Here is a 69,563-nt window from a genome sequence, read left to right as displayed (position 1 = left end):
GTGACATCTGAACTTCTGCCTGGTTGCATCAATGTCTCCAGAGTTCTCTGGGACCTCAGCTAATGCAGTCTCTGGTGTTTGTTCGAACTTTGCTTGTTTGCTGGGGTATTTCATGGCAGCTCATTGATCTTCGGTGGTTTGTGGCATTTTCTAGAGCACTCTGAGTAAGAGTAGCAACATGCTTCTCACCAGCATTCGGCTCTTCTCACAGCGTAGGTGATGTGCACATCTTTAATGTCTTTAAACCATACAATTATGTAATCCATCATGTGCCTGTTTTGATCTGGGATGCATCCATATTGTCTTGGCCTGTTGGAAGACTGTGTTGGTAATGGTGAGATTGAGCTTCGCACACTTGGAGAGAAGTAGTTGGCTGCTGGAGTTTGACCTTCCAATGCTGTGATGGCCTAGCACTCTATTCCCCATGTCAGAACTGGCTCGCACACAAGCATTAAAGTCTCCAAAAAGGCCTGCTCTGTCACCGCAGGAGGATATGAGCTGCATATTTGCTCTAGTTTATGGAGAATGACCATTGCCGTAAGGCCACCTGTGTGCAGAGGTTGTGACTAAGGACTGCCAGCAGCATCCTCTGCCTGTCCTCGTCACCACAGCATTTGGATAAGTTGTTTACATTGAATGAGCTAAATGAGTTTGGCTGAACAACCAGCACTATGAATGGGTTTAAGTGAGAGAGGCTTGCGCAGAGCCTTTCCCATGCTCTTACCCAAGCAGCTGTTGCTCCGCTGGTGCAATAAATGCCACTGGCATGGCAGCTGTTGTGCATGCAAGATTTCTATTCGCAGTTGTCCTTCTCCTAGGTGAGCTGCCGAGCTGAGCTGAAAAGCCTCATCTACCATAAACATAGTAATTAGCCAGTGACTACTTATATCACACAGGTTGCCCTTATATGCCATCACAAGGTATGTGCTTCATTGACCTGAGTATAATAATCCCTGACTCTTACTTTTCATCTGTAGATTTTAGTAAGCCTCAGCTCCATTTTACAGATGGGGAAACTGAGGTACAGAAGTGAAGTGACTTGCCCCAGGTCACAGCCAGTGGCAGAGCCAGGAATAGAATCTAGGCCTTTTGACTCCCAATCCCACTTTGCCTCCGTGCATATTCCTCACGGGCCTTATTTGCAGACCTATAATGTCAAAGGTCTGTGGCACTGAAACTTGCCCATTAAAAAGAAATGTAGGATTCAGGTATCTGGAGGTCAGTGCTAGTGTTTCCATGGCTTGGATCAATAATGCACAACAGCATGTTGCCTTTATAGCACCATTCTCTGGTTCTCAATTGTTATGCAATTAGTCATGGTACCTGACCAGAAGAATCCTGCTGTTCCAGGAGATGGTGCTGTTCCTTTGACTTTCCTTTTCTAGGCAACAAAATACAACAAACACATCTTCCCTGGGTGGGGACTCAAAACAAAGAAATGTCCTTTATATCCTATCCTAATCACGTTTGCTGGTACCAACTATCATGTGATCCTGACATGGTATTCTAACTAAATCAAGGCTTTGCGTTCTGATCTCTGTTCCCTCGGCTCTAGGGAGAAACACTAAACACTTGAAGTTGTTGCAAGTCAGCCAACAAGTCAAATACAGTACAAGTAGGGCATCTTGGAATAATAGATTTTGCTCTCTTGCCACATCCCACTCAAATGAGTTTCATCTGGGCTCTTTTTGACGCCTTCCCACAGTACTACTCAGACGATATGCAATGCTGTTAGGCAGTTGTAGAAATGTCAGATATTTGTCCTTATGTTTTTCAAATTTGAAATCCAAATGAACGCAAGGAAAAATAGCATCTGTGGAGGAGATGACACTGATATAAAATTAAGCTCTTTTCTTGCCGCCAGTCCCCCTCTCATTTGCTAGGGAGCATGGAATGAGAACAAAATGAAGAGTCAGAAACTTCTGATTTTTAATCTGTTTGCCCGCTGACTTTAATCTGTGGCTTTGGGCAAAGCAAAGTCACTTAACGTGTCTTCTACACAGCTTATCTCACTTCCGCATAGTTATGAGGCTTAGTCGCTGTAAAGCTTTCAAGATGGCGAGCGTTGCACAGATGGGTTAGGAATTTTCTCCTTTGCGCCTTCCCTCAACCTGAATATCTGTGAACTCCATACCTGCCTTGGGCCAAAGGGGGAGCTTTTATCTCTTCAATTCCAGTGGTGGTTTCTGAATGGTCTTATTTTCCCCATGACCCCTGCCATGGAGTTGGAGCTCAATTTGTTACAAAGCTGCTCTTTACTATCAAAAATCACTTAAAGTTTCATTGTGCGGGTGTGGAGCTGCACTCTTCAAACAGCAGCATCGCACTGTGGTAGCTGAGGTTTGGTCTCCTTGCTAGGATTCTGAGACTGCATAAGTGTGTGGCCATGGTCCAACTATCTTGCATAACATTTTAAATGTGGATTTGTAAGGGCATAATTATAGCCCAGAATGAAAAACCTTTTGCAATGTTTATGCTAGAAGAGGGCTTATAAGGCATTGAAGAGAAACCAGTTAAACGTGCATGTCCATTCACTGATGGAGGAGGCAGAGAAGCTGAACATCTTTTCCAGCCTACCTACTAAAAGTATCTTTTTTTTACATTCCTTCTATGTAGTGCTATATTGCGTCCCTTCACTGAGTCCCCATCTTTTACTCCATCTAATTCAAACTCATTGTTTTACTAATCTTGCACCTCATATCATTTGTGCTCTCATGTCCCCTTTCTCACTAGGTTTGTTTTTCCCCATCTTCTCATTTTACAGATCCTTTTGCCTCCAGTTTTTGGCTTCATGTCTCTGTCATGCTACTTGCCTAGGCCTGGATCAGTTACCAGGCTCCCTCTCTGTCTCTCCCTTTCAGTCTAAGTCTCCAGCAATTTCTTCTCAGTTCCCTTCACTGTCTTGAGGGTGAAGTCCACTGGTGAAGGGCATGTGCCTTAAAGCGTGTAAAACATCATGTGAATTTGGGATTCTAGATTTGTTTTCCAACCTTTGCAAGCAGCCATCTGTTTAATCGTGCTAAATCCTCACCTGTAACTAGAAGCTGCTTTCCACTCATGCCATGGCATCACTGAGGGTTGGAATTGGGATTACTCTTGTTCTTGCCCAATTTACCATGGCTTGCACTGCTCACTGGGCCAGCTACCCCTAGCACTGCTACCATGAAGCACTCAAAGCTTGAGATATGATTTTTAAACCAAAGACTTTAGAAACATTTTTAAAAAATGACCTTCTGGTTTTTAAGCCTTTAGAGCATGCTCTGGGTCCCACTTTCAACTTTGTTCACAGCCAGGATGGTTAGAAACTTTTAAAACTACTTGATTGAGTCTCACATATTCACCCGACTTCAGCTGGAGCTGTAAGAAAAACACTGTCAGGTGAATGTCAGATTGTTGGTTTGTTTGAAAAGTGTGAATTGGGAGTGCTTTGTTCCAGGTGGGCCTTGAGTGGGCCTGACTGTTATAAAAAGGCAGTCAGCAGCGAACCAGCTGAGCAGCTAACACCAGAGGCTAACAAGCGGAGTTTGCCTGGGAATTCGCCTGGGGAGAGCCCACCTAGGCTGTCATCTCATGGGCTTCTGTGAGTTGCTGCAACAGTAGAGGAAGCTCTTAGAAGGAAGAAATTATGGATGATGAGCGATCAGCTGTTGTAACCTGCACAGGATGTGCCATGTTTGTCTTTCTTCCACAGGACAGAAGTGACTTTGTCTGTACAAAGTGCAAGCTAGTCTCCATATTGGAAGAGAAGGTTCAAGGTCTGGAGCAACAAGTATTGACCCTGCATTGCATAGGAAAAAATAAAAGATTTCCTGGACAGACATCAGAATATGCTTCTATGGGCACAACATTCTGAAGAATTGGAGCAGGCTGTGCAGAGGGGAGAGAGGGATGGTGAAGAAATTTGGCAGCATGTGACCTCCAGAAGAAGAAAGAGGAGCATCCATGTACCAGCAATGGAGATACAGATAAGTAACCGTTTTCATATTCTCTCCACAGGCACTAATGCGGAGAGCGGACTAGATGATATATCTGAGGGAAGGGAGCAGAAGGAGACTTCACCGATTGGAAGGCGTGAGATGCACTGTCCTAGGAATGGGGGTTCCACGACCACCAGTCCCAAGAAGGAGGGTGGTGGTGGTTGGAGACTCCCTCCTCAGGGGGACTGAGTCATATATCTGCTGCCCCAACCAAGAAAACCGAGATGTCTGCTGCTTGCCAGGAGCTAGGATTCACAATGTGATGGAGAGACTGCCGAGACTCATTAAGCCCTTGGATTGCTACCCCTTCCTGCTTCTCCATGTGGGCACCAATGATACTGCCAGGAATGACCTTGAGTGGATCACTGCAGACTACGTAGCTCTGGGAAGAAGGATAAAGGAGTTTGAGGCGCAAGTGATGTTCTCGTCCATCCTTCCTGTGGAAGGAAAAGGCCTGGGTAGAGATCGTCAAATTGTGGAAGTCAACGAACGGCTACGCAGGTGATGTCGAAGAGAAGGCTTTGGGTTCTTTGACCATGGGATGGTGTTCCAAGAAGGAGGAGATCTAGGCAGAGATGGGCTCCACCTAACGAAGAGAGAGAAGAGCATCTTTGCAAGCAGGCTGGCTAACCTAGTGAGGAGGTCTTTAAACTAGGTTCACCAGGGGAAGGAGACCAAAGCCCTGAGGTAAGTGGGGAAATGGGATATCGGGAGGAAGCACAAGCAGGAGAGTGCAAGAGGGGAAGACTCCTGTCTCATACTGAGAAAGCAGGACAATCAGCGAGTTATCTTAAGTGCCTACACACAAATGCAAGAAGCATGGGAAACAAGCAGGGAGAACTGGAAGTCCTGGCAGAGTCAAGGAACTATGATGTGATTTGGAATAAGAGACTTGGTAGGATAACTCGCATGACTGGAGTACTGTCATGGATGGATATACACTGTTCAGGAAGGACACGCAGGGCAGAAAAGGTGGAGGAGTTGCACTGTATGTAAGAGAGCAGTGTGACTGCTCAGAGCTCCGGTATGAAACTGCAGAAAAACCAGAGTCTCTCTGGATTAAGTTTAGAAGTGTGAGCAACAAGGGTGATGTTGTGGTGGAAGTCTGTTATAGACCACCAGACCAGGGGGATGAGGTGAACGAGGCTTTCTTCTGGCAAGTAGCAGAAGTTACTAGATCGCAGGCCCTGGTTCTGATAGGAGACTTGAATCACCCTGATATCTGCTGGGAGAGCAATACAGCGGTGCACAGACAATCCAGGAAGTTTTTGGAACATGTAGGGGACAATTTCCTGATGCAAGTACTGGAGGATACAACTAGAGGCAGAGCTCTTCTAGATCTGTTGCTCACAAACCAGGAAGAATTAGTAGGGGAAGCAAAAGTGGATGGGAAGCTGGGAGGCAGTGACCATGAGATGGTCGAGTTCAGGATTCTGATGCAAGGAAGAAAGGAGATTAGCAGAATATGGACCCTGGACTTCAGAAAAGCAGACTTTGACTCCTTCAGGGAACTGATGGGCAGGATCTCCTGGAAAATAACATGAGGGGGAAAGGAGTCCAGGAGAGCTGGCAGTATTTTAAAGAATCCTTATTGAGGTTGCAGGAAAAAAACATCCCAATGTGTAGAAAGAATAGTAAATATGGCAGGCAACCAGCTTGGGCTAACAGTGAAATCCTTGCTGATCTTAAACACAAAAAAGAAACTTACAAGATGTGGAAGATTGGACAAATGACCAGGGAGGAGTATAAAAATATTGCTCAGGCATGCAGGAGTGAAATCAGGAAGGCCAAATCATACTTGGAGCTACAGCTAGCAAGAGAGTTTAAGAGTAACAAGAAGGGTTTCTTCAGGTATGTTAGCAACAAGAAAGTCAAGCAAAGTGTGGGCTCCTTACTGAATAAGGGAGGCAACCTAGTGACAGAGGATGTGGAAAAAGCTAATGTACTTCATGATTTTTTTGCCTCTGTCTTCACGAACAAAGCCAGCTCCCAGACTGCTGCACTGGGCAGCACAGTGTGGGGAGAAGGTGACCAGCCCTCTGTGGCAAAAGAAGTAGTTCGGGACTATTTAGAAAAACTGGATGAGCACAAGTCAATGGGGCTGGATGCGCTGCATTCGAGGGTGCTAAAGGAGTTGGCAGATGTGATTGCAGAGCCATTGGCCATTTATCTTTGAAAACTCATGGCGATCGGGGGAGGTCCTGGATGACTGGAAAAGGCTAATGTAGTGCCCATCTTTGAAAAAGGGAAGGAGGAGAATCCGGGGAACTACAGGCCAGTCAGCCTCTCCTCTGTCCCTGGAAAAATCATGGAGCAGGTCCTCAAGGAAACAATTCTGAAACACTTAGAGGAAAGTGATCAGGAACAGTCAGCATGGATTCACCAAGGGCAAGTCATGCCTGACTAACCTAATTGCCTTCTGTGAGGAGATAACTGGGTCTGTGGATGAGGGGAAAGCAGTGGATGTGTTATTCCTGGACTTTAGCAAAGCTTTTGATATGGTCTCCCATAGTATTCTTGCCAGCAAGTTAAAGAAGTATGGGCTGGATGAATGGACTAAAAGTGGATAGAAAGCTGGCTAGATCGTCAGGCTCAACAGGTAGTGATCAACGGCTCCATGTCTAGGGGCACTCTGCTTGAAACCGGCTGCCAACAAGGGTCTGTCCTGGGGCTGGTTTTGTTCAATATCCTTCATTAATGATCTGGAGGATGGCGTGGACTACACTCTGAGCAAGTTTGCAGATGACACTAAACTGGGAGAGGTGGTAGATATGCTGGAGGGTCAGGATAGGATACAGAGGGATCTAGACAAATTTGGGCCAAAAGAAACCTGATGAGGTTCAACAAGGACAAGTGCAGAGTCCTGCACTTAGGATGGAAGAATCCCATTCATTGTTACAGATAAGGGACCGAATGGCTAGGAAGCAGTTCTGTAGAAAAGGACCTAGGGGTTACAGTGGATGAGAAGCTGTATATGAGTCAACAGTGTGCCCTAGTCTCCAAGAAGGCTAATGGCATTTTGGGCTGTATAAGTAAGGGTATTGCCAGCAGATTGAGGGACATGATTATTCCTCTCTATTTGGCACTGGTGAGGCCTCATCTGGAGTACTGTGTCCAGTTTTGGGCCCCACACTACAGGAAGGATGTGGAAAAATTGGAAAGAGTCCAGTGGAGGGCAACAAAAATGATTAGGGGGCTGGACCACATGACTTATGAGGAGAGGCTGAGGGAACTGGTCTGACTACCAAAAGGAGGCAGCCAGACAACTCTCCAATACCAAATTCTACAGGCCACTTCCCTCAGATCCCACTGAGGAATACACTAAGAAACTACAGCATCTACTCAGGACACTCCCTACACTAACACCAGAAGAAATCAACATACCCCTAGAGCCCCGACCAGGGTTATTCTATCTACTACCCAAGATCCACAAACTCGGAAATCCTGGACGCCCCATCATCTCGGGCATTGGCACTCTCACTGAAGGACTGTCTGGATATATGGACTCTCTGCTCAGACCCTATGCCACCAGCACTCCCAGCTATCTCCGTGACACCACTGATTTCCTGAGGAAACTACAATGCATTGGTCACCTCCCAGAAAACACCATCCTAGCCACCATGGATGTAGAGGCTCTCTACACAAACATCCCACACACAGATGGAATACGAGCTGTCAGGAACACTATCCCTGACGATGCCACAGCACAACTGGCTGCTGAGCTCTGTGCCTTTATACTTACACACAACTATTTCAAATTTGATGACAATATATATCTTCAGATCAGTGGCACTGCTATGGGCACCCGCATGGCCCCACAATATGCCAATATCTTTATGGCCGACCTGGAACAACGCTTCCTCAGCTCTCATCCACTCACACCCCTTCTCTACCTACGGTACATTGATGACATCTTCATCATCTGGACCCATGGGAAGGAGACTCTGGAAAAATTCCACCACGATTTCAACAGCTTCCACCCCACCATGAACCTCAGCCTGGACCAATCTAAACGGGAGGTCCACTTTCTTGACACCACGGTGCAAATAAGTGATGGTCACATTAACACCACCCTATATCGAAAACCTACCGACTGCTATGCCTACCTTCATGCCTCAAGCTTCCATCCCAGGCACATCACACGATCCATTGTCTACAGCCAAGCACTGAGGTACAACCGCATCTGCTCTAACCCCTCAGACAGAGACCAACACCTACAAAATCTCCACCAAGCATTCTCAAAACTACAATACTCACACGAGGAAATAAGGAAACAGATCAACAGAGCCAGACGTGTTACCCAGAAGCCTCCTACTGCAAGACAAACCCAAGAAAGAAACCAACAGGACTCCACTGGCCATCACATACAGTCCCCAGCTAAAACCCCTCCAACGCATCATCAAGGATCTACAACCCATCCTGGACAATGATCCCACACTTTCACAGGCCTTGGGTGGCAGGCCAGTCCTTGCCAACAGACAACCTGCCAACCTGAAACATATTCTCACCAGTAACTGCACACCGCACCATAATAACTCTAGCTCAGGAACCAATCCATGCAACAAACCTTGATGCCAACTCTGCCCACATATCTACACCAGCGACACCATCACAGGACCTAACCAGATCAGCCACACCATCACTGGTTCATTCACCTGCACATCCACCAATGTAATATACGCCATCATATGCCAGCAATGCCCCTCTGCTATGTACATCGGCCAAACTGGACAGTCTCTACGGAAAAGGATAAATGGACACAAATCAGACATTAGGAATGGCAAAATACAAAAACCTGTAGGAGAGCACTTCAACCTCCCTGGCCACACTATAGCAGACCTTAAGGTGGCTATCCTGCAGCAAAAAAACTTCAGGACCAGACTTCAAAGAGAAACTGCTGAGCTTCAGTTCATCTGCAAATTTGACACCATCAGCTCAGGATTGAACAAAAAGACTGTGAATGGCTTGCCAACTACAAAACCAGTTTCTCCTCTCTTGGTTTTCACACCTCAACTGCTGGAACAGGGCCTCATCCTCCCTGATTGAACTGACCTCGTTATCTCTAGCTTGCTTGCTAGCATATATATACCTGCCCCTGGAAATTTCCATTACATGCATCTGAGGAAGTGGGTATTCACCCACGAAAGCTCATGCTCCAAAACGTCTGTTAGTCTATAAGGTGCCACAGGATTCTTTGCTGCTTTTAGAGATCCAGACTAACAGGGCTACCCCTCTGATACTTGAGGGAACTGGGATTGTTTAGTCTGCAGAAGAGAAGAATGAGGAGGGAATTGATAGCTGCTTTCAACTACCTGAAAGGGGGTTCTAAAGAGGATGGATCCAGACTGTTCTCAGTGGTACCTGATGACAGAACAAGGAGTAATGGTCTCAAGTTGAAGTGGGGGAGGTTTAGGTTGATTATTAGGAAAAACTTTTTCACTAGGAGGGTGGTGAAGCACTGGAATGGGTTACCTCTGGAGGTGGTGGAATCTCCTTCCTTAAAGGTTTTTAAGGTCAGGCTTGACAAAGCCCTGGCTGGGATGATTTAGTTGGGGATTGGCCCTGCTTTGACCAGGGGCTGGGATCAGATGACTTCCTGAGGTCCTTTCCAAACCTGAGATTCTATGATTCTAATGGTGATAGATGGAGCCTGCCAGCAGGGTTCGTTTTAAGTCCATTATTAATGTAGAACCATAGACTATCAGGGTTGGAAGGGACCTCAGGAGGCCATCTAGTCGCACCCCCTGCTCAAAGCAGGACCAACCCCAGAACAGGTTTTTACCCCAGTTCCCTAAATGGCCCCCTCCAGCATTGAGCTCACAATCCAGGGTTTAGCAGGCCCCTGAGCTATCCCTCCCCACCATAGAACCGGCATGCAGCAAAAAAGCCCATAGGGCCACAGCTGGAGGCCTAGGACAAGGCCTGGACTCAGATGCCTGCGTTCTGCTCTCAGCTCTGGGGCCCGGATCCAGTAGGGGAATAGCGTATTGTACCCCGGGGCAGCTGGTGGCAGCGTGGAGGAACCTCGCTTCCACAGGGCGCTGCGCCTTTAAGTGCTCTGGGGAGCGGGACTTGTAGACACATTTCCAGGTTGCAAAGTCGAGGCTCTTAAATTCAACCAATTAAAGAAACAACAACCTGCTCTGCGCATCCACTAGCCAATCAGAGAACGGTCGCGGGGTAGTTTAGGATTGAGGGGAAATAAGATTAACGGCGGGCCTAGGCAATCACTTTATGCGAGGCCAGCCAATGAGCGAGGCCTTTCTGGAAGAAGGTGGTGCTTGGAATGCATAATTGACAAGGAGGGAACCTAATCAGAAGGTAAAGGGTCTGGTCAGGTTCGGCCCATGTTACGTTGCTAGGGGGACGGTGTGAGTGCTTGCGAGATAGAGATGGACAGTTCATGAAGCCAATCAGAATGATGAGGCGCTCTCGGCCACATGAACGGGGAAAGCGCCCTCGTGGAGGCGGGGCTTGTTTCTTTAACGGAGATTGCCGTTTCCTCTAACCAATGAGAAGTGGCATCTGGGTGCGTGCTGTCCAATGGGGGACTGAAGGCGGGGCAGGGCGAAGCCGGGGTCCGGACGCTGACAGGGGCTGGGCCGGTTAGTGGCGATGGGGCTGAGGGAGGCTGCGCTGTTGGGGACCCTCCTCCTCCTGCTGCTGCTGGGACCCGACCGGCTGGAGGGGGCCCGTGGCGGGCCGCTGCAGAGACGGCGGGCGGTGGAGCCGGGCTGCGAGGAGCTGCGCGGGGTGGAGCCCATCCTGGGCAACAACACCTACCAGGTGCGGTGCGGGGGGGGCGGACAGACCGACACACCTCTTCCCCCCCGCCGCCGGGGGCGGACAGACCGACGCACCCCCTCCCCCCCCCGCCGCCGCCGGTCTTGCCGTGCCCAGAATAGGGGGTACTGCCCTGTGCCAGCCATGCCCCCCTGGTCTTGGGGGGCTCCCACGCTGCCTTGGTCTTTGCCTCCTCTCAGAGCCCCAAGGACAGCAATTCACCTTCCTCCTCTTGCAGGCGGGGGCCCGGGGGAGCTAAAGCTGGCCCCCCACCTTGTTTTCTAGCGCTAGTTGCCAGTGCGTTCAAGACATCGCTGCATACAATAGGTATTGGGACGGGGGGCAGCTGGTCTTTGCCTGCGCAGCCAGGAGCCGAGGCGGTTAAGTTTGTACAGAGCAGGTTCCTGCCACGTGAGTGTCTATTATGGCAAATGTCAGTGTGACCTTTGGTAAGTCACTTCCTAGGTTGGTGCCTCTGTTTCCCCATCTACTGAATGGGGATAATGGAACCCATTTTGCCTGCAGTTAGAGAGGTATCTTTACCTGCATGTGTTCAGGTGAAGGCACCCCGAGGTGTTCGACACAACGTTAAAGGGTTCTCTGCAGGTCCTCTATGGGCCTGCAATAGCGCAGAGACTAGCCTGCCCTTCGCTTGGTTTACCTGCATGTGTCAGCGAAGGGCAGGCTAGTCTCTGCGCTATTGCAGGCCCATAGAGGACCTGCAGAGAACCCTTTAACGTTGTGTCGAACACCTCGGGGTGCCTTCACCTGAACAGCATTGTATCTTCTCCCTGACTTTCAAAGTGAGATTGAAAACAGGTCACTTTGCTGATGCTGAGTGAGCGGCAGAGGGGCCATACTGCTGCTCCTGTGAGATTGTCAGGCGTCTGAGGTGCTGAGTCTTGTTGCATCTGTGGAACTCTGTAGCAGTCTCTGAAAAAAACAAAACAAAAAACCACCATTCCCTCGCCCCTCAGTCATCTGTTAGCCACAGTTCACTGACCTAGTAGAGTGCAATGGCTCCAAAGATTGCACCTGCATGTATACTGCAGGAACCTGTGCTCCACTGAGAATGAGCATAGGGGCATATAATCCAGACTGTAACAGGCCCTTAACTATAGCAGGGCAATTCACTGCTGCTGTTGCATTAATAATCTGCTGTAGAAAATCCTATTATTTGGTTCCTTCTGTATCCCTCCTGTCTCTCCCTATTCCCTTTATGGCTTTAGCAGATGTTTGTTTCACTCTTGGTGTTTTTCTTTGTGATTTAATTCTGTACCTGAGATGTATTACCATTTTGGGGATCCCCTGAGAGGCAGAACTATGTCTGGCAGGCTTATCCCCCTTTCCTCTGGGGAGGGGTCTCTTAGCTGGGTAGAGCCTGAGTTAACAGTTGATTCAGTGGCTTCTCTTTCTGCATTTTTATATTTTAAACTTTAAGTAATAGCTAAGATGCTATTCTCACAGAAGATGTGATGTGTCAGCACTTCACCTGAATGCAGTAGCTTCTTAGTACAGTGATTGAAAGAATGAGGTGGAAGATTAAGGAGATGCTGCCAGGTTTGGTAGACCTAAAATCTAATATCCTGCTTATTTCCCATTTGTACAGACAGCTTAAATTTCAGTCACCTAACTCCACAAAAACTAAATGAGTTAGTCCTCTCTCCTAGTACAGGTCTCCCCCCAACAGCCACCTTACCAATTGCTTACTAGCCAGGAGCTAGTAGAAAAAAGGAGATGTTAACCCCAGAAAGATCTAGGGGTACTGTGCTGGAAGCCCCAGCTGCCTTCTGCTTTTGTGTAAATACTCTGTTTTATTGTTATGTCATGCTCCCAACTCATTCCCATCCTGCTTGCCTGTGGCATCCTGCCTGACACCTTGATTGTAACTCTATGAGGGAAGGAGTGTTGTCCTAGTTACTTGTCTGTCCGGCACTTAGCACAGTGGAATCCTGGTTTTTGATGGGGGTTACTGGTTGCTACTATAATATAGCAACTGGGAAGGGTCCTGGGATTCTTACTATTGTACTATCATCCCCCCCACCTGCCTCAAATAGGTGAGCTTCCTGGCTGCTTGGAAGGGCAGAGGTTTCCTCTACTCATATCACAGAGCCTCTGGGCTGCAGCAAGCCGGGAGGGGGGAGTGTGACTATTATTCCCCTTCTTTACCCAGCCTCTTCTTTGGGCCCTTCTCCCCCAGGAGCAGCTCCAGTGTCTGCCTCTGCTTTTAGCTTTCCAAATTAACAAGTGCTGGGAGAAAGAGACACAGATTTTAAGGCCAGAAGTGATGATCCTGGTCAGTTTTGCCTACTGGCCACAGCATTCTCAGTGCTATTGTTAATCTTAACTGCTCTTGTTAATTTCATGCTGTTGCTTGGCAAAGCTATGAGCAGAAGCAGAGGCACTGTCTGCAGACTCCAGAAGATAGGCACTGCATGGATTTACATGAAATTCGCATTTGGGAAGGTTTTCTTCGCAATCATAAGGACTAAAACCTTAGATTCTGTAGCAACGAGTGGTGAAGCCTACCACTCACTAGGCAGTAGTAAACCGGCCTGGCTTGGGTGATTGGGTTTTAAGCCCATTTCTATCAGCCTCTTCTGTACCTGATGTAGGATCAAAAGTTGGGATTCATTTGCTTACTCTTTCTGACACATTGGAGGTATTTAGTCCCAGTGTAATGTGACATTGTTTGTGGGTGCTTTATCCTGCCTTTGTGGTGGATGGGCCTTGTGGTATAATGGTATTCTGCAGTGTATCTGCTGTCATCCTGTTGTGTCTGGAGCTGAGACTTAAAAACCTTCTCTGGCTTCCTTCCAGGGATCGCAAAGCCCTTTACTAACACTTAGTTTAGCATCCCAACCTCCCTGTAACACAGGCAGTTTTGTCCCATTTTACAGTTGAGAAACAGGCTTAGAGAGGGCAAGTGTCTTGCCCAAAGTGAGTATATGACAGATCTGAGAACAGAGCCCATAATCCTGCTTCCTGTTTCTTTGCCTTAACCTACAATCCCATCCTCTCTCCCCTTCAGCGCATAGCTTCTGTAGGCATATAAAAAGCACTTAGTGCCTAAAAGAAACAGGCTGTGTCAGAAATCAGCTTTGGGGAATAACATGGTGTCTCAGCACAGAGAAGAATATGAGCATTTATTTGCTAGGACTGGCAGTGTTTTGTCCTAGCCATCTGTGATAGAACAGATCGTGTCTGCTGGAGACGAGAGAGCAAGCCATAGCTCTTACGCTTTTATTATGGGCCTCTGGAGTCCTGAAGAGGGAGTGAAATCTGGTATCTTCTTACGCAGCTTTCAGCCTCTGTTTTTGTTTAGCTTGCTCTCCCCCAGACCTTGAGGGCCCTTTCCTCCCAGAGTCTCTGCTTTATGCTTGAGAGGTCCAACGTCTCAGCTATGCCTGTGTGTGTGTCTGTGGGGAATATAGTCTGTTCCCCATTCCCCATGGAGGGGAAAGGGTCTGTCAGTCTTCAGTCCAGGGAGGCCTGACCAGAGCTTTCTGTACAACTGAAGTACTACTCCCTAGTTGGCCAAGCAGATGACACAAGACCTCCTTCCATCCCCTCCTTGCGCAGGCCAGCTAAGGTAACTTCCCAAACCCTCTGCAGATTGCTGCCTGGATAAACAGCTCTGTCTCACAGCAACACCTCTTCCTTGGGATTCTCACTGTACTGGGATGGCAGTTCCAAAGCTTCCAAGCAGCAGTAGGGTTGAGGAGAGAGCCAGTGGGTTTAATTCTATTGTTTGCTGGGCCTTCCTTCTCTGATCAGATGCTGAAACATGTGCCCACTTGTGGCTGCCTCCTGATGGGTTTGAAAACGTCCTAGCTCAAGAATACGCCTGCAAATCCAGGGTAGGGGTGAGGCTAGCATCAGCCAGTGTGCTCTCCTGCCTTAGTTGCCAAGTTAATGCATAGCACCTGCCAGCTGGCTTGTGGAATAATAGCAGCTCCTCCTCCCTTTGCAGGCGTTTCCTCTGGGTTAAACATGCCATATGGGCAGACCTGTTTGGGTCTGAAGTGTTTTGTTACCTTACATGTAAGAGGCAGTGTGTCCTAGGGGGCTGCGCATGGGACTGCGAGACAGCAGCTCTGGGGTTTCCATCCTAGCTTGGAAGCTACACTGGTTTATGCCTTGCGTAAGTCAACGGAAAGTGTTGCAAAACCCCCTCACTGCTTGCAATTCTTCTACCTTACAACACTTCCATATCTAAACACAACAGTGTTTGGAGGCAATAAGGGAGTGATGCTTGAGCGTCTCTGAAAGCTGTGGCCCGAACATCTTAGAAGGGAGCTGTGCCGCATGCTGATGCATCGCAATGGTTTTGTCAGAAACCATGTGGCTGTGGGGACAAGTGAGAGAGCCAGTTGCTTCATGCCATTGCTGTCCCTGGAGCAACACTGGGTAAAGCTGCTTAGCCTCTGCACCTCAGTTTCTCTACTGTAAAATGGGAGGCTACCTCTACCATTAGGGAGGGATATGGAAAAATCATTGATGCAGTGTGAAAATAGAAAGTGTTGAACAGCTGGGGAATGTTAAACTAGAGGGGAAGGCCTCAGAGCGAGTTGCCCTGGATTTGGGAAGCTTTCTGCGTGCGATCTCTTACCTACTCAGTGGCATTTTGGGTTGCTCGTTGGCAGCCTGGCAGACAGCTTTTCTCTGAAATAAAATGATTCTTGCCCTCTAAACAGGGTGAGATCCCAGTTCAATGTTAAGAAAAGGGACTTTCTGGCAGCAGAAGTGGGCCCTGCTCCAGCTCTGCTCATGTTTGAGGACATTTCATTTATTCTGTGTTCAGAGCAGCAGTCACCCAAGCGTTTCCCAGCAGAGCTGGAATTTCTGGTTTAGAGACTGTGCTGACCAGCAGCGGGAATGCTGCTCCGACGGTGGGAAAGTAGGAGAACTCTCTGCTGTCCTGCTTGGTCCCTGCTGCACTGTCAGCCCTTCGCACTCTTGTCTGAGCATGAGCCATGCAGGGCTGTGTGCTGTTTTCTGCTCCACGGCCTCTAGATTTGGGAAGACACAATGCTCTGTTGCAAGGCTGGGAAGGTCAAGTGCTGAACTCCTCCTCTGGTTTCCAGTGTGGGATCTTGTTTTCCGTGATCAAGGGCTGCAGATGCAACCAGCCACCCTTGCTGTGTAATTAAACTGAAGATGTGGCTTTGCTAAGTGCCAGACCTCTCCAACAGCAAGGGACAATAGCTAACACATTTTCAATCCTACTGAAGACAGGGCAAACTCTAATTTGAAGCTATTAAATAGCTTGAAACTACAAGGGGCAAAGCCTATGCTCGGATTTTGAAACATGTCAGTGATCACCTTTTTCAAAAAACACTTTTTCCTCATGACAACAAGCTCTTATTGGCATACTCACTCAATGCCAAGAACTCATGGCTCATAAAGACTGAACTGCCTGCCCCTTACAGAAGAAGCCACCCAGACCAGGGCTGAGCCTGCTGGCAGGGCAGCACGTATTCATTTAAATGTATACTGTGTAATAACAGTTATTGCTCAGGCTTTGGTGTCCTTATAAGAAGGGCCGTACCGGGTCAGACCAAAGGTCCATCTAGCCCAGTATCTGTCTACTGACAGTGGCCAATGCAAGGTGCCCCAGAGGGAGTGAACCTAACAGGCAATGATCAAATGATCAAGGAGGGAGAGATAGCTCAGTGGTTTGAGCATTGGCCTGCTAAACCCAGGCTTGTGAGTTCAATCCTGGAGGGGGCCATTTAGGGAACAGGGGTAAAAAAAACCTACCTAGGGATTTGTCCTGCTTTGAGCAGGGGGTTGGACTAGATGATCTCCTGATAGTCCATCTCTCTCCTGCCATCCATCTCCATCCTCTGACAAACAGGCTAGGGACACCATTACTTACCCATCCTTGCTAATAGCCATTTATGGACTTAATCACCATGAATTTATCCAGTTCTCTTTTAAACTCTGTTATAGTTCTAGCCTTCACAACCTCCTCAGGCAAGGAGTTCCACAGGTTGACTGTGCGCTGCATGAAGAACTTCCTTTTATTTGTCTTAAACCTGCTGCCTATGAATTTCATTTGGTGACCCCTAGTTCTTGTATTATGGGAATAAGTAAATAACTTTTCCTTATCCACTTTCTCCACATCACTCAAGATTTTATATACCTCTATCATATCCCCCCTTAGTCTCCTCTTTTCCAAGCTGAAGAGTCCTAGCCTCTTTAATCTTTCCTTATATGGGACCCTCTCCAAACCCCTAATCATTTTAATTTCCCTTTTCTGAACCTTTTCTAGTGCCAGTATATCTTTTTGGAGGTGAGGAGACCACATCTGTACACAGTATTCAAGATCTGGAAATCTATATACTATGTCCACTAGATCCCCCTTGTCCACATGTTTGTTGACCCCTTCAAAGAACTCTAATAAATTAGTAAGACACGACTTCCCTTTACAGAAACCATGTTGACTATTGCTCAACAGTTTGTTTTTCTGTATCTGACAATTTTATTCTTAACTATTGTTTCGACTAATTTGCCCGGTATTGACGTTAGACTTACCCATCTGTAATTGCCGGGATCACCTCTAGCGGCCTTTTTAAATATTGACGTTACATTAGCTAACTTCCAGTCATTGGGTACCAAAGTTGATTTAAAGGACAGGTTACAAACCTTAGTTAATAGTTCCTCAACTTCACATTTGAGTTCTTTCAGAACTCTTGAGTGAATGCCATCTGGTCCCCGTGACTTGTTAATGTTGAGTTTATGAATTAATTCCAAAACCACCTCTAGTGACACTTTAATTTGTGACAATTCCTCAGATCCGTCACCTACAAAAGCCAGCTCAGGTTTGGGAATCTCCCTAACATCCTCAGCCATGAAGACTGAAGCAAAGAATCCACTGATTTTTTTTTTTTAAATACATTAAAATAAACAGGCCTGTCTTTCCTTTCTAGGTAAGTTCAGACACACAGTGGCAAGAGAAATGTGACTGCAGTGAGTCGACTCCCAGAAACCCACCCCAGCCCCTGTTTGTTCATAAGCCTGAAGATAACATGGACTTTGCAGAGCACCATGAAGGCTGACAAACTTGGGCTGTGATGGGCGAGTCACAGAGGCCAAGGGCCCATTGCCCGCTTTCTCTTACACTGAAGGGCCTTCAGACCAGGCTGTGGTTGCCAGGTGTCCAGTTTTTAACCAGAACACCCGGAACACTGCAGAACCAGAACACTGCTGACCGGGTCGTTAAAAGTCTGGTCGGTGGCACAGCGGGACTAAGGCTCTACGCGGCTCCCAGAACCAACAGCATGTCCTCGCTCCGGTTCCTAGGCATAGCGTAAGTCAGGGGGCTCCATGTGCTGCCCCCACCCCAAGCGCCAGCTCTGCAGCTCCTGCTGACAGGGCAGTGCGCAGAGCTGCCTGGCCGCACCTCCACGTAGGGCTGGAGTGGGGACATGCAGCTGCTTCTGAGAACCGCCTGAGGTAAGCGCCACCCAGAGCCTGCACCCCTGACCACCCACCCCCACACCCCAACCCCCTGCCCCAGCCGTGATCCCTCTCCTACCCTCCAAATCCCTTGGTCCCAACCCAGAGCACCCTCCGGCACCCCAAACCCCACATCCCCAGCCCCACCACAGAGCCCGCACCACCAGCCTGAGCCCTCCCCCCCCAAACCCCAGCCCTGATCCCCCTCCCACCCGCTGAACCCCTCGGTTGCAGCCCAGAGCACCCTCCTGCATCCTAAACCCCTTATCCCCAGCCAGAGCCTGCACACACAGCTGCACCCCAACCCCCTGCACCAGCCAGGAGCCCCCTCCCACACTCTGAACCCCTCAGCCCCAGCCCAGAGCCCCATCCTGCACCCAAAACCCCTCATCTCTGGCCCCACCCCAGAGCCCACGCCCCCAGCCGGTGCTCTCATGCCCTCCCACATTCCAACCCACTGTCTCAGCGTGAAGCCCCCTCCCGCACCCTGAACTCATTTCTGGCCCCACTGCAGAGCCCTCACCTCCTCCTATACCCCAGCGTCCTGAGCCAGCCCAGTGAAAATGAGCAAGTGAGTGAGGGTGGGGATAGCAAGCAACAGAAGGAGGGGGGATGGAGTGGGTGGGGCCTCAGAGAATGGGCAGAGCAAGGGTGTTTAGTTTTTTGTGCGAGCAGAAAGTTGGCAACCCTAGATCAGGCGCCTCTGTGGGCCACAGCTACAGCAGTGATACTTGAAGGGAAACATCTCTGTAAAGGCTTGTCTACATGGGGGGATTGATCAGTACAGCTGGGATGTTAAACCAGAAAGGGTTAAGCAACTCGCAGGCTAAATGATCCAAATTCTACCTTCAAAGACATATTAGGAAAGCATGTAAATGGTAATTAGGGCTGTTCCTTATAAATAGCTAATAAAGCCATGTTAGACTAGAGCAGCGGTTCTCAAACTGAGAGTCAGGACCCCAAAGGGGTTGCAACCCCATTTTAATGGGGTTGCCAGGGCTGGCTTAGACTTGCTGGGGCCCAGGGCTGAAGCCAAAGCCCAAGTCCCACTGCCCAGGGCTGAAACCAAAACCCAAGGGCTTCAGTCCTGGGCAGCGGGGCTCGGATTACGTGCCTCCTGCCTGGGGCTGAAGCCCTTGGGCTTTGACCACCCGACCTGGGCTGGTGGAGCTCAGATCATTAATAAAGATTGTTGAACAAAACCAGCCCCAAGACTGACCCCCGGGGCACTCAACTTGATACCGGCTGCCAACTAGACATCGAGCCAGTCATCACTACCTGTTGAGCTGAACGATCTAGCCAGCTTTCTATCTATCTTATAGTCCATCCATCCATCACATACTTTTTTTTAACTTGCTGGCAAGAATACTGTGGGAGACTGTATCAAAAGCTTTGCTAAAGTCAAGATATATCACGTCCACCACTTTCTCCATATCTACAGAGCCAGTTATCTCATCATAGAAGGCAATCAAATTGGTCAGGCATGACTTGCCCTTGATGAATCCATGTAGTGTAATTTAAACAGGTGGTAATGAATACCCATCAGGGATGTAGTGCTCCCATTCTGACGTTTCCAGAGTTCTTTGTAGGAATTACGGTGGCTGCTTCTGGGGTGGAGCCCAGCAGCTGCCAAACAGCCACGCTGCTCCACAGTTTGGGAAAGCAATGGAGAGCCTTGTTTCTAGGAATGTAGTGGGTGTTGGGATTGCATGAGAACACTGAGGTTAAAGCTTCTACTCTTGAGGAAAAGTACTTGAGGTCTCTAATGACTCTAGGTAGTCAGGCCCTTGCATTTAGATCTTTCCAGAGATGGAGGATGGTCCAGTGGTTAGGGCTCTGGCCTAGGACTTGAGACACCTGGGTCCAATTCCCAGCCCTGCCACAAACTCCCTGTGTGAGCTGGGGCAAGTCACTTAGCCTCACTTTGTGCTCAGTTCATCATCTGCGCAATGGGGATAATAATCACGGAGGAAGATTGGAAGGTGCCCAGATAATGGCAGTGGGGCCATCTAGGTACCTTGGATATCGGACAGTATCAGAAAAATGGCTCCTACAACATCTGGATTTTCATCAGGGATGTTTCTTATCCAGCTACAACACAATCTGAGCCTGTGGTATAGATGTGGGTTGTGGTTAGATGGGTGTGGTCCTCTAGATTCAGACTGATCCAGTAGGTCAGCCTGGTGAGTTTTGTTGGCTGTTGGCAGGACTGGGCATTACTATCCCCTGTGTTACTGTACTGGATATACTCTACTGTCCCCTGTCCTGTATTTTGCATTTCAGGAGCTGGGTGTCTTGTTTGTGTAAGGGAACATCCTGTCTTCCAAGTGACTGGGTGGAAAGCTCCCTCTCTCTCTCTAGATGTATTGCCCAGTCTCCTGTTAGCACACAGGGCGTGGGTGTGCTAGGGTATATGTCAGAACGTGGCTGTGCAGCTTTCAAAAAACCTTAAACCTTGGCAGAACGCTGAGTGATGGTGATGCCACACTGCAGGAGCTGGGAACAGATGCTAATCTCAGTGTCTCAGAATCCTGGTGTACTGACAGCTGCATTTCAAAGCATGATCCCTGTCAGGATAAGATACAGGGTCAGGAAGGACAGAAGGGGGGCTCTTCCCTTCCAAAAAGCAAATCTTAGCTCAGTCATTGGAGACTTGAGACCCCTGTGCTCTCTGCCAGATCTACCTTCATGCTGCTCTGATGGAGGGGACCTGATGTGCCAAAGGCCACGATGACATAAGTGACCCATACTTTGCAGGGTGTGATTCACCACAGGGGTGACTTTTTTCACTCTGCCCTTCCCAGGGAAGGGGTCATGGTCCTGCCCGTTCAGCCACTGCTCTAGGATTTGATGGTGTCGGTACATGCTGAACCTGAACCCAGCCTAGCTCTCCACATGGTGTGATTTGTTGCCTTCTGTTCTGTCTGGTGCCTCCTCTGCTAATATGCACTGTCTGCTCATGCTCAGGTGTATTGCAAAGGCCTCAGATGCCTAGCTAGGATTTTCTCTCCTACCACAAATGAGGATTTAAAGTTTTTGCACCGCTGATAGTTTACTGGAGGAAGTGAGCACTGTCAGGGCACAGACTGGATAGAACTTGAAAGGTCTCGTTCCTGCCTAGCGTTTAGTGCTAGATGGATGCTCTCTAGGTGGTCAGCCTATTTGATCCCAAAGGTCCTGTCCGCCTTGGAATCTGTGATCGAATGAGCCAAGTGAGGGCTTGTCTACACTGGCACTTTACAGCGCTGCAACTTTCTTGCTCGGGTGTATGGAAAAAATACCCCCCTGAGCGCAGCAAGTTTCAGCGCTGTAAAGCACTTGTGCAAACAGTGCCCCAGCGCTGGGAGCTGCGTTCCTTGTGGAGGTGGTTTTTTTTTAGAGCGCTGGGAGAGCTCTCTCCCAGCACTGCGTTGTTAAGGCGTTGCCAGTGTAGACTAGCCCTGAGTTCCCCTCTTCCCTCAGCTGTGATCTGACAGAAGGGATGCTTGGGCTGCGTGTGTGCTGGCATACAATCCCCCTCCTTGGACAGGATGAGTGCACATCTTGTCTCCCGGGAAGAAACAACGGAAAGGTTGGCTGGGGTGATGGGTGGGAAGGGAGTGAAAACTGGGTTAATGTTTTCTTAATATGGATACTTGGCATTTCTGTAGTGCTGGTCACTGAAGGATCTCAAAGCTGCTTGAACGTCAGTGACTAACTCTCCTTTTGAGACCCATTCTAGAGACCGGGGAGAGCTGGAAATAGGGCCCAGGGTCACCCAGAAGATTCAGGGGGCCTGGGGCAAAGCAATTTTGGGGGCCCCTTCCATAAAAAAGTTGCAATACTGTACAATACTATGTTCTCATGGGGGCCCCTGCAGGGCCTGGTGCAAATTGCCCCACTTGCTTCCCCCCCATGGGCAACCCTGGGAAAAATAAACCTTCTGCATCTCGGCACAAACCCAGTTTTGAGAACTTCTTTACAAGGTATCACTGGTTCTCAGCATCAGCTAGTGCTAAAAGGCACTAAAGCCCATTAAAAGGGTTGGACAAATATTTTTCATCAAAACTTTTTCTGGATCGAAAACTAGGGGTTTTTAAAAAGGAGAAAAAAATCACAGACAATGTCTGCTTTCCTTCAAAATTTGTTGTGGTTTTTTTTAACTGAAAAGCTGAAATTAGTCTGCCAAAACATCAGTATGGTTTGGGGTTTCAGAAGTGTGTGGCCAAATATTTGCTGCTTGCTGTGTTTGATTGTTTAAAGAAACAATAAAAAAATTCTGCTTAAAAAAAATCCAAAACTTTTGAACCACCTCAGCTTGTGACCAAATGCCTGTGCCCATCCAGTCAGATTTTCCCAGGTTTCTGATACTCTGCTGTCTTCCTTGACTCATTTCTGTCTCCATAACTTTGGGTTCATTTAGCTTAGAACATAAGAATGGCCATACTGGGTCAAACCAAAGGTCCATCCAGCCCAGTATCCTGTCTACCGACAATGGCCAATGCCAAGTGCCCCAGAGGGAGTGAACCTAACAGGTAATGATCAAATGATCTCTCTCCTGCCATCCATCTCCACCCTCTGACAAACAGAGGCTAGGGACACCATTTCTTACCCATCCTTGCTAATAGCCATTAATGGACTTAACCTCCATGTATTTATTTGTTTCCTAGAGACTGGCTCCAGGGGGTCCCTCACAAACTGGAGACGGTTACTGTGGGTTTGTCTTTAGTATAGCTTATGTACATACTCCACGAACTGAGCATTTGAGCTTGTCCCAGAATCTGGGCTGAGCCTATGTTGTGAAAACTGAAATGCTCAAAATAGCACATGCATGTGAATGGACACAGGGTGCTAAAATTAAACTAACCCAGGGGTTCTCAAACTGGGGGTCAGGACCCCTCAGGGAGTCATGAGGTTATTACTGGGCGTCGCGAGCTGTCAGCCTCCACCTCAAACCCTTTGCCTCCAGCATTTATAATAGTGTTAAATATATAAAAAAAAATTTAATTTATAAGGGGCGGGTCACACTCAGAGGTTTGCTATGTGAAAGGGGTCACCAGTATAAAAGTTTTGAGAGCCACTGAATTAACCCCTCTGAAGCCTCAGGGAATGCAGGGGAGGGGGGTCTCCCTTGGTACGGTTGGGAAGGATATTACTCTTCTCATGTGATACCTCAACCGGTGGCTAATTTTAAATGAAGCTACCCTCCCCTGACATGAATCTCCCTATGGCACTGAAATGAAATATAGACCAGGGGTAGGCAACCTATGACATGCGTGCCAAAGGCGGCACGCGAGCTGATTTTCAGTGGCACTCACAGTGCCCCAATTTTGGCCACCAGTCTGGGGTACTCTGCATTTTAATTTAATTTTAAATGAAGCTTCTTAAACATTTTGAAAGCCTTATTTACTTTACATACAACAATAGTTTAGTTATATATTATAGACTTATAGAAAGAGACCTTCTAAAAAAGTTAAAATGTATCACTGGCATGCGGAACCTTAAATTAGAGTGAATAAATGAAGACTCGCCACACCACTTCTGAAATTGCCCCACTTGCCCCCTCCCTGGGCAGCCCTGCTTATTCCCAGTCACATTCTCCAGTCCGCACAGGGATGTGGTAGGGTCACAGGAAGTGGTGCTGTGGTCCGAAGGGGCACTGTAATACTGGAGCTTTCCTGGACTGCTCCCTCGGCTGTTCCTGAGGATAGCTCCATTTTAACCGGGGGCTTTTCCCCTTGGCCCAGCCTCCTCCTCCAGCAGGGGAGCTGTCGGACACAAGTCGTTAACCTTTCCCATGACAAGTGGAAGCGATGGGCATTCTCTCGGCTTTGGAAAATGTCCCTATTTCACTAGATGTCGTATTTGACATTGTAGGTTGTGAAGATGCACAGCACATCTGGGCCTTTATTTTTAGCTATGCTCTTATGAATGTAACAGGGTCAAGTCATCTCTAATAAGATGTGAAATATTAAACACGAGGGCATCTTTCATACTAGTTTTGCCAGAGATTCTCTTCAAGCTTCTACACACAAAATTGTTCCCCACCTTAGAAGTCATTCCCCTTCGGTTAGATCAGACCAGCACCGTGGCTGCTTAGCCAGAGCGTGCTGCTGATGCCTTCTAAGCAGCAATTCTCAGGCTCCTGTCACTGTAATCTTCTCTAAGCACTGTTGATAATAGAAGAGCTGATCAAATGGACACTTCTGCTTTTTTAAAATAGCACAACAAAGCCTGTCTGTCTGTCTGTCTGACCCGTGTGTCCTGGTCAGTTTTCAACTGATGTGGCTAGCTCCTAGATCAGCGGTTTGCAAACTTTAGCAACCCGAGGACCTTCATTTTCATTTTAAAATTTTCATGGACCCCCAAGTCAGCTTCAGTTTTTCTCCAGGGGTGCTCAACCCCCGCTCAGCCCCAAGCCCCACCCCACCCCTTCCCCCAAGGCCCCACCTCTTCCCACTCCTGCTCCATCTCTGCCACACCTCTTCCTTGCCTTTGCGCCCCCCCCCCCCAGCATGCCCTGTCCCTACTCCTGTTCCCTCCCAGTGTGTTCTGCACACTGTGGAACAGCTGTGCAGGAGGTGCTGGGAGGGAGGAGAAGGAGTTGATCAGTGGGGCTGGCGGCCCCGGACATGACTCGCAGACCCCCAGAGGTCCGCGGACGCCAGTTTGAGAACTGCTGTCCTAGCTCCCTAGAGCCTTCCTCTAATTGCAGTTGGATTGCACTACCTTTTATGCCTTGACCTCTGCCATTTCTTTGGTGCTGTGATGTGAGCTCTGCATGGCAGGGGCTGTTTGTGTGGTGCTTAGCAAAATGAGATGCTGATGTTGGTTGGGTTCTCCAGATGCTACCGTAATGCAAATAATAAAAGAACAGCTGCCGTGTTCCATCCCAGAGCTAGCCGCACTTCAGTGCCCTGGGAAGAGATCTCTTCATGCTCCTTACCTGTACGCTGTGGTGTTGAGGCTTAGCTGATAAACACTCTGTGATCATTTATAAAGTGCAAAGTAGCTTTCCTTCTGCCTCCCTGAGGGATAGTCAGTGCTGAGGTGAAATGCCTTTGAGTTGCCAGCATCTGTGCTAAGGAGCTATGTGAGTAAGCAAGTTTTAACTGCTTAAGAAGAGTGTCTCTATCCTGCTTCTAGTCAAGCAAGCCCTGAATCCGCCCACTAGCCTTCTAGCATGGTGATGTTCCTGAGTATGGCAGCCTCTCTCATGCAGACAGCTGCATTTAGACAGCAAACTGTTTCCTTCTTTGTGCTGGTGCAGATGCCATCCCTAGAGTTCCAGTTTAGCACCTGCACCTCTGCCGTGGGCCCAAACGTCATCTCATAGGAGGTGGGAGGGCTGCTATCCAGAGAGCCCCGTCTAGCTGTAAGAACTTATTGCAATGTACCTGTAATTAAATGCTAAGCCCATTTTTTCCATTTCTGCATGAAGAGGAGCCATTAAAATCATCCTTTTTTAACAGAGACTGAGTAGCAGGGGCTATGCTACCATGAAGCTTGGCTACTGATGGACCAGTAGGCCAAAAACACAAGATCTTTTACCCTGCTGTATAGCAGAGTGGCCTCCTGTCACATGGCTGTCCAGTGGATGATTTGATGGCCTCATAGCATGAGGCCTGGCAAGATTAAAGCACAACCTAGTTCCTAGAGAAGCAGAATCTTCCCGATCTCGCTTGGCTGAAGTGGAGATGGGTTTGGAAAACCTGCTGGGATTGTTGGGTGAGTGTGCCATGGGAGTGACTCAGTGCTCTCAGCAGAACTGTTCCCCATCTTGCGTCAAAGCAGAATCTTTATGTAACTGTTCCTTCCTGGGAGGAGGGGAGCGAGGAGGTGGATTTGCCTGAGGTTGGGGATGGCTAGGATAGTAATGCAAAGTCAGCTGCCGTGTTTGGAGGTGGCTGGTAGCGGGCAGTTTTTTGCCAACCATTTGTAAATTTCCCCCGTGGGTTTCCTCACACTGGAAGCCCTGGCTGTGTTGTCTGGATTACATTCACTTTGGCATGTCTGTAACCGCCGTTGGTATCCCCCGTCCCATCTGTCACACAGGCAGCTAATTTACATTTCTTCCATTTTTTTTAATGAGATGCTAATAGGTGTGTCTCAGATGAATCAGCTAATGCTACACTGGCTCCCGGGGGGAGAGGCACAGCTGCCCTGACTTTTCTCCCCCTTTCTGCAGCTCATAGGTTCTGCTCTTTGTCTGCACTGTACCATACCCACCACTCTGACACTGCTGCACTGCTGTATGCCATGTATGTCATTTCCTCTTTCCTTCCTTTGCTTGGAAGGTCCCTCTACCTCCCCCTCTCTTTCAGAACTTTCCTCCTTCACCTGCCTCGTGTGGCTGGTGTAGGCTGCTGCCAGTCCCTGGCTGTGGCAAATCCCACCTGTGTCTCCATGCCTCTCTCCTTGTCTGCTGAAAATGCCTCCCCTGTCTCCCAAAGTCCCAGTTCCCTGCACTCAAGCACATCATCAACCACTTCCTGCACACTCCAAACAGTGAGACTGCATCAAACTCCACACTTGTTCTTGGGGCCATTTCAGAGTCACCCAGGCTAGTGATTCTCTAAGGGCTTGCTCCAGCCCACTTCTTGGATTTTCTGTCTACTCCTCCCCTTGTTTGTACAGCATCAGCTCTCTTCTGTCCTTCATGCCGTCCTTGTTGGTGCAAGAGCCTTCTCCATGGCCTCCTTGTCTTCTTTTGTCTTCCTTCTGATCGCCCCAGGAGCCTGCCTTTTGCACAGATCTGGCATAGCTCAATAACTGTGTTGGCACAGCCCTGCCCCTGCACTACTGAGGCCGTAAGGTGCCTATGGCTGTGAAGAAACAGCATTCTGCACTCTCCTACAGGTGTTCCCTGGGTCTCTGCTCCCCTCCAGTGAAGGTAACTGGACACTTGAGGTTGAAACTGGTAATGCTTCTCCTGTCGCAGTGAAGGTATTGAGGGCCTCTCAGAACAGAGCATTCCAAGGTCCCAGGTGTATTTCCGTGGTGACTGTCTGGCCATCTCCCAGGTTTTGCCTGTAGAATGCTGGGATTCCTGTTCCCAGAGGTACAGGTGTATCGGAGTCACTGCTCTGGGAGGGGGAGAGGTTTCTCTGCCTGAAACCCAGATCTTGGTTTATGTCCTGTCCAGCTCAGCCACTGATCTAGGATTTTATGGCGTAAGTGCTGGCTGAGCTGTAACATGGCGAGCCTCAAAATGTAGCGAGATTGTGAACAGATTATGAGGCAACCTTTGAGACTGCAGGGCAGGGCACTGATGGCGTTCATTGTTCTGCTCAGGGGAATATTTGCATTGCCAGGTTCCTCCTTGGCACTAACATGGTGCTAGCTAGCCAAATCCCAGCATCACTGCTCTGCTGGCTTCATCTCTCTGGTGTCCCTCTGGGCTCTTGAGGCCGGGTCCAGTTTGTCCCCTTGCTGAACAGGAGCTTTTGCTGTGGTCCTGCCTGGCAACCAGCAGGAGCTGTGGAAAATATTATCTGGAGGCAGATGCCTTTGCAGGGTGGCAGGGCTGCACTGTTTACTCTAGTGCTCGTGATAAAGTGCACAGCCCAGTTTTACTGCTCTACAAGGCCAAACAAATGCACCAGAGTATTTCTTGTCGGCATAGTGCTGCTCTTAGGGGTGACTAGTTATGTCCAACAGGAAAAGAGTCCAGCTCTGCTTAACTTTCAGCCATTACTGCCCGTCTGGGTGGGGATGCTTCTCAATGCCAACTGGCTGCTGGGGAGCTCTCTGACAGGAGAGGCGTTGTTAACTCATGAGGGTGTAAGATCTGGGAGCAGTCTGTGCTGCTCACTCTCGTGTTCTTGCAGGGCTGGATTAGAAACAATCGCAGGCCTCATGACGCTTGTGGGGCCCTGGCTTCTGGTTTAGCAATGAAGCCCTATTAGGGGAGGGTGACCATGCCGGGCAAGCATCTGCACTTCAGCAGAACCAAAAGTGAGATCAGCTTCCCCTAGCAGAGCAGCTATCCTGCACATGTGTTCCAGGGCAGACACAAGGGGAACCTGACTATGCTTTTTCCATACTGGAATAACTTGCTGATGAGTATCAAGTGCTAAGGGGAAAGGCCCCAGGCCCCTGCAAAGCTTTGGGGTAGAGACAGGATGGCTCTGTAGTTCAGATGTGAGCACGTCAGCCCCTTGGAGAGGTGGTCAGTGGGGGCTGAACTTAGCACCTTCGACCCACAAAGCTTGAGTTCTGCTTCACTCTGCCTGCCCAGCACAAGCCGCCCAGTGTTACCTGAACTACCGAAGGGACAAGGTAGTATTGAGAGAGAGGACTCGGGACACCTGCCCGTGAGATCTGCCAAGGAGACAAACTCTGAGTTGTCACATGTAGGGTGTGTGGCAAGAATTCACTGGGCATTTCAGCAACATCCCACGTAAGGGGATGTGTATGGATCGGTGAAGGAAGCCACCTGAGGGAGCATGAAGCTGGAGAAAAAGGCCCTGCTGGGGTGTGTCTCCTGGCTTTACTGATTCAGCAATAGACTGCCCAGGTAATCCCTAGCGACCTGTGATGAATGGGGGGGGGGGGGAAATGCCAGTGGGCTGGACAAATCTTGGGCTGGCAGCTAGGTGGTTAATACTGCCTTGGGATGGTGTGTGTAACTGGGAGGTACTCCACCATGCAGATCAAATTCATCCTGATCCTCTCCCCTCTGGTGACAGGAGGTAGAGGGGCTTGTTGCCTGATCCGGGGTGTGGAGCACAGAAGTTTGGTTGTGACTCCAATCTTTTTCCTTGCAGTACGTCTTTGATGACTTCAGCGGCACTGTGTCACTCTCCTGGGTTGGAGACAGCACTGGAGTAAGTAGTGCATTTGATCTGAATAGTATCAGAGGGGTAGCCGTGTTAGTCTGGATCTGTAAAAGAAGCAAAGAATCTTGTGGCACCTTATAGACTAACAGACGTTTTGGAGCATGAGCTTTCGTGGGCGAATACCCACTTCTTCAGATGCATCTGAAGAAGTGGGTATTCGCCCACGAAAGCTCATGCTCCAAAACGTCTGTTAGTCTATAAGGTGCCACAGGATTCTTTGCTGCTTTTGATCTGAATGGGCTTTAAAAGGTAACTCTTCTAAATGTTGGGGCAGCAGTGGGGGTGGGCAAGCCGGAGAGGCAGCTGGGAAGCACAACTTGGCTTCCTGGAAGCAGTGTCCAACTTGAGCACAAGCATTCCTGATATTGGACATTCCCAGTGTTCTGCGCGCCCAGACATTTAATCCTGCCTAGGAAGGTCCCCAGTGGGGGCTGGTCTAACACTCCAGCTAGATCATTGGCATGAATCTACATAACCTACAGCAGGGGTGCAGTTATGGTGGTAGAATGGTGCTTAAACTGGTATTGCTTATTTAGGTCCAGTTCCCGGAATGAGCTGCACCGATAGAACACCTTTATCCTGATGTCTGTGCCACCCTGGAGCCCCACCCCAGAGCCTGCACCTCCAGCCGGAGCCCTCACCCCTTCCCACATCCCAACCCTCTGCCTGAGCCCCGGAGCCCACACCCCAACCAGAGCCCTCACATCCTGCTCCCCAACCCTCTGCCCCAGAGCCCGCACCCCCAGCAGGAGCCCTCACCCCTTCCCACATCCCAACCCTCTGCCTGAGCCCCGGAGCCCACACCCCAACCAGAGCCCTCACATCCTGCTCCCCAACCCTCTGCCCCAGAGCCCGCACCCCTAGCAGGAGCCCTCACTCCCCCACATTCCAGCTCTTTGCCCCAGCCTCGAGCCCCCTCCCATAACCCAAACCCCTCGACCTCACCCCCGCCACTCATCACCTCCATATCGGTGCACAGAACAAAATTCATTCTGCACCTGGATGTAAAAAATTAGTGGGAACTTTGCAGTGGTCCCTTCGGGCTTTAGGATCTCTGGAAGCTCCTGGCATTTGAGGAGTGGGATGGTGCTGGGCCGTGCTCTTGTGTGACTGATGCCCATTAGAAGTCTCTGAACATGAAGCAAGTGAGCTGCTGCTAGGAAACCTTCACAGCCAGCACTGCTCACTGAGCAGCTGCTGTCGGAGGGTTTATCTGTAGATCTTTCGCAAGGCGGCTGCTCCTCCAGCCCCTGGAATTGACCCTCTAAATTACAGCTCCAGGCAGGGCAGGGCTGTGCTGTCTTTATCAGGCAAGGCAACCTACACTCCCGTGGGCTCCTGCAGGAAAGAACTGCTGAGGCAGCCAACCTCCCTCACCCTCATCAGACGGCCGCTGCGTCCCAGACAATGCTGGTTCTTGCAGAGCAGCTTGGAGGCTCAAGCCCATGTCTGAAGATCTTGGCTCAAGCCCTGGCAGAGTTGGCTCAGCTCCTCAGCCTCCCCTACGTGTGGGCCTGCTGGGCAAGACCAAGGTCTTGTCTGGGCTGTGGACATCAAAGATCCCTTGGCCTTTCTCCTGGGGGGGAATGGTTTGTCCTAAAGCCTGACCAGACCCCTCCCCCTACATCAGTGTTGTGCATTGTGTTGTCCGTCGCTTGGTGCCTTCCACCCTAGAAGTGGCTGCATGTTGGGAGGTGAAGGTGCTGTATACCCCTGTAAGACCATCCTTTGATACTAGCTTGTGGCATTTGCTGCCTTAAAGACATTGGGATTGGCTGTTGAAAGAGGTGGGTTGAGCCAATAACCTGCCCCTGGGTTTGGCTGGAGGCCAGATGACTGTGATCGCCTGTGATTTGGGGGTATCTTCCCAGCAGACTTATTTCCTGCCCTGGCAAATACAAACCTTTTTGGCCAGCGAGTCCCTGTCTTGTTAAAGCCATTCTCCCTGGGAGAAGCCACATGAGAGGGGTAAGAGTGGGGTGGAGGGTTGGTCAAAGCACTAACTGACTATCCTAAGGTGGATATTTAAGGGGCTGTCAAACCCCTTCTCAGGGTCAGTAAATCCAGTGGGAGGGGGTGAACTGAGGGCTGCACTCACAGGCTGCCTGGGGGGAGGGGCTGCTAGTGAGCTCTCCCCAAGATTGACACTCTGGTCCTCTCTTTGGCCAGGTTATTCTCGTCCTGACCACATTCAAGTTACCGCTGCTGTTCGTGAGTTTCAAGCAGTCCAAACTCTACAGGAGGTGAGGCCCCCAGTGCCTGATGCATGCAGCTGATTTGATTAACTCAGTGAATTAGCGAGCTGCATCATCTGGCCATCCGACCTGATGCTGCAGCTCTGTCTCGCTCGTCCGTGGGAGGCCAGCCGTAAGCGTGGCATACCCACTGGGGGAGGAGTGGAGGGAGGCTGAGCTGCCAGCAGGCTCAAGCAGCCTTTTGGGGTGTGGTAGGGGAGGCAGGGCTTCTAAATTGGTGCCGACTCACTCCACTGTGTCACCCCAGCTGACAGGTGCTGGGCTGCCATACAGGAATGGGAGATACTTCGAGTGGGGATAATTGCCAAGGGCTTGGTTGTGTCTTGCCTCTTCCTCTGATGTGCCTGGGAGAGGGTGAGGAATGTAAAGAAACTCTGCCCAGCCCAGTGGGATGGGCGTGCTGCAGGGTAACAAGAACAGCTCTGGGCTGCTCTGGGAATCTGGGTGTTTAGTCGCTGAGACTCTTTTCATGCCAGTGAGGAGCTAGCACTCGGTGAACCTGGTGCGTGGTGCCTGGTCACTCACTTCCCTCTACAAAATCATGCCCTGGTTCCGCATGTGCACGAGTGACCAGTACCCACAGCTTCCCAGACTCCTCTGCACTGATGCAAAGGATTGTGTGGCTCATTGGAGACTGGAATATCCTCAGTCCTGGGTAAACACCTTTTTGGGGGGGAGGAGCCTTGTAGGCCAGAGCTGAGCAATGCAGGACTGGCCTGGTGGTCTTGTGACTCCCTTTTGGGCCGGTCCTGGGTAATTGGAACTCTTGCAGGTTGGCTCCTCCCTAGCTCAAGTGTTGGAAAAGCAGCTGTTTGCCATGGAATGCTTCTGTTCTTTGTCTGAGCAGCTGCTTTGAGGTGCCCAGCACATTCCTTCTTTGAGGCTCTCTAATCCCAGCAGTTGTCCCGGAAGCATCAGTGACACCTTGTCCCCTATGCTGCATCCCAAGGTGTCTCCTAGACCAGGGACTCTCAGCCTTTCTCTGTCTGAGGCTTACCCGATGTGCTATAAAAACTCCACAGTTCACCCGTGCCTCAACAACTGGTTTTCTGCATATAAAAGCCAGGGCCAGCATTAGAGGGTAACAAGCAGGGCAATTGCCCAGGGCCCCACGCCACAGGAGCCCCCGCGAAGCTGCGTTGCTCAGACTTCTGCTTCAACCCTGAGTGGTGGGACTTCGGCTTTCTGCCCTGGGCCTCAGCGAGTCTAACACTGGTGCTGCTTGGCAGACCCCCTGAAACCTGCTCACAGCCCCCCAGGAGGCCCCAGACCCCTGCTTGAGAACCACTGCTCTAGAAGAGTCATTATCTACTTTCTTCCCTCTCAGCGAGGACTATGGAAAAACTTTCATAGACATCACAAAGCTCATTAACCACACCTTCATCCGGACAGAGCTTGGGATGGCCATCGGCCCAGAGAACTCGGGGAAGGTAGGAGACAGCTGCTGATGTGCTCTTGGACAGCATATACTCCCTGGAACTGCCCCTGAGTCGGGGATGGAGCTGGCCTTCATGAGGGCTGCATTCATGCTGCATAGCAATGCACTTCTGTTTACTGAAATGCACCTCTCCGCATGGCAGTGCTGACTGGTGTTCAGAGGAGGGGTGGTGGTGTGCTCCTGGGTACCGCTCCCAACACTCCACTTACCTGCTGGGAGACTGAGGGGAAGTCACGTCACAGCTCTGTGCCTCGGTTTCCCTGTCTGTAGAATGGGGATAGTGCCTTTCTCTCTGGGCTTAGCCAGAGCCCATGAAGCACTTGGAGCCCCCTTGCCAGGAAGTGCACATTCTGATCCCATTGCCAGGAAATGAGGGCTGAGTGAGCCACACAAAGCCCATTTGTTTTGGAGCAGGTCAGTACAGCTGCTGCGGGGGATGTGGCCGAGGCTGACTGTCACAGTGAAGGCGTGTTCGCCCTCGCTGACCTGGTGTTCCTCTTGCTCCTTGTCTAGGTGATTCTGACGGGGGACATGCCTATGCCTGGAGGGAGCCATGGAGGAAAGATCTTCAGATCGTCTGATTATGCTAAGAACTTTGCTCAGACAGATCTCCCCTTTCAGCCCCAGAATCAGGTCATGTACCACCCGCAGAACTCCGACAACCTGCTGGTCCTCAGCACTGAAGTAAGAGACAGCACACATCCCACTCCTTCTCATCTCTGCTTTTTCACATAGCTGCCAGTGTGCTCTGTGAGATGTCCTGAGATTGAGTTCTGTAGCGACATCTGGCGGGGTCGGGTGGTAGCATCCCACAAGGTGAAGAATGACAAATCACAGCTGCTGTGTCCTTTAGCCCTTTAGGATTCTGGGTGATGAACTTCTATTCCTGAGTCTGAAACATACAGTCAGTACTTTCCAGGGAGTGTGATGTGGCCTTGTATTTAGAAGCCCTGATGTGTGTTCCATTTCAGAGGGTTGGCTCTGCATTTTTTTAGGCCAGATGCTATTTGAAGCGTTAGAGGTAACACAGCCAGTAACCAGCAATCCTGTCTGACTACTGAACTTTTCAGAACAGCCTCTGGGTGTCCAGGAACTTTGGGGAGAAGTGGGAAGAAATCCACAAAGCTGTTTGTCTGGCAAAATGGTGAGTAGCCGAATGGTAACTCGGTATCTACTGCTCTAAGCTCTCCTGCCAAAGGAAAGGAGGAACTACTCAACACAGCTTGTGGCACTTCCATCAACTCTCCTGCACTCTTTTTTCTGTCCCCTCTGTCTTCCCATAGAGGAAGCCCAACAGCATGTGGGGCCCATGCCACTCATGTTTAATACATTTTGATTTAGAAATAAGTGTTCCATCCCACTGGGGGCTGGGGAGCCTTCCCTGCCATAAAGCAATGTCCTGGACTCAGATTCTTCCATCAGGAGCAGCAGCATGGACTGAGTGTTCCCTCAATGGAAGGCTCCACTCTTTTCACATGGAGTTGTCAGTAACCTAGTCCCAGATTTGGACCTTAGTGTCCAAAATATGGGGGTTAGTATGAAAACCTCCAAGCTTAGTTACCAGCTTGGACCTGGTACTGCTGCCACCACCCAAAAAATTAGTGTTTTGGGGCACTCTGGTCCCCCCAAAAACCTTCCCTGGGGACCCCAAGACCCAAATTCCTTGAGTTTCACAACAAAGGGAAATAAACCTTTTCCCTTCCCCCCCCCCTCCAGGTGTTCCTGGAGAGATACACAGAAGCAACCTCCATGAATCTAAACAGAGGGATTCCACCCTCCCCGTTCCCAGCCTGGAGAACAGAATTACCGAGAGTCAATCTCTCTTCCCCCCTCACCCAGAGTGAATGCAAAGTCAGGCTAGTACATCTAACACACACAGGTTTTCCCCTGACTTCTTCCTCCCACCAGTTCCCTGGTGAGCTGCAGACCCAATTCCCTGGAGTTCCTCACTAAAGAAAAACTCCAACAGGTCTTAAAAGAAAGCTTTATATAAAAAAGAAAGAAAAATACATACAAATGGTCTCTCTGTATTAAGGTGACAAATACAGGGTCAATTGCTTAAAAGAAATATGAATAAACAGCCTTATTCAAAAGAATACAATTTAAAGCACTCCAGCAACTATAGACATGTAAATACAAAACAAAAAACCTACTTTGTACTCACAACTTGGAAACAGAAGATTAGAAAGCAGGAAATAGAAAAATCCTTCTCTAGCTGAGAGAGATTCAGGCAGAAGACAAAGAACTCAGACACAAACTTCCCTCCACCCAGAGTTGAAAAAAGTCTGGTTTCCTGATTGGTCCTCTGGTCAGGTGTTTCAGGATACTTTTTTTTTTTCAGGTGAAAGAGACATTAACCCTTAGCTATCTGTTTATGACAGGAGTGTCTAGAATTCTGCACACAGCCATGGGCTTCTGGCTGGGCTCATCTGGTAACCTGCCTGACTGGCTTCACCTAACTGTCTGCTCTGGAGCCTCCCCATACCCTGGCCAGCCACCCTTCCTTACTGGGGTTATCTGAGTGTCTTTGTTCGTCACACACTTCATTTAGACCTTTGGCCATCTGATAAATGCTCCAGTTCCTGCTTGGCTGCTTCACTTCTCTAATGTGTGTGTATAAACTACTGTGCCTGTGCTGCACCCTCTCATGTCAGATTCTGCCTATGGATGCTCACAGTCTTCATTCCTGGCTGCTACAGAGGGAGGGAGGGCGGGCACTTAGAAGGTGAGAGGACCTTGGATTGTTTGGAGTTGATTCCCAGTTTGCTTAGTCTCTCTGGATTTTGAACCCCTTGGAGTCAGCAATGCCACTCAGCATTCTGGTCCTAGATACCAAGGTGACACGTGCATCCGATAGCTTTCAGTTCAGACTGGAACAGTTTAGGAACCATGGGCTTGGGTGCCATGAGTTCGATAGGTCTCAGCCCTGCTTCTGGTAGGTAGAAGCTTCATCACAAACTTACTTGTATCTAGTCAAACTAGTCCTTCAGTGACTACCTGGATGGAGCCAGTGTGTGCAGTATGGATGGTATCTGGTTGCAGTTCACAGACCCCTTGGGTGTTCCCCAGACTTTTGAGCAAAAGGACCCATGTTTCTCTGAAAGGCCCTGTAGCAGCCTTCACTGGTGCATGTGTTGTAGAATCCCAGTATACCACTGGGATAGAAGCTGTCGCTGCTCAGGGAGTCTGGCTTCACCTGTGTCCCCATATTGTGTAAAATTATGGGCATGTCTACACTGCAATCAGGGGTATGATTGCTGCCTATGTGGGCATGCCTAAGCTAGTTGTAATATAACTAGTGCAGCTAAAAGGAGCAGAGAAGCCATGCTGGCCGGGACTCTGGCAATGTGCTCTGGGTGTGCTTGTATAGTCTGCGCTGGTGTATGTGCTGCTGCGTCTTCATGGCTATTTCAGCAACGCTAGTTAGAAGAAAGTTAGCACAGATCTGCCTACCCAAGCTGCAGTTACATCTCCAACTGCAGTGTAGACAGCCTGACACAGCTGTTGATCTGCTTTTCTTATATCAGGTTTCTAAGCACTCTTTTTTCCTCCTCCTGTCTTTTTCTAGGGGCCCCAACACCACGATCTTCTTCACCACCTACCTGAATGACTCCTGCAGTAAGTACTCCCTGGTTCCAACTAACAGTTGTGCAGTATCAGAGAATCAAAGCCACTTTGTGTGTGTGTGAGGCCAGAGACTTCACAAGCCTTTTCCCTTCAGCTCCATGTTCTGAAAACACCTTAATAAATCATCAGCTGTTAGCAACTGACTCATTTGCCCAAGGAGCTAGGGACAGACCAGTGAATGATCCTGAGCCCAAATGTTCTGGAGGTTGTATAAAGCTAATCGGTGGCTATTTTAACATGCGATTCTGAAACCTGTCAACTGTGTGCGAGGCATCATACAACGTGACTTAGATGCCTGGATTTACAGGTTAAACAATTTATGTAAATTACATCTCCAGGCTGTTTAAATGTAGCAGTCCCACAGGTCAGAATTCTCCAGGTGCTCTCCAGCGATCACGAAAGAATGATGCCATAATAGCCTCACAAAACTCTAAGCAAACCGATGGGTTTGATGCTGGGGAGTGGGTGAGGGAGAACGGAGGCTGGCAGTGCTCATGCTACAGCTCCTTAGTGTGTTGTGGGAGAGTTTGGGTGTCGAGAAATGAGGCAAGATGGATGTCTGGGGGGAGATCTTGCTCTCCTTAGGGCTTCCCAGAGACTTAATCACTGCCAGCTTGAGATGTGATGGTGGGATCCTGAAAGGTGGGTGATGTCAGAGCGCAGATGAATCCGCCATGTTCCAGGGCTGCGAGCACAGAAGGTGGAAAGGAAGCTGAACAGGCCTGTGTTGTGAAGTAGATCCAGGGTTGTCTGAGGTTTCGGGGGCAGCTTGGTGTGGAATCCTGCCGCTGGGCAGGCTGAGGCTAAGCTGCTGATGGCAGGATGTGGGCACGTCAGGGTGGCAGTCTGTAACAGACAATCTAGTAGCCTTTAGAGCAGACTGATGCTTGAGGATGAGGTTCTGCCTGGAGTCCGGGCGGGGCTGGGTGAGAAACTGCTGTGGTGAGGCAGGAACGAACTTTAAGGGGGATTAGCACTTCCCAGCCTCGGGGTTTGTCTACACTTAAAACACTGCAGCGGTTCAGTGAAGATGCTGCTGATGCCGATGGGAGAGCTTCTCCTGCCAGCATGGGTACTTCAGCTCCTTGAGAGGCGATAGCTAGGTCGCCAGAGAATTCTCCGATTGACCTAGCCCTGTCTACACTGGGGACTTTGACTTAACTACTTTGTTCACACCCTTGAGTGACATAGTTATACCAACCTCACCTCAGCGTCCCCTCCTCTACTGCAGCAACGTTAATTCTCGTTTCCTTCTCTTAAGAAACTGATCTTGGGTTTTTGGAACTAAAGAAAACCAGTGACTTTGGCAAAAGCTTCAAGACCATAGGAAACAAAATCTACTCGTTTGGCCTAGGAGGTCGCTTCCTGTTTACTTCCGTGATGACAGAGAAGGTAGGAGATTTGCTTTACTCCTTTCTGTCTGGCTTCCAGGTGGCTCTGCGAGTCCATAGAGTCACAGCCTTTCTTTGTTTCCATGTGGGAGGCCATGGCCCAGGTTTGGATAGATGCCCTAATTTGGATTTGTGGGTGCAGGATCTGTGTGAATGTGATTATGCCTTAAGGGGCTGGGAACAGGCACGGGCATAAATGAGCATGTGGCTATCCAGAGTTGTTCGTCCCATTCCTGTGTCCTGATCTAGTACCAGGACTGTTCTCGCTCCTGCTTCTCTTCCCTGTCACCCTATCTGATCCGTCTAGACCCCCACTGATGAACACTTGAGGACCATAGACATTGGTGGTGCAGCATAAAGATTGTGCTTGTCTTCCAGGGCAATACAAGGAGGATCCATGTCTCAACTGACCAAGGGGAGACCTGGAATATGGCCCAGCTTCCATCTGTGGGTCAGGAGCAGTTCTTCTCCATCCTGGCAGCTAACGAGGACATGGTGTTCATGCATGTGGATGACCCCGGAGGTGAGTGATAGAGGGCAGGTGGGCGATGCGTGCCTGAATAGATCCAATTGTCAGTTCCAATGCTTCATCCAACTGGAGCTGATTGTAAATCTCTACTCAAGGGAACACTGTATTCTTCTGATAACAAACCCTAGGAAATGCAGAGCCAACCTGACAATTCACTTAACTCCCCTGCCCGTATGTTCTAAGTATAGAAACAACTGTAACTTTGTCCCGTTGTGCACTGACCTGCCTTGTGTACCCGCTGCACCTTCCATGTAGGAGGCAGCATTCTGAAGGAGAGTCCAGCAAGGGCTCTAATTCCTGGTAGCCCATGGCTGTGGGAATCCCATAGCCACATACATACATAATGGTTTTCTACGTTGCGGGTCTGAGATGCATGTGGTTTCCATACTAGCCTGCACCCCATCATTTAAGTTGCCTAAGTTTTGGTCCACACCTTAACTTTGTTCCATTAGAAGTATTAGCCCGTTATCTGTGCCAAATCTTTCACTGTGGTACTTACAGCATTTGAAAAATCTGTCCTTTGAATCTTACGGTCCTGAATCCAGACTGCTTTGATGAAGAGAAGTGCATCAGTCTCCTTTATTTCGTCCGCAGTTGTTCATGGCCTTGGAGGGTAAGAGCAGCTTGTAGTGATGGAAGGAATAGTGCCCTTCAGTTTAAATTCCCGAGTGCAAACTAGGAGCAAAGACCAAAGCAGGCCAGTTAGATCACAAGTCAGTTTTCAGAGTTGCTGATGCAGTCAACATGTTTGTTGCTGGAAAATAGGACTGTCTTGTGAGTAGTGTGATACAAGGGCAGAGTTAAGGTTACCTGGCTAGCCTTAACTCTGACTTTCCAGGCTTTCTAATGCTTGTGGAGTGTTCCGAACAGTGTGGCATTCTCTCAGAGGCTTTTCCTGTTAGTAACTGATCTTTACAGTCTTAACCCTGACTGAAATATTTTGCTAGGGAATATTCTTTAAGACTTCAGCAGATGGCCCTGCTCCTTCTCAGACCAGTCCCTTTGTGGAGTCTTCCTTTCTAGTGTCAAGACTGGACACCTCATGTCGCTCACTGCCGTTCCGTTCTCCAGTCATGGAGAGAGCCACATCAGGCTGGTGGCTGCATGGGACGAGGATTGAGGGGGTCCCCTCTGCGCTCCTTGCTGCTCTCCCCATGCCATAACTGTATGTGTCACATGAAGTTGCCTGTCAGATACGTGTAAACACTTAAATTATCCCCCCAAATCCCTCCCCAGCAAACTCCTCCATGGCACCAGGCTTCCAGAGTAGCAGATTAAGCCAAACTTCTGCTTTCTAGGCTGCATGCTTTGAGAGTTAATGACCGCCCAGAGTTTCACTGAGTGTAATCCTCACTTCTGCACCACTCTCTGGCTTCAGATTTGCCAGAAAAGCTGTCCCCAGCATGTGATCATGCCTGTGACATTTCAGTTGCGCTGGTTTTGGTTTGGCAAAGCTAAGGGGCTCAGGATCAGGGCTTCCCTGGGTGTTGGACAAAGAGAGACCTTTGCTCAGATGGCCCTGTTATCAGACTACTGTCATTGGTTTATCCTCTCACACCCCTGGGCGGCAGGGCTGTTCTCCCTGTTGTACAAATGAGGAACTGAAGCCAGAGAGACTGAGTGACTTGCCCATGGTCTGTGATCAAGCCCGGAGTCCCTGGCTGACACCCTAACTGCTGAGCAATCGTTCCTGGCAAAGCAGAGGGTGAAAGTGCTGTCTCCAAGGCCAGCTGTAAGGAGAAGCAAAGAATTTGGCATCTAGTAGCGTCACACCATGTGAGTGCTGGAGTTCATGGGCCATCTTTGCTTCTCCTCTGGGACTTGCTGCTTCTGTCTGCCCTCACCACCCCTGCCATGTGAACTAGGGATAAATTGCTGATGTGATGCTGTGTCAGCACTGGCAGCATAAGGTGTGACTGGCATGTGGAGGCTTGAGTCCGGGTGTGACCAGGAAACTTTCCTGGTCTGGTAACCTCTTTCACAATTACACTGTGAGCACTATCTGATTGCCCAGCTGTATCATCTGTCTGTCTTGCAGATACTGGGTGTGGCACAATCTACACCTCAGATGATCGAGGCCTCATATACTCCAAGTCCCTCGAACGGCATCTCTACACTGGCATTGGGAGTGAAACTGACTTCACCAATGTGACCTCGCTGCGGGGCGTCTATATCACCAGCGTGCTCTCTGAAGGCAAGCACTCACTCTTGAAGGATGGGCTGCACCCAGCAGGACGGCTGTGGTAGAGCAAAACCCTCAGCCTCAGCATTGGGGAAGGGCCCGGGCTAAAGCTTCAGTCAAGGCAGAACCTTTCTCTTGAATGCTCCTCCCTGTTCCTGGGGGGCGCAATTCCCCCGGGGTCTGCACCAGGTCTCGGGAATGCCTTGGGGCACACCGAGGCCCAGGAAGGATGGGGTGGATCTCTGCCATCCTTTGCCTGCTCCTGTTTGAGTCCAACCCTTACTCTGTCTGCAGGGCTCACTTGGGCCTGGCTTACAGGACTGGATAGCGTGCAGTCCTTGCTCATGTGAGTAGCCCCATTGGAGTCAGTGGGCTGGTCCTGCTCCCTTTGGTGCTGGTGGGCCTGCTCACAGGAGTAAAGTAGTGGCTGGCTCCTGAATGCAAAACTTTCACATGTGAGTCTCCTGCAGGGCTCGAAATGGCCATGTTTGGGTTCAACCTAGAGGTCTTCAGGGAAGAGCCTGAGTTGGCTTCCAAAAGCCTGAACAAATTTATTCTGGCTGGGGGAGGGAGCGAGAACTAGACCACAGGACTCTACTCATTGAGCTTGAAAGCATCATGTTGTTGGCAGAGCCCCGCTGGGGTTCTGTGCTGCTCAGCAGGCTATGGCACTATGCAGGCACACCTGGGGGCGTTGCTGGCAGGAAACACAGCGCTCTCACTGCTGTGTCTGAATTTGCAACTGAAATGGTGCAGTGAAGGGAGGCAAGTAGTCCATGGCAGTATGAGCTAATATGGTGAATGGTGCTAACTGCCATGCAGGTCCATTCTGCCTTCTAAGGCAGAGCAGGGAGGGAGCCTGGCTGGCTTAATAATGATTTTAAAAAATCCTTGAAACTTGCTTGCTCCTCCTTTTCCTGCAAGGATGGTTCTTGGCCTCCACTGTCTCCTGGACAGCCTGCTGGTGTAACTTGGGAGCTTGCTAATTGCCCATTATTGAACTATTAGCCTGAACCAATCCTTGGGGTCCTACTAGTCCTTGAAGTCCTGAACTGGAACAGTGATTGCAGCTGGAGAGACACTGCCTCAGTGCAGTCTAGCAGGAGCTCTCTACACTGGGAAAACGGTGCAGTAGAAATATACATGGGTCAGCTGCCAGGGAGTAATCGACTCATCACCTTCTGCTGCAGCCAGGCTGCCTGTTTCACGGGGGCGGGATGTAGGCTAGATGGACGGGGACAAGGGTCCCGTCAGACTGTATTGCTGTCTTCAACGGGAGGGCTGAGTTGGAGTGAGCTGAGTGGAATACAAAACACCGAGGGTTTCATGCCAAGTGTTTCCCTCCCCTCCAGACCGTTCCATCCAGTCGGTGATCACGTTCGACCAAGGTGGTGAGTGGCTGCCACTGAGGATGCCTGTCAACGCTAAGTGTAACTCCACAGCAAAGAACGAGGAGGTGTGTCTGTCTGGGGTCCCAGGGCAGCCAGGCTCAGGTGTGGGGCACTGCCATGTGTCGGGACGCAGGCAGGGCAGACATGGCCCCATAGTTCATTTTTTGTAAGCAATCTTTTATTTAAGACCACTGCATCTTCCCATGTGCAAGTCCAAGGGGACCTATTCCCGTGGCAGGGCTAGTGGCCCAGACACTGCAGCATCAGGCCTGCGTGCGGCGACTGCTCAGTTTATTCCCATCCTGCAGCGTGAGTGAGATGCGTAATAAAGTGAAGTTCAATAGTGACACCAGCCAAGACTTCACAATGTGTTAATCCAGGCTTTTGTGGAGTATCTTTGGGGGCAGACAGCTGCCTGTCCTGTGTGATTGGTCTGTGCCTCGCACAACATGGAAATGGCAGAAGTGGGTAAAGGTCCCTGGCCCTACATTAGTTGAGTGGCTCAAGGTGGGCACAAACCTGAGCTGGGCTTTGCTGAGATGCTGGTGGGAACATGCCAGAAGGACCCCCCCACCCCAATGTGTCACCTTGTTTCCTAACCTGGATTCTCTGGTGTTGTTCACAGTGTAGCCTTTACATCTATGCATTGTACGGCATCTCCCTGAATCACAACGTGCCCATGCTGCCTCTGTCCGAGCCCAATGTGGTGGGAATAGTCATCGCTCACGGTAACGAACCCAACTGCTACCAACACAGGGAGAGGGCAAGTGGAGGGGTATGTGGGCGGGACAGAGGGGAGTCTCAGAATCCATCCTCTGGGCCTTGGGCTGGCAAGTGACAGGTTTAATCCATTTGGGGTGAGTTGCTCGTTCCTACAGAGCAAGGCTGTGGGGGGCAAGGGAAGGTCAGAGGAAATAAGTCTGTCTGTCTGCCCCCGAGGAAGGGACACTTCCTGTACTTGCTCTAATCCCCGTGGTGTTGGGCCCTGGGTTGCAGGCAGCGTGGGGGATGCCGGCCCCGTGGTGAGCCCAGACGTTTACATATCTGATGATGGGGGCTACACTTGGACATGGGTGCTGGAAGGACCCCATCACTACGCCATTCTGGACTCCGGGGGCATCATCGTAGCCATTGAGCACAGCCTCGAGCCGATCAATGTGATTAAGTAAGCCTGAGCTCCACTTTCTGAAGGGGATGCGGTGGGGGGTGGGTCTGTTCTCCGGTTCCTGGAGGCTCTGGTGAGCTGTAAGCAGAGCTCTGTCCATATAGATTGGTGCTGAGGGAGAAACCAGGCTGCTGTCAGTGTTGGGATTTCTCCTCCCTCCCTTGTTCTGCAGCTGCTCAAAGGCTCTTCTATGGGAGTGGGGCTGTTCAGAGTGGAAGGAGCCCTCTCCTTTGGCAGATACTGCTTTGTGCTTAGCGCTCTGTCGGTAAGCTCCCGCTTCTGGGCCTTCACTCCTGTGCACAAGCCAAGCTGCTTGGCCTGTGCTGTCTTTCCACACCTCTTCGCCTTTGAACGTAACGGGGTCACAGAAGGTTCCACCTGGTCTCTCCTTGGTTGTGATCCAGGCTCCTCACCGTAACCCTTTTCTGTCTAGGTTCTCGACGGATGAAGGTCAGTGCTGGCACAAGTACACTTTCTCCAAGGAGCCCATTTACTTCACCGGGCTGGCGTCGGAGCCAGGAGCCAGATCTATGAACGTCAGCCTCTGGGGCTACAGAGACTCTGTCTTGCCCCGCAAGTGGGTCTCCTACACCATTGACTTCAGTCATCTTCTCAGCAGGAACTGTGAGCTTCTCTTGCTTCCTTCCTTTCCATGCAGAGATGGGGGTGCAGAAGGGCTGAGGGGCAGAGTGGGGGAGCAATCTGAATAGATGAGTGTGGATGCATTAGGACTGAGAGATACAGATTGGTTTCAGCTCCCATAACAGTGGAACATCTGCTCCAGAGAGGCTGCTGTAAAGTGCCTCTCTAGACTGCACACATCACACTGCTGCTCCCTTTCACACCTGGGCATGCTTGTGGCATTTCACGCAGGAATCCAAATTAAGCTGCAGCAATTGGAATCCCCCTACCCCAGATTTCCTACGGTTGGGTCCCATCTAGAATCACAGGGTTAGAAGAGACTGCAAAGGTCAGCTAATCCAGCCCCTGCCAAGATGCAGGACTTCTTGTTGTGTCTAACCCAGGGGTGGACAAACTACGGCCTGGGGGCCGCATCCAGCCCTTCAGATGCTTTAATCTGGCCCTTGAGCTCCTGCCAGGGAGCAGGGTCTGGGGCTGCCCTGCTCCATGCGTGCTGTGGCTCTGCGCAGCTCCCGGAAGCAGCGGCATCCCCCCCCCCCGCCCCACTCCGGCTCCTACACGTAGGGGCAGCCAGGGGGCTCTGCATGCTGCCCCTACCCCAAGCGCTGCCCCCACATCTCCCATTGGCCAGCAACCACAGCCAATGGGAGCTGCAGGGGCGGTAACTGTGGACGAGGCAGCAGGCAGAGCTGCCTGGTCATGCTGCCGCATAAGAGCTGGAGAGAGGACATGCTGCTGCTTCTGGGAGGAGCTTGAAGTAAATGCCACCCAGAGCCTGCACCCCAATCCCCTCCAGTGCCCCAACCCCAATCCCCAGCCCTGATCCCCCTCCGTCACCCTGAACTCCTCATTTCTGGCCCAACCCCAAAGCCCGCACCTCCAGCTGGAGCCCTCACCCCCTCCCGCACCCCAACCCCCAATTTCGTGAGCATTCATGGCCCGCCATACAATTTCCATACCCAGATGTGGCCCTTGGTCCAAAAAGTTTGCCCACCCCTGGTCTAACCTACCCCAGACAGATGGCTTCAGCCTCCTTTTGAAAACCTCCAGTGAAGGAGCTTCCAGAAGCTCCCTAGGCATCTGTTCCATTGCCCTGTTGTTTTTACAGTCAGGGAGCTTTTCCTGAGGTTTAATCTAAATCTGCTGTGCTGTCGTTTGTCCCCAGTGCCTCTTGTCCTGCCCTCTGTGGCAAGAGAGAGCAACTTTACTTCCAAGTATCTGAAAACCATTATCAAGTCCCCCCTTAATCTCCTGTTTTCCATACTACACATAGCCAGTTCCTTCAGCCTTTGCTCGTATGGCTTGTGTTCCATCCCTCTGATCATCTATGTCACTCGCCTCTGGATCCTTTCCAGTTTCTCTACATCCTTTCTAGACATTGGTGACCAAAACTGGACACCGTACTCCAGCTGAGGCCAAACCAGCGCTGAGTAGAGCAGTACTATCATAGAATCTCAGGGTTGGAAGAGACCTCAGGAGGTTATCTAGTCCAACCCCCTGCTCAAAGCAGGACCAATCCCCAACTAAATCATCCCAGCCAGGGCTTTGTCAATCCTGACCTTAAAAACCTCTAAGGAGGGAGATTCTACCATCTCCCTAGGTAACCCATTCCAGTGCTTCATCACCCTCCTAGTGAAGAAGTTTTTCCTAATATCCAACCTAAACCTCCCCCACTTCAACTTGAGACCATTACTCCTTGTTCTGTCATCAGGTACCACTGAGAACAGTCTGGATCCATCCTTTTTGGAACCCCCTTTTCAGGTAGTTGAAAGCAGCTATCAAATCCCCCCTCATTCTTCTCTTCTGCAGACTAAACAATCCCAGTTCCCTCAGCCTCTCCTCATAAGTCATGTGCCCCAGCCCCCTAATCATTTTTGTTGCCCTCTGCTGGACTCTTTCCAATTTTTCCACATCCTTCTTGTAGTGTGAGGCCCAAAACTGGACACAGTATTCCAGATGAGGCCTCACCAATGTTGAATAGAGGGAAATGATCATGTCCTTCGATCTGCTGGCAATGCCCCTACTTATACAGCCCAAAATGCCGTTAGCCTTCTTGGCAACAAGGGCACACTGCTGACTCATATCCAGCTTCTCAACCACTGTAACCCCACTGTAATTCCTTTTCTGCAGAACTGCTTCCTAGCCATTCGGTCCCTAGTCTGTAGCAGTGCATGGGATTCTTCCATCCTAAGTGCAGGACTCTGCACTTGTCCTTGTTGAACCTCATCAGGTTTCTTTTGTCCCAATCCTCTAATTTGTCTAGGTCCCTCTGTATCCTATCCCTACCCTCCAGTGTATCTACCACTCCTCCCAGTTTAGTGTCATCTGCAAACTTGCTGAGGGTGCAGTCCATGCCATCCTCCGGATCATTAATGAAGATATTGAACAAAACTGGCCCTAGGACCAACCTTTGGGGCACTTCACTTGATACCAGCTGCCAACTAGACATGGAGCTCAACTACCCGTTGAGTTCGACGGTCTAGCCAGCTTTCTATCCACCTTATAGTCCAATCATCCAGCCCATACTTCCTTAACTTGCTGGCAAGAATACTGTGGAAGACCGTGTACCCGAGACTCGCCGGGGCTCAACCCTCCCGGATGAGGAGGGGAGCCACGCTGGCCTTGACTTGTCGTCTGAGGGTCTCGGTTCTCGGAACTGTCGCCCACTGCCCGGGTAGCTCGGTCCCTGTGGATAGGACCGGGCAGTGGCACAGTCAAAGGGGGGCCCAGCCCTTGGTTTGGGCGGGCACCAAATACACAGTTCTCTCAGCTCCGACCCTTTGGTTCGGGGCGGGCTGGCAGGAGTGCGGGTTGCTCGGGCCCTTTGGGACAGGACAGAGCAGTGGCAGTCAAAGGGAGCCCAGCCCTTGGTTCGGGTGGGCACCAAATACACAGTTCTCTCAGCTCCGGTCCTTTGGTTCAGGGGCGGGCTGGCAGGAGTGCGGGTTGCTCGGGCCCACTGAGACAGGACCGAGCAGTGGCACAGTCAAAGGGGGCCCAGCCCTTGGTTCGGGCGGGGCACCAAACACACAGTTATCCTAGCTCCGACCCTTTGGTTCAGGGGCAGGCTGGCAGGAGTGCGGGTTGCTCGGGCCCACTGGGACAGGACCAAGCAGTGGCACAGTCAAAGGGGGCCCAGCCCTTGGTTCGGGCAGGGCACCAAACACACAGTTCTCAGTTTAGCTGGCCTCTTCAGGCCGGGGGAGGGGGATTCTGCCTCCCGTGGATGGGTGGCAGGGGGAACGCAGGCCCACCCACTCTACTGCGTTCCAGCCCGGGGCCTAGTAGCGGTGATCACCGCTGCAGATGGTCAGTGGGGATCCTGACCCCAACACACTGCCATGGGTATCGGGAAATCTGCAGCCTGACTCGGGTCGGCTGCCCCCGGGCTACTTCCAATATCCCCCTCTGAGCCTATGTGGTTCGTGGGATCAGCTTCGGGGATGTCCCACCACGTAGGCTCCTCACGGCCAGGGCTGGGCAGCAGATCCGGCAGCTCCTCCGGGAAGTCCGGCCAGGCCTGTTCCGGGGGGTCCTCGGGGCCGCAGCAGGGACGGGGCGGCTCTGGCAGCTCCTCGTTGTAGCGAGCGCAGGGAAGCTCCGGCCAGTCCGGACACCGGCCTGTGGCCTCAGCAGCTTCCCGGTCAGGAGCTCCCGCAGACAGGTCGGCTCCTGACGGTGGCTGGGCTCCAACTGAGGGCTGAGGGCCGGCTTTTATCCTTCCGGGTCGCCGCTTGACCCTCTGAGGGGCAGGACTTCCACTTAGAGGCCCCGCCCGTATGGATGATTGACGGGGCTCGACCCTCCCGGATGAGGAGGGGAGCCACACCGCCTCGTTACAGACTGTATCAAAAGTTTTGCTAAAGTCAAGGAATAACACTTCCACTGCTTTCTCCTCATAGAAGGCAATTAGGTTAGTCAGGCATGACTTGCCCTTGGTGAATCCATGCTGACTGTTCCTGATCACTTTCCTCTCCTCTTAGTGTTTCAGAATTGATTCCTTGAGGACCTGCTCCATGATTTTTCCAGGGACTGAGGTGAGGCTGACTGGCCTGTAGTTCCCCGGATCCTCCTCCTTCCCTTTTTCAAAGATGGGCAGTACAGTAGCCTTTTTCCAGTCATCCGGAACCGCCTCGATCGCCATGAGTTTTCAAAGACAGTGGCCAATGGCTCTGCAATCACATTCGCCAACTCCTTTAGCACCTTCGGATGCAGCATGGGGACTATCGCTTCCCATGACTTGCATGCTGTAATTCTGTGAATGCAGCCTAAAACTGCATTTGCTTTTTTTTGCAACTGCTTCACATTGCTGACTCATGTTTAGTTTAGTTTAGTTCTATCCTGCAAAGTGTTTGCAACCCCCCTTGTCTCCCCTGCCCCCCAGCCCCTCAAACCAACTGTGTGTTATCTGCCAACTTGGTCTATTCCTACATCTAGGTCATTAATAAAAAAGATGTTAAACAACACCGGACCCAAAACAGATCCCTGTGGAACCCCACTTCAGACCTCCCTTCAATCTGACATCATTCCATTAATAGTTACTCTTTGTTTGCGGTTCTTTTAACCAATTATATATCCACTTATTGGTAATTCCGTCAAGCCCACATTTCTCCAGTGTACCCCTCAGGATGTCATGTGGGACTTGTCAAAAGCCTTGGTGAAGTCCAGGTATATTATGTCCAGCGCACTACCTCTATCCATCGAACCAGTTATCCTGTCAAAGAAGGAAATCAAGCTGGTTTGGCATGCTTTGTTCTTGGTAAACCCAGGCTGGTTGCTAGTGATCATCCCTTTATCCTCCAGGCATTTGGAAAAGGAATGTTTTATACGTTGCTCTAGTAGCTTCCCGGGCATCGTGGGGATGAATAGCATCCAGCCCTGCTGACTTGAATTCATTCAAATTGGTCAGAAGATCTCGGACATGTTCTTTACTGCAGCCCTCCCCTTTGTTGTCTGTGATAACTTTGTTAGTCATCTGGTCACATGTTATTTTTTTGTGAGAAGACTGATGCAAAAGAGGCATTGAGCAGCTCTGCTCTCTTATCATCTGTTACCAGCTCCATTGAGCAGCGGGACCACACTATCCCTGATCTGTCTTTTTATTCTGATGTATTTGTAGAACCCTCCCTGTTGTCTCTAACGTTTCTTGCCAGTTTTAACTTCTTCCTTGCCTGGGTTTTTCTGATTTTGTCCCTACGCACTTGGCTACTCCTCAGTGACATGCCTTGGCATAGAAAGTACGCTTATTAAGTTTGCAGACGATACCAAACTGGGAGGAATTGCAACTGCTTTGGAGGACAGGGTCAAAATTCAAAATGATCTGGACAAATTGGAGAAATGGTCTAAGGTAAACCGGATGAAGTTCAATAAAGACAAATGCAAAGTGCTCCACTTAGGAAGGAACAATCAGTTTCACACATACAGAATGGGAAGAGACTGTCTAGGAAGGAGTATGGCAGAAAGAGATCTAGGGGTCATAGTGGACCACAAGCTAAATATGAGTCAACAGTGTGATACTGTTGCAAAAAAAGCAAACGTGATTCTGGGATGCATTAACAGGTGTGTTGTAAACAAGACATGAGAAGTCATTCTTCCGCTCTACTCTGCGCTGGTTAGGCCTCAACTGGAGTAGTGTGTCCAGTTCTGGGCACCGCATTTCAAGAAAGATGTGGAGAAATTGGAAAGGGTCCAGAGAAGAGCAACAAGAATGATTAAAGGTCTTGAGAGCATGACCTATGAAGGAAGGCTGAAAGAATTGGGTTTATTTAGTTTGGAAAAGAGAAGACTGAGAGGGGACATGATAGCAGTTTTCAGGTATCTAAAAGGGTGTCGTCAGGAGGAGGGAGAAAACATGTTCACCTTAGCTTCTAATGATAGAACAAGAAGCAATGGGCTTAAACTGCAGCAAGGGAGATTTAGGTTGGGTATTAGGAAAAAGTTCCTAACTGTCAGAGTAGTTAAACACTGGAATAAATTGCCTAAGGAGGTTGTGGAATCTCCATCTCTGGAGATATTTTAGAGTAGGTTAGATAAATGTCTTTTAGGGATGGTCTAGACAGTATTTGGTCCTGCCATGAGGGCAGGGGACTGGACTCGATGACCTCTCGAGGTCCCTTCCAGTCCTAGAGTCTATGAATCTATGCCCCTCCCTCCAGTTCCTGGATGTCCCTTTTTGGTTTGTAGAAAGCCAAAACGCTCCTTGTGCAGCCCCGACATAGGCTGCTGCTACGGGTGGGGTAGTGCCTATGCTGTGACTCCCTTGCTGTAGAATTGTGCTCCGGCACAGAGCGGTCATTTAGAGCTTTTTGTACCTGTGGCTTGTCTGTGGTGAAATGCATGAACAGAGTGTGGAATTCTGCAGTGTCTGCAAACAGCCATGAGACTAGCTCTGGGTATGGACGCTGGAAGTGTTGTCATTAACCACTGCGCTGCTGGTCACTTCAGGAACATTGAGGCAGTGTGCTTAACCCGCCCTCTCAAACCGCTCCCACACCTCTCCAGGGGTCAAAAGCCCCAACTACCAGTGACTAGCACCTCCAGCTTCATCCCGACCACTTCCGTGATGCAGTTAGTGGCTGCGAATGCAGAGGCAGCATACAACAGAACTTGCTTTTCACCCACTTCTGCGCTGCCCTCCTTCAGTAAAAGCCTTCACTCCCAAAGCGTGACCAAAGCTGTGCTGGCCCCAGGAGCCTGGGCACAGCCTTGGGTTTCAGCTTGGTGTGGAGAACATGGAGGTGTAGGGGGCTTTGTTCCAATGGGCTCGCCTCTGGCTAGTGGTTAGAACAGGCGGCTGGGCAAGTTGTGGTGTGATCTCGGGCAAGGCCCAGACCCCTCAGTAAAACAGGCCTGGTTCACAAAGCTGCAAGGATGCTGCACAGCCCCTCTGAGAGCCTCTACTGAATACTGCCATGGTAACATCTTGGGCACTTAGTTGTCCTGAGGGTGGTGTAAATGAGAGGAGCCTTGTGCGCTCGGTGCAGAGCTCTGAATCTTCCCAACGTGCTAGATCTCACGGCTCCTCTGAGGCGGGTGCGATAGGGAGTGACACACCCACTGCCACCAGAGCCTGGATAGGAATCAGGGGTTTCTGGAGTTAATCTCATGCACGATCCTGTAACTTCCCAGTGAGATGAGGGGGTAGCTCCCGTAGGCTACTTAGGAACCGGGGTTCCCTACCAGTGTCCCAAGGCCCACTGGCAGCAAATAACTTCACCGGGCGGATGTTGCTAGGGTTTTTCAGGGCAGATTTTAGTGTTGATGGAAAGGAATGTGGTTGATGCTGGCTAGAGCAGGTGGTGTAAAATCCTTCCCCCTTCTCCCAGTGCCCCCAGGTATTACCCATTACTGCCTCTCCTGCGGGCGGGCAGACTGTCCTGCTTCATTGTGCCACACTCCTTTTCTTGCTTTCAGCCCCGTGAGCTGTAGCTCTAGGGTTGGCAGCTGTTGCCTAGGGTCAGTTCCTGTCTTCTCGATTACATTGTCTCGTGCCTGGAGTCTGATCACCTTTCTCCTCTCGTAGGTGAGGACGCCGACTATACTGTCTGGCTGGCTCACTCCAGCGAGCCTGGCAGCCGCACTGATGGCTGCGTTCTGGGCTATAAGGAGCAGTACCTGCGTCTCCGCAAGTCATCTGTCTGTCAGAACGGCCGAGATTACGTGACGATGAAGCAGCCATCGGTCTGCCCATGCACACTGGAGGACTACCTCTGGTATGGCGAGCAAAGGCTCAATCCCCTTGTGTGGCAAGGGGGCTGGCATAGTTGGGCAAGGGGTGATGGCTACTCTGCTAAGGTTACTAGAGTGGCACTGCATCAGGTGGCACTCTCGTCTGGCGCTCAGGTGGTGGCATAGGAGCTGCCTTTGTGCTGGACCCGCTCGCGTGGATCATCTAGCCTGGTCGGCATGTAGGGTTTGTCAGAGCATCGCCCAGCGAGTCAGGGATCCCACTCCTAGTGCCTGGCAAAGGCAAACCTGCTCAGAGTGCACCACACGTGGTGCCATGCGTAACTTGGAGATGAGGGGACCTCTAACCAGACCCTGACTTCCCTACGGTGTATGTGGGAGTGCCAAGAGCTCACCCGCAGGCCTAGCACAGCCTGTCTCCGCTTGGCTAGAAAAGTCCACTTCAGGTGCTCCAGGACTGTCTGTGTGACAGTGCTCTAGCCGGCTAGGTGAAGTTCACCCCTGAGCCATCACTCAGTGTGTCGCTCATGCCCGTCTCTGCTTTTTGTCCTTGCGCTGCAGTGATTTTGGCTATTTCCGCCCTGAAAACCAGTCTGTCTGCGTGGAGCAGCCGGAGCTGAAGGGCCACGACCTGGAGTTCTGTCTCTATGGCAGGCAGGAGCTACTGACGACTAGTGGGTAAAGTGGCTTTTTAACAGGGATTCGCTCAGCAAACCCTGGCCCTAGATAGAGGCAGGAGCAGAATGGCAGGGACTCCTGGGAGCAGGGGGATAGATCTTGCTGCTGCCAGTGGGTAGGGCTACAGGGTGGGAATTAGGAGGACCTGGGTTCTGTGCCAGGCTGTCTCACCAATTCCTCCTGGGCAACGATGGTACTTCCCAGCCTGGCCCCAGGGCTTTGGGAAAAGTGCAGCTGTAGCATACCCAAGTGGGAAACTGCCCTTCTGGTCCTGGGAGACCAGTGCTGGGCACACAGAATGGATGTGGATACCCCTGCTGCTGGCCCTGTGCTGTTTGTGGGGGCATTCGGTCATGGAGCCAGACCTCAGGGGAGCCTGCCCAGCTTTAGGAGGCCGTTCCTCTGGCCCCCTGGCAGGATAGGGCTGGAGATCTCCCAGCAGGTCTGGGCGTAGCTTTTGGATCCTAGCTAGGAAACCACATTGCTCTGCACACTTTTTGCCTTCCCAGGGTGGTGGTGTGGGGTTTGATGTCTCCAGGAATGGCCAGACAATCTCTGAGCTGTCCTGGGAAGCTCCCTCCTGATCATCAGGCCCTGCAGGCGCTTTCTTCCCTGACATTCCAGGTATCGTAAGATCCCGGGAGACAAATGTAGCGGTGGGAAGAGTCCGAGCCGTGAGGTGACGGACCTGAAGAGGAAATGTACAAGCAACCTGTTGACCCCCAGCCAGCTGGTAGGTGATAGCAAACGTGTGGGGAGCCAGCCAATACCAGGGCGTGAAGTGCTTGGGACCCTTGGGGTGCAAGGTTCTTGTACAAACGCCAGGAACTGGCGCAGTCTTGGTTTAAATTTCATGTTTTGTGAATTTAGCAAAACTTCCTTCTCTATCTCTCTCTGCAGTCTGCTGCCTCCAGCTCCGCTCCCATAATCCTGGCTGTCGCGAGCGTAATGCTCCTCACCATCATAGCTGGAGTCCTGATCATTAAGAAATACGTCTGTGGGGGCAGGTGAGGTTTGGGAGGGGTTTCACATGCAGTCGCTCTGGCTGAAGTATTACACATCTCATAGATTTTAAAGCCAGAAGGGACCATCGTTATCATCTAGTCTGACCTCGTGCACGTCACAGGCCACAGAACCTCACTCACTCACTCCTGTAGCAGACCCCTAACCTCTGGCTGAGTTACTGAAGTCCTGAAATCATAGTTTAAAGCCATCAGGTTACAGAGAATCCACCATTGACTCTAGTTTAAACCTGCAAGTGACTCATGCCCCATGCTGTAGAAGAAGGTGAAAAAAACCCAGGGTTTCTGGCAGTTTGAGCTGGGGGAAAATTCCCTCCCAACCTGAAATCTGGTGATTAGCTAGACCCTGAGCATGCGGGCAAGACCCAGCAGCCAGACACCTGGGCAGGAATTCTCTGTAGTAACTTGGAGCCCTTCCCATCTAGTGTCCCGTCACCAGTCATTGGGGTTTTTGCTACTGGCCGTCGCTGCTGGGCCACATGCTGTTGTAAGCAGTCTCATCGCACCGTCTCCTCTGTAAACTTATCAGGCTCAGGCTTGAAGCCAGTTAGGTTTTCTGCCCCCTCAGCAGATAACGGCTATGCTGGAATCCAAGGTGTACATGCAGCACCCTAGCCTAGTGGCACAGCTCTGGCGCAGGTTGTCCGAGATCCCAGGCACCTGCTCGTGTTGCTAGTGGTTGTACCTCAGACTGCGGCGTAGGCATATCCTGAGGTGTCTCTGAAATCTACCAGCTTCAGTTAAGTGAAGGTCATTGATGGTTAGCAGCTCCTGAATCCTTCCCACAGTCGCTAACCATTCCACTGCAGAGTACGGGGCATCTTAAAGGCCTGGAAGTCTTCCCCCAGTGCTGGCTGCATTAGAAGGTCTTGTTGTTTGACATGCCAGAGGTGCAATAGACAGCATGGCATGGCCCTGACTCCCGTGTCTGCTCCACCCCCAGGTTCCTGGTCCATCGCTATTCTGTCCTGCAGCAGCACGCAGAGGCGAATGGAGTGGAAGGGGCTGAAGCTCTGGATGCAGCCAGCCCTGCTAATAAAAGGGGCTACCATGACGATTCTGACGAGGTAGGTGATTGGAGGGTGATGCAGATGCAGCAGAGAGCAGTGCCTGAGCATGGCATGTCCTCCTCGGCGTCCTGGGGAGCCAGGGCTTGAGTTGGACACTGGAAGGATGGGGTTAAGAATGGCTGCTGCTCCCATGCAAGGAGGGGACTGAATGTCAGGGCCATCTGAAACTGCCCCTTTGTTTGAGCAGCCCTGGTGGAGTGCAGACCACAGGCACCGGCAACGGGAGCGTAGGGCTGCTGCTGGAGAACCTGCCTCCCACTCAGTGTCATCCCCAGGCTGCAGAAGGCCAGGCCGGTCATGAATGTAGGCCCTGAGCCGCTCCAGCCGAAGGAGCCTTTGGGGGGATGAGTGGGCAGGCCAGTGGGTTCTGAATGGGGCAGCTGATGGGCTGCAAACGTATTTGAGCCTGGAATGTCTTCAGTGACTTGGAGAACACTTGATCTTGGGTTTCCCATTCAGCCTTGGCAGGGCGGGCTAGTTCCCAAGTGTCTCTGAAAACCACCCCCTTGTGGGCTGAACGGCCTGCATGAAATAAGTCAGTCCCAATCCCGTTCCTAGGTGGTTTGTCCGAAAGAATAGCGCAGCGGGCCCCTGTGCCGGCTGGCTGAGCCCCGGACACTGCCCCCGCCCCCATGTCCTTAGCCTTCTGGGCCAGGAACTGCATGGTACATGTGAGAAGCTTGCACTGCAGTGATCCCTGTCCTGTCAATAACAGGACTTCAGACTTGGGGCTGTTAAGCAGAGGAGTGGGCTTGTGCTGTCCTGGTGGCCTTGGCCACCATCCTAGCTATCACGCAGGGTGAGATTTTCACGTAGTGCTGAGTTCCCAGGGGCCCTGTGGCTTCCTGAGCATGAGGGGACGGCAGCAGGCATGGTGTCCTGTTCTCTCCCATTCCCAGGGCAGGAGGGGAGTGATCCTGGGCTGGGATCTGACCGAGATGGGGGAGGCTCTGGTGCTGTCTGCCCTGAGGGGTGAGCACTCGTGTTCTCTCCTCAGGACCTCCTGGAGTAGGGGCACGTTGCTGCTCTCTGGCACTGGACAAGTGGGTTTGGACGCTGCCACGGATCTGCAGAACAGCAAACACCTCCTCCAGCCCACGCTTCTCCGCAGTGGCTGCCCGTCTCCTTTCCGAGGGACTCCACTTTCCTGTCGCTTCCCTTGAGACTGTCCAGAGCCAGCTGCGCTGCAGACCCAGGGAGGAGACAGGGAGCTGCTGCAGCGACCTGGCGGCCCAGAGGCCAAGGGGGAGGGCAGGGGCTTAATTTAACTTTATTTTAATGAGATTTCTTTCCAGCTGTTTGTTTTTTAAGGAAGACTAAATAGGAAGGTGAAACCAGCATTTCACTAAGCGCTAACCATGACGAAGGTGCAATTCATCCTGCTGCAGAGAGAAGGCTCTTAACTCCAGAGTCACCCCTTGGGGGCTCATCTCTGCCTCAGCATGGCCTCAGCTGGGCGAAGCTGCTGGTGGCACTGGCCTATCCCCACCACTTCACCTAGCATGGGCAGGCCTCGGGCCCCCCGCCAGGACGGCATGTCGCTTAGCCAGCACCCTGCAGGGCCACAAGCCAAAAATGAGAAGTGATTGGATGAAAAGCGTGGCACGTCAAGTGGAGTTCATCTCCGTGCCAGGAGTAACTGCTGTGACTGGCCCTTGTGGAATCAAAGCACTGAACTGGGAAAGCACCATGTCTGCAAACACCGGCAACAGCAGCAGGGGAGGGAAAGGGGTTATTTTTAGTTCTAGGAATAAGTGCAGCAGAAAGCTCGGTAGGAATAAATCTCCTGCTTGTTGGTGTGTTCTTCAGGGTGGTGGGAAGCGTGTTCCAGGTGGAGCTGTGCCCTGAAATGCCAGTGCTCTGGCAAAGAGCCGCATGGCTTCGTTTAAGGGGGCAGAAGCAGGGCCAGCACTTCCATTTAGGCGACCTAGGCGGTCGCCTAGGGTGCCAGGATTTGGGAGGGCAGCAATGCGGGGGCAGGGGGTCCTTCCACGCGCCATGTCTTCGGCGGCAGGGGGTCCTTCCGTGCTCCGGGACCCACCGCTGAAGTGCCCCGAGGACCGGGAGTGCGGAAGGACCCCCCCCCCCCCCGCTGCTGAAATGCCGCCGACCAGGAGTGCCGAAGGACCCCCGCCTAGGGCGCCAAAAACCCTGGCGCCACTCCTGGGCAAAAGAGAGAGGCTCCTAGTTTTCTATCATCTGCCTGTTTCCCCACCTAAAGCGGTAGGAGACAAGCTGCTTGGTAGCTCCTAGAGCGGCTGTTGATGTGGCCAGGCCTCGTGGTGGCTTGCAGGCACTCTGGCTATTATAAACAGGATCCTCAGTGCCTCGCCCTACCCAGCGGTACCACCTTTGGGGGTGATGTCACCTGGCAAACTGTAAGCTGCTGCTCTAGGCGCATTTCCCCTCGGCTGAGTACACTGCAGTGTGTCCATGTCCCTGTTTAAACGTCCAGTTGTCTTCTGCAATAGATGCTGCCTTGCTGATTGTGGATGGGGTGGCTAGGCCAATGCCTGGCTGGCCTTTGCACTCGGAGGGTTGGGTGATAAAAAGTGAATGTACCGAACAGTCTGACGGATATAACTGGGGTTAGTTCTCCACAGCTGGGTCCCAGTGGGCTGCCATTCGTCTGGTGCATTATTAGGCACCAGCGTAGGCCAAGAGCAAGGAACACAGTTCAGCCCCAGGCACGCGAGAGACAGGAGTCTCAAGAACTGGTATTTTTCAAACTTGGCTTATTTGAACTGAGCTGGCTTGACTGGAATTGTCCATCTCACAGTCCCATTAGCAGCATCCCCTCAACTTAACTCTTCTTTGACACTAAACCTATTTATTGCGACTCTTCACGTTGCTAAGTCCCAGCCTTGGCAGGACCTTAGGCATTGCTCTGCTCAGCATTGCAGCACCAACAGCTTAGGAGCATAATGTCATTTTCAGGAGTGCTTGGGCCTGTCTACACTGCCTGGGTTAGTGGAACTCGAGCTGGCAGACATAGGGCTTGAGCGTCTACATTCGTCTGTAACCCCAGGTTCGGAAGTCTTGAACCCTGGGTCCCAGCCTGAGCTCCAACATCTATACTGCAGTATGCAGGCCTGAGTCCAGCCACCCCCATCCCAGGCTTCCTAGTTCCCTCCTTAAACATGGCCACTGAAGCCCTGTGTTCGTGGTGCAGCATGGGAAAACATGACTGTCCAGGGCACAAAAGAAATTTTGGCTCACAGGATTGTGGGTGCTTTCTGCAGACTCCCAGAGCGCAAACCCAGTGGGGCTGCATCTACACTGCAAAGCAATAGGGCTTGAACCCTGGGTCCCAGCTTGACTCAGGCTCATATCCTCCACCCCATGGGGTCCTGGGTCACTGGGTCCAAACCCTGCGTTAGGATGATTTATGTGTAGACAAAAGGGGGTTAGGCTTGAGCCTGAGTTCGAACCCTGGACTTACACTGCAGTGTAGACATACCTTTAGGCACCTGAGTCTCACTGAAAGTAGGATTTAGGCTCCTAAATCAGTTAAGTGTTGCAACAAGGAGCCCTTAAATACCTTCACAAAAATCTGGCTGTAGCTACCAAACTCTTGTTACACTGGGGCTTTCCTTTAAAAATTTACAGGAAGAGCCATGCGGTCCCTGTGGCCACTAGAAGGCGCAGTTTCCCCAGCTATGGCTGGAAGGCTGCTCTCCGAAGCTGTGCTATGTTTTGGAGTAGCCTATTGCAAGGGAGTGAATGTGATCTGGCCAAGATAGAGGCTGCTCGGTGGTGAAGGCAGATCTGGGTGCATTTTCCTGGGCAACACATTGCCAAACTCTGCCCTCGTCCCACCAGTATCCCCCAGGTATTTACGCAGCAGGTCATGTAGAATAGGAATGAAGTAGCTTAGCCTGTTTGCCTGGAGAGTGTCTGGCTCCTAGACTCGGTTTAACAAAATTTCTTTTTAAAGAATGAGCTTTTGAGAAGCTTTTGTTTAGCATTTGACTAGCAGCCAAATAGCCACAGCTGGCCAAAGCGCCAGGAGAAGCTCTGGGTCCACGTTCCTCACCGCCTGGGACAAGAGGCTGAAGAATAAATGAAAGGCGGCTGCTCTGTCTCTGGGAGTCTCCTGCAGACTGTCTCAAGCACCGCCCAGCACGGACATCTGGGGCAGAATCAGACGTCCACGGCTCTTATTCCTAGAGCGGTCGCTGGAGCTCCAGGCACCAGCCTGCGATGGGAAACAGCAGTAGAGCATTTGGGAGATGGGACGGTTAGATGCATGAATGTAAAACTGGCTGTGAATTCTCATGCTCTTGAGACCAGCCTGTTCTGAAGGCGCATTCTCGTTTACAGGCTGTCGAGGAAGCTAGTAAACACTGTGGTTCTCTTTTGCACACCCCCTGCCCTATTTCCTGCCCCCAAACCCATCAGCCTTGATGTTTGCTATGCATGCGGTACATGGGCCATTGGGGTGGAGAGCACCTGCCCCCCAGAAAGCTTGCGCGCCAATGGGGTAAACGCAGCCTTGGCGAGAGACAAATGTCATTTTTCTGGTTGGCAACGGTGCATTTCCCCATGGGCCAGTGCAACGGCAGCCTTCCTCTCCCTGAGCAAAGCACACTGATAATGCTGCCTCTCTGTCCCTGCTGAATGGTTGTTGCCCAAGCACTACCCTGGGAATGCTGCTGTCGCATGGCATTGAGCACCAATGCTGCCCCAATACCCTTGGCTTACCAGTATGGCTGCAGGGCAGATCAACACAGGGATGCTGTGCCAGGTGCCCTGCCCGGGATATGTCACCACGTAACTAAAGCCAGAGCCCCTGCCCTGCCATGTAGAGTGTCTCCGGGTTCCAGGCCAAGGGCAGGTCCAGGGGATGGGCTGAGGGGTGTGGAGTGTTCTATAAACAAACCTGGCTGGGCTATAACTGTACTGGAGAGACAAGAGGGGGCAGGAGGTCTTTTACTGGACCAACGTCTGTTGGTGAGAGAAGTCAGGGCTGGGGAATGACTTTGTACTGGGATTTTTCTGTATATTTGCAATATTTGGGTTAGAAATAAAAACCAAACGGACTTTGTGTTACCTGCTCTGTGGGTGCCTCACTGTGCGAATGGGAGGGGTTGGCTCCTGCTAGACTGCTCTGAAGCGCCTCTCCCTCCTGGCCCAGCGACAGGCCTCAGCAGACCCCTGCGCACTATAACAAACACTAGGTGCTTTCTCCCAGGCCCGGCTCTCCCTGGTGACTAGCCACCATAACACACTGTAGGGGCGGGGTCAGGGGATAGCAGCGCGATCAATCTGTTTAGCCATGTGCCCCTCTTAAGGGCTCCAGTAAGTCTGTTACTCGGGTGGCCATTTCCCTGCTTAATGCACTTCTCTGGGAATGCACTGATGTCAATAAAATGTACAGTTGATTAGTCCTATTGAATCTCCATCTTACCAGTGGCAGGAAAACACCCCTCCCTTTGCTCACATGATCCTTCTGCCCTGCAGAGAGAGGCGGGCTTCCACGCCTGGCATCCTTAAGGGGAGCTGCGTGAAAGCAGTGTGGGCTTGCCCTTGGGGCAGGCAGCCAGGGAGCAGCAGGACACTGGGGGGCCGTGCCGTGGGCCAAGGCCACTAGTGCTAGAGGCTTTGGGTGATGGAGTGTGAGGGCTCAGACCAAAGCAGGTGGCTATTGGGTGAGTGTAGAGAGCAGAACTGATCCATCCCACTCCTCCCCTTCCAGGATCTAACTCAGGAGCCCAGTGCACAACTCCCCAGAGCGATTTGTCCCTGGGCATCTCCCAGGGCTTTTGAAAGGAAAAGCTACTTTAGTGCTTTGAAAACCTATTGGCAGAACAGCTCAGGGCTGTGTGTAGCCACTGTAGAAAGCCAGTTCCATAGCAGGCGTGGTCAGCATGCAAACCGACGTGCTCTGCCGCTGAACTAGGGTGACCAGATGTCCTGATTTTATAGAGACAGTCCTGATTTGGGGGTCTTTGTCTTATATGGGCTCCTATTACCCCCCCCCATCTCAATTTTTCACACTTGCTGTCTGGTCACCCTACGCTGAACTGCCGTTTGTTACTGTCACATCCAGGAGACCTGCTCATGCCTGGGATCCCCTGTGCTAGGTGAACACACAGACTGTCCCTGCCCTAAGGCACTGATGATCCTGTACTGTGTGCACTAGATGCTTACGGGTTCTCTTAGAACCTCTTTGTATTGTGGTAGCTGCCTGGGATATGTCCACACTGTGGCTGGGCATGAACCTCCCAGCCTGAGTAGACAGACTAGTGCTAGCAGGCAGTGGTGGAGGCCGGCTCCGTGGAGCAGGACCCCAGTGTGCTAGGTGCTGTACAAATGTTACCAATCTGGTGCTTGTTTTCTCAGCGTTCGTTGAGCTGCTCTGGCACCCAGCGAGGCTGGGGATGGGGGCTCCCAGCACACACTTTAGGAAGAACAGCCTTGTGAGGCTTGGGAGCTCAGTCTAATTTTGAGTCGGTTAAGAAGTGACTCTTCTGGCCAGTGCTACCTAGGGAGACAGTCCCTGTAATTCAGGGTCTCTAACTGGGCACCCCAGAGCCTAGCAGGATCCAGGGGTTCCCAGCTGAAGTTAACATCAAATGGGAAAGAAGATGTAACTTCTTGAGGGTGATTAACTGCAGGAGCAGTGTAGGCAGCGATGGGGTCGCTGGGAGCATTATCTGGAGTCTGTAAACAGAGCTTGGGGGGAGCAACTAGTTTAACAAGTCACTGGGCTGTTCAACAATCCCATCTGCAGGGAAGAATAATTCCCTACAGTGCGGGAACAGCTGGGTGACAGGCTCTGGCCTGGGCCATGCAGGAGCTCAGACACAGCATCAGCATAGTCCCTGCTGGCCTTAATTCAGTGAGAATTAGGCCTTTCATTGGACAAAGGGACTTCAAAGCCAGGTGCTTATCTCCTGCTGCTGTAACCAGAGCGCTTGCTTATCAGACTTTGCCATCTGCATTACTTCCACACAGTGGGATTGGGCATGTTCTGCTCTGTGCATCCCCATCCCAGCCAGTCTCTCTGCTGCCTCGTGCCCTCTTGGGCGGTACTGTGATTGGGAACAGCCAGGGCAGCACTCTAGGCTGGTGTTTGTTCTATTCTCGGCAGCAAGTTGTGCCTGTGTCCCACTGGCAATTGGTGTGGGGTGGGCAGCAAGATCTTTGCAATCAATTCCCCTCCCTCCTCACAGCTGCTCCCAGGCTCTGCACACCCAGAAATCAATCCAAGCAGCCTGGACTTGTGAAAATGCTTCCCCTGAGCCAGGCAGCAGAGTAACACCTTTCCCAACATAAGGCTGCTCTCCTTTCCCTGGCTGTGGAGGTGAGAGCTCTTAATAAGCACCGTGGTGCCTCTTGACAATCCATGCTAACGCTGGATGGTGTTTGAAGGCTTTAATGATGTCTTTAGGGCCTTGGTGAACGCAAACACCAGCTTAATGAAACAGACGGTCTGCCAGTAAATCTTGCTGGCTGGAATTTAGCAGATTTAACCAGTGACACCTGCTCTCAGGGGGAAGGGGGAGGAGTGTGGGGTGGAAAGCAGCCCGGAAGGAAGGTGGTGGTTGAGGATTCAGGGATGTGATTGTTTGATGTTGGGGGACCCTGCCATGTTTCTGAGTGTCTTTCTCCGCCACACGCCGTTTGAACCAAAAGAGCCTCAGACTGGGGCTTTGGCAGGTAAAGGCAAAAATTAGCTCCTGCGGGCAAAACCTGTGTGCATTTCCAGCCCTGCTGGTGGTGCAGTTCAATGAGCGAGTGCCAGGAGCTCTGTTACTGGCACAGCGACGTGACCACACGCCCTGGTCCGTCGGAGCCTGCACTGCGTGGCTGCAATTTGTGATGGATCTCCCTGCTTAGGCTGTGGTTGTTTTAAACTTTAAAAATATCAAATCTTGTCCCTGCTCTTGCTGGAGCTCTGCTTGGAGTAGCAGAGAGCTGGAGCTCAGCTTCCTCCGCTCTTCACTGCAGGGGGATGCTGAATCCTTTATAAAGGGCTTTCTTCCCAGGTGGCCGGAGTTTGGATTGAACACTGTTAAACAGCCTGATTAAAAATCCCATCTCTCCACTGCTCTGGCTCTAGCCCCATGCAATGTCCTAATCTTGCTAGTTCTCCCGTTCTCTGAGGGGTCCTCCAGCAAAACAACAGGGGAGAAAGTTATCAGATTGTTTGTTTGATTTGTTCTGGTTTTAGTGTGTTAAAAAAGCAAGAATAACCTTTCGCTTCATGGAATAAAGTTGCTCTTTATACATAAGATAGAAGTGCCAGAAAAAAATAATGCTGCCATTTAACACAAAAGTCCTTCCCACTGTTGTGGTAGCAGCAGGGGTGAATCCAGAGCCAGCAGTCCTGGCTCCCATTCCTGGCACTGGGAGAGGAGTATGGTCTAGTGGTTGGATCAGGGAAAATGGGAGTTTAGACTGCTGGGTTCTGCCCTGACTCACTGTGTGAACTTGGGGAAATTAACTTCCCCTTTGTCTCCATTTCCCCATCTTTAAGAGGGGCAGAATATCTCCTATCTGGGGATGCTGAGGTGGTCTGTGTTTATAAAATGCTTTGAGACCTGCAGGTGGAGAGCTCTACAGAAGGGCAAAGTATGTGGAACAACTTCCAAAAGTACACGTGATTGACCTGTAAAAGGCAGTGCTGTGATGACAGGACAAATACTCACCAGCCATGGACTTACCAGGACTCCGGTATGCCAGCATGGACCATTATTAGTCTCCTGACTGAGCCCAGCTCTTGCATCAGATTTTTCAGGTGCATGTCCCTGCATGAAGGGAAGCTATTAGAAATCCCTGCTCTTCCTTTAAATAGGCTAAGTTCTGTCCCAATCCCGTATGGCAATAGTTGGGCCCAGTTCCCATCTGGCCCGAGCTGGTGTGAAGTCAGTGGAGTTGTAGTTGCTTAGGCCAGGTCTCTTTCAAATTCCCTCGTGTTAGAGTTTGGATTCAGCGCCTGCTGGGTCCTGTTGAAGGGCAGTGATCTGCTAGAGCAAACGTTTATGAATCTGCACCTGAAGTAAAGGCTTTGGTTTCTGGCACGTTACGGCTTCACATTTGGAAAGGAGGGGGTGTGTTCAGTGTGAACGAGCTTCCTTCTACAGCAGGGAAAATAACAGAGCAGGAAAGAACCACTGGAAAGTCATAGAATATCAGGGTTGGAAGGGACCTCAGAAGGTCATCTAGTCCAACCTGCTGCTCAAAGCAGGGCCAATCCCCAGGCAGAGTTTTGCCCAAGATCCCTAAATGGCCCCCTCATGGATTGAGCTCATAACTCTGGGTTTAGCAGGCCAATGCTCAAACCACTGAGCTATCCCTCCCCCTGTAAGTCTTTGGGGTGAGTGCAGTCCAGGAAAGCTCGCTGTATCAAAGCCCAGGATGCAGACCACAGTTGTGGTAGTCAGAGCACTGAGTGAATAACTGACTTTTTGGTTCAGTGGCCAAAATTAAAATAATAATAATAATAAATACATTAAATAAAGGGGGGTGAAACTATTCCCCAGATTTGCCCTGGATTTATGAAAAATACATTTTTTAGCAATATTTCTGTTCACCGAAAATTTGTTACCCGGCTTCACTGTGTGCCTCATGTAGTTCCTTCCCCATCAGCCCCCAGTGTCCTCTGGAACAGCGAGTGCTGTGAGTCAGGCTGGACTGGGGGTTCCAGTCTCGATCCACACTCCCCAAAAGCTCAGCGGTGGCAGGATCCAGGGGGTTGATTTCAGCCTGCTTCTTGGTTATTTGGAACATGTGGCAGAAGTAGGCAGAGTTCCCTTGCTCACCCCAGTTCGCAGGCGGTTTCTCCACCAGGCTGACTGACGGCCATCTGTGCCTTTTGGCTGATCTCTGCACTGGAGCAGGTTGCCTGTTTGCTCAGCCAGAGGGACTGTGATGGGCAGCCCTGGGCAGAGCAGGGGTGTTGCCGCCTCCTGAGGTTTTTCTGGCTGGAGTTTATAAATTGTCTCTCATTAGTCAGCAGGGGTTTGCTCGGGAAAGTGACAAGGTCAAGACAAGAGCAGCTGCTCCCTGCAAGGGGCACCCACGCGCACTGGAGAGGTGAGTCCTTGTGGCTTGGACACACCACGGGCTCGCAGCTTACAGGCCAGGGAGCCAGGAACCTCTCTGCACTGCAGAAGGAGATGCACACAGAGGAGCGGGTTCGTAGAGCTGCATTTCAAATACAGGAAGGACGGGGTGTGTCGGGAACTTGGACATCAGGCCTGCTCCTGCACCATGGAAGTTCAGTTCCTGACTTCGGTGGGAGCAGGATCGGGCCCATCGGGCGAGTCCAATGTGTAGTGGAGGAGAACGGGTGTCCGGACTCGTGCAAATCGTGATTCCAATGAAACTTGGGGGAATCTTCCCGGTGACCAAATGAGAAGCTACCTTCTAACTAGACCATTTCCTGTGCTGCAGTGTCAGTTCCTAGCTCACTGGCCAAACCAAACCCCCGTCCTGAGGGAAGTTTCCTTCTCCCTCTCTGTTGCTCTCTCTGGGTGAGCAAAAAGCCTGCCCGTGAGAGGGTGCTGGAGTTCGGGGAGCCTGTCTGCCCTTCAGAAACAGCCACATGTGGAGGTTAGCAGGGAGAAATAACCAACAACAGGGTTGGTGTTGGACAAGGCCCAGGCAAACCAGCCCTGCTCCAAAGAGCTTTCTAGGTGCTTTACCGAGCGCAGCAGAACCTGAGGCGCTCTGGCCCTCTAGACACCCAGCTAGAGCCTCTATCCCTGCCGTAGACACTGGGCTCCTGCACGTTCTCCCACTTTCCTGCCATGCTTTGAGTATTTTATTCTCCAGCAGTGCCTGGCTCTCCCAAGGCCGCTCCCTGACCCCCCAGTACGTTTCTCTAGTGGTGCAATCAGACTCACTCTAATTAAATCCACCTCTTTGAAATTATCTGGCTGCTCCTGCCTTTACTGAGCTCTTAGTGCTACGAATCCACCACTGGCCTCGAACTACAGCTCCCGGGGTATCAGCCGAGGCTGTCTTGCTCACTAGCTAAGCAGGAGGTGCCTGGGTTCTGTTCCCTAAGCAGTCACAAATCCCTGCTAGAGAAACCTCTGGGGGATTAGTATTTGCTCTGGCATCCTACAGGGCTTTCCTATCAGGGAGCTGTGTTCCCTCTGTGTCTGGATTTCTAGTGGTTTTGTCCCCAGGAAGCTGGAAGTTTTGTTTCTGGGGGTCAGAATTTCTCAGGCTGCCTGGTGAATTTGTTACTCATCCCGCTTCCGCGCACCAAACCTCCATATTTTCCTCTTGGGGAGCTGTGTTTCTGACCATTCTCCGAGGGCTGGACCCTTAGCACTGCTGCTTTCTCTGAGGCCTGGTCTACACTACAGACGTGTAGTGGTATAAACACATCGCTCAGGGGTGTGAAAAATCCCCCTCCCTGAGTGATACTTATACTGACCTCACCCCGGTGTAGACAGCTCCCTGTCAACAGGAGAGTAGCAGTGTCTTCACAAACGTGCTACAGCAGCGCAGTTGCACCAGTGCCGCCGCCGTGCTGTCCATGAAGACAAGCCCGTAGGTGCTGAATGCCATGCTAACTTTGCCCTTTGATTTCCAGAACAGAGCGACAGGGCCAGCTGCAGCCGAGCTCCGCTTGACAAGGCACGTCAGCGTTGCTATGACCTCCAACTCCAGTACAGGGAACAGCTCCAGCTCTGTGCTGAGTGATCTCTTCCTCCTCCAATCCAGGAGGTTCTTTGCTTCCATCTACTTTCTCATTTTCCTGCTGGGCATGCCTGGGAATGTCCTGCTGCTCCTGGTCCTGATCCCAGACCTCATGAGGACTGGTGCCAGCCATGTCTCCCGCTTGACTGGGCCCCTGCTGGTCAATATTGCTCTCCTGGACCTCCTCTTCTTCCTCTATGTTGTCCCGGTGATGTTTGGTAATGTGCTCTTCGAGGGCTGGCCCTTGGGGTATGTGGTGTGCGTCACCTACAACAGCCTGTCCCTCTCCATCATCTTTGCCGATTTCTACAGCCTGCTGGCAGTCTCCCTGCTGCGCTACGTGGCTGTGATCCACCCCACACGCACCATGGCTGTGTCCCAGAGGCTCATCGCCTGGGCCTGCATGTTTATATGGATGCTTGGCTTCCTCTTCTCCATCCCCTTATGGATTCACTACACAACAGTGGAGGTGGACGGGGAGACGTACTGCGTGAACCAAATGCCCAAGCAGCAACTGGCTCTTTACTTCAGGCTCGTGGGAGGCTTGGCGTTTCTCCCCCCTATGCTACTGATGATCCTCTGCTACTCCAGCATCATCTTCACTCTGTGGGTTAGGAGGGGGCTGACCGTCCACACGGCCTCCAGCCTCCAAGTTAACAGGCGTGCCACGGTCATGGCTCTGGTCACCGTGATGACCTTTGTGGTTATGTGGGTGCCCTACTGGCTGGTGGTTTTCCTCACGAAGGATGATGAGTTGCTCACCACAGGCCCCATGTATTTGGCATCCAACCTGACCACCTTGCTGGCCTACGCCAACCGCTGCGTCAACCCCATCATCTGCTTCAGCCTCTCCAGCCAGTATCAGGCTGGGCTGAGGAAGCTTGTGAGGCAGACGGGGTGCTGCCTCGAGCCAGGGTGCTCCAATGACCCGGTCAGAATGGAAGCTGCGGGTGGCGAGGGAGGAGCACTGTAGGGGCTGATGGGGCTGGGCAGAGCTGGGATGAGGAAGGCATGGAGAAGGTCTGACGCTCTCCGTCCTGGTTACGTGTGACCATGCCTGTTCCGGGCTGGTCCCGGTTCTTTTCTCATGTGCCTGGGCCACATATAGAGGGGATGAGCTGGGCCTCATCACTCAAGCATGAGCCTCTATTGCCTGTAGAGCAAGAGGTCCCAAGTTCAGTCCCCATGGCTGCTGGGTGTGCAATATTGCATACGCCGGATTAGCTCTTCAGTCTCTGTCCCGGGGCAGGGGCACCCCAGACTGGGCCATTCCCAAAGGGCTCTGTAGACACCCAGCCTCCCAGAGGCAGTGAAGAAGCCAGCAGGGTGGGCAGCCTGACTGGCTGAGAACCAAGCACATCCCATTGCATGGGGTAAGCTGCTGCTTCAATCTTGCTTGGCTGTCTTGGTTCTAGACAGGAAGCTCCATGGGGCCGCAGCGGTGATACTGTCACCGGTTTGTACATCACCAGGCATGCGGGCCCAGCCTGGCTTGACCAGAGGAGAGGGGCTGGATGCAGCAATAGGTGATGGGCTCTCTGGGCTGCACGCTGCAGGAGTTCAGCCACCGATCGTCGCAGTCCTGGCAGGCCTTAAAATCTGATTCTTTATGCGTTATTGCAACATAGCGTTAGCAATAAATCAGGGGCCTAGACTGCCCTCACAGGGAGAGGCTGTATCATCTGGTCCTTAGCACGTTTTACAATAGCGCCCAGGAGCCCCGTGTGCCAGTCCCGGTACGAGTGCAGAACACACTGTCAGCTCTTTGGGGCAGGCGCTAGCGAGGTAAACTAGTAGCTCCCCCAGCCTGCCCCTCCCCTCACTTGGCTCCGCCTTGACAAGAATTTTGGTATCTGTTTGTCAAGCTTCCTTCCCCATGCTGAACTTTAGGGTACAGATGTAGGGACCTGCATGAGAACCTCTAAGCTTAATTACCAGCTTAGATCTGGTTTTACTGCCACCACCCAAATCCTTTAAGAGTTATTTGGGAAACTCTGTCTGGGGGGAAGATAGACAATCTCCCTCTCAGTAGCCTTGAGAGACTTCTCCACCAAGCTCCTGGTGAACACAGATCCAAACCTCTGGATCTTAAAACAAGGAGAAATTAACCATTCCCCTTCCTTTCCCCCCACCAATTCCTGGTGAGTGCAGATCCAACCCCCTTGAAACTTAAAGCAAGGAAAAATCAATCAGGTTCTTAAAAAGAAGGCTTTTAATTAAAGAAAGAAAGGTAAAAATCATCTCCGTAAAATCAGGATGGAAAATAACTTTACAGGGTAATCAGATTCATAGAGCCCAGAGGAACCCCCTCTAGCCTTAGGTTTAAAGTTACAGCAAACAGAGGTAAATCCTCTTAGCAAAAAGGAACATTTACAAGTTGAGAAAACAAAGATAAAACTAACACGCCTTGCCTGGCTGTTACTTACAAGTTTGAAATATGAGAGACTGGTTCAGAAAGATTTGGAGAGCATGGATTGATGTCTGGTCCCTCTTAGTCCCAAGAGCAAACAACCCCAAAGCAAAGAGCACAAACAAAACCCTTCCCGTCCCCAAGATTTGAAAGTATCTTATCCCTTCTTTGGTCCTTTGGGTCAGGTGTCAGCCAGGTTACCTGAGCTTCTTAACCCTTTACAGGTAAAAGGATTTTGGTGTCTCTGGCCAGGAGGGATTTGATAGTATTGTACACAGGAGGGCTGTTCCCTTCCCTTTGTAGATATGACACTGTTATGTGCTCCTAATACTCTAGCAGCTTCATTACAAAATGTGAATAAAAATGAGTGAGTGACAAGAACGTTCCCTTGTCCAGTTCGTTGGGCGAGTGGGGTGACGCTGGGTTCCTGGAGGCCAATGGGCAGAGCTCTGTGAGAAGTATCAGCCACAGGGGACCTGGCCTCTGTCTGTCTGCTAGCTCTTGGATATGATTGCTTTCAGTATCATTTATGGGGTAGATTAGGGTTAATTTATTATAGTGGCACGCACCAGCCCCACTTGAGATCAAGACCCCAGTGTGCAAGGTGCTGTACATATGTACACACGTAGCTTTGTCGACGCCAATGTTTGTGATTTAGCTCTACCAGTGTAGTTAGATCTACACCCCTCGCCGTGGATATAGTCAGAGCAGGAGAAAGGTGGCTATGCCAGTATAACTATTCCTGTAAGGCAGCAGTTCTCTAATGGTGGGTTGCGACCCGGTTTTAATGGGGTCAGCAGGGCTGGTTTAGATTTCCTGGGGCCCAGAGCCAAAGCTGAAGCTCAAGCCCCATTGCCCGACGGCTTCAGGCCTGGGCGGTGGGACCATAGGCGCCGAGTCCTTGGGTGCTCCAGGGCTGGTAAGAAAAATTAGCAGGTGCTTAGTACCCACCGCCAGCCAAGCTCTCCCCTCCCCTGTTCCCCAGCGCCTCTCACCTGCCGGTGGCCCTGCTGACTAACTCCTCCCTCTCCCGACCTGTGCCTCTCACCCACCGCGAACAACTGTTTGGCGGCACGTACAACACTCCGGGAGGGAGGGGAAGGAGCGGGGACAGGGTGTGCTCGGGGGAGGAGGTGAGTAAGGGGTGGGGGTAGGGGTGGGAAGGGGCAGGGCGGGGGCAGAGCAGGGGGGTTGAGCACCCCCCAGCTAGAGGAAAAGTCAGCACCTATAGGTGGGGCTCAGGTTACAGGTCCCCTGCCTGAGGCTGAAGCCTTTGGGGTGGCAGGGCTTGGGTGGGCTGAAGCTTCGGTCTCTCTTCCTGGGGCCATGTAGTAATTTTGGTTGTCAGAAGGGGGTTGGGGTGCACTGA

At 51.2% G+C, this 69,563-nt stretch overlaps 1 protein-coding gene across 2 annotated transcripts; it reads left to right on the top strand.

The window, feature by feature from the left end:
• The first annotated feature begins 10,591 nt into the window (after positions 1–10,591).
• Positions 10,592–68,549, top strand: SORT1 (sortilin 1). Of its 2 annotated transcripts, none has more exons than XM_050956151.1 (20): positions 10,592–10,763; positions 28,973–29,032; positions 31,214–31,287; positions 32,627–32,729; positions 33,251–33,421; positions 33,808–33,881; positions 36,306–36,355; positions 37,626–37,756; positions 38,134–38,278; positions 40,323–40,478; positions 41,819–41,930; positions 42,488–42,585; positions 42,854–43,022; positions 43,456–43,646; positions 51,187–51,376; positions 51,912–52,028; positions 52,653–52,761; positions 52,929–53,035; positions 53,994–54,117; positions 65,678–68,549. In XM_050956151.1, exons 1-20 carry the CDS (start codon positions 10,593–10,595, stop codon positions 66,755–66,757), a joined length of 3,432 nt encoding a protein of 1,143 aa, XP_050812108.1. In that variant the 5' UTR covers position 10,592; the 3' UTR covers positions 66,758–68,549. The 2 variants fall into 2 exon arrangements, with proteins under 2 accessions (XP_050812108.1, XP_050812107.1); XM_050956150.1 differs by lacking the exon at positions 65,678–68,549 and adding an exon at positions 55,118–59,172.
• The last annotated feature ends 1,014 nt before the right edge of the window (positions 68,550–69,563 follow it).

The sequence above is a fragment of the Gopherus flavomarginatus genome, chromosome 5 (genome assembly GCF_025201925.1).
Source record: "Gopherus flavomarginatus isolate rGopFla2 chromosome 5, rGopFla2.mat.asm, whole genome shotgun sequence".
NCBI lineage: Eukaryota > Metazoa > Chordata > Testudines > Testudinidae > Gopherus > Gopherus flavomarginatus.
The sequence above is the reverse complement of the archived record's forward strand: the minus strand, read 5'-3'. Positions and strand labels throughout refer to the sequence as shown.

What these genes read in the sequence shown, in the direction of transcription:
- SORT1 (XM_050956151.1), top strand. Translation starts at nt 10,593, where the DNA reads ATGGGGCTGAGGGAGGCTGCGCTGTTGGGGACCCTCCTCCTCCTGCTG. An exon ending in AAGAACGAGGAGGTGTGTCT is followed by an intron (nt 41,931 to 42,487) that starts GTCTGGGGTCCC and finishes TTCACAGTGTAG; the next exon opens with CCTTTACATCTATGCATTGT. An exon ending in AAATACGTCTGTGGGGGCAG is followed by an intron (nt 53,036 to 53,993) that starts GTGAGGTTTGGG and finishes CTCCACCCCCAG; the next exon opens with GTTCCTGGTCCATCGCTATT.